Here is a 72,089-nt window from a genome sequence, read left to right as displayed (position 1 = left end):
CTAGCCCCCCGACACATTAACTACTGCAGCATAAATACTGGAGGCTGAGACAGGAGGGGTCAGGAGACACTGTGGCCCCATCCGATGATACCCCCGGACAGGGCCAAACAGGAAGGATATAACCCCACCCACTTTGCCAAAGCACAGCCCCCACACCACTAGAGGGAAATCTTCAATCACCAACTTACCATCCTGAGACAAGGCCGAGTATAGCCACAAAGATCTCCGCCACGGCACAAACCAAGGGGGGGCGCCAACCCAGACAGGAAGATCACGTCAGTGACTCAACCCACTCAAGTGACGCACCCCTCCTAGGGACGGCATGAAAGAGCACCAGTAAGCCAGTGACTCAGCCCCTGTAATAGGGTTAGAGGCAGAGAATCCCAGTGGAAAGAGGGGAACCGGCCAGGCAGAGACAGCAAGGGCGGTTCGTTGCTCCAGAGCCTTTCCGTTCACCTTCACACTCCTGGGCCAGACTACACTCAATCATATGACCTACTGAAGAGATGAGTCTTCAGTAAAGACTTAAAGGTTGAGCCCGAGTCTGCGTCTCTCACATGGGTAGGCAGACCATTCCATAAAAATGGAGATCTATAGGAGAAAGCCCTGCCTCCAGCTGTTTGCTTAGAAATTCTAGGGACAATTAGGAGGCCTGCGTCTTGTGACCGTAGCGTACGTGTAAGTATGTACGGCAGGACCAACTCGGAAAGATAGGTAGGAGCAAGCCCATGTAACGCTTTGTAGGTTAACAGTAAAACCTTGAAATCAGCCAATGCCTTAACAGGAAGCCAGTGTAGGGAAGCTAGCACTGGAGTACTATGATCAATTTTTTTGGTTCTAGTCAGGATTCTAGCAGCCATATTTAGCACTAACTGAAGTTTATTTAGTGCTTTATCCGGGTAGCCGGAAAGTAGAGCATTGCAGTAGTCTAACCTAGAAGTAACAAAAGCATGGATACATTTTTCTGCATCATTTTTGGACAGAAAATGTCTGAATTTTGCAATGTTACGTAGATGGAAAAAAGCTGTCCTTGAAACAGTCTTGATATGTTCGTCAAAAGAGAGATCAGGGTCCAGAGTAACGCCGAGGTCCTTCACAGTTTTATTTGAGACGACTTTACAACCATCAAGATTAATTGTCAGATTCAACAGAAGATCTCTTTGTTTCTTGGGACCTAGAACAAGCATCTCTGTTTTGTCCGAGTTTAAAGTAGATCCTGATTTCAAGGTTATCCTGGCACCACACGGTCAGGTCTCTGACCTCCTCCCTATAGGCTGTCTTGTCATTGTCGGTGATCAGCCCTACCACTGTTGTGTCTGTTGTGTTGGAGTCGTGCCTGGCCGTGCAGTCATGAGTGAACAGGGCTCCGTAGACGGGCACATCGCGCACCGCTCCCGAGCATACTACTCGCCAATGTCCAGTCTTTTGACAACAAGGTAGACGAAATCCGAGCAAGAGTTGCCTTCCAGAGAGACATCAGAGACTGTAACTTTCTTTGTTTCACGGAAACATGGCTCAGTCGAGACACGCTATCGGAGTCGGTACAGCCACCTGGTTTCTTCACGCATCGCGCCGACAGAAACAAACATCTCTCTGGTAAGAAGAAGGGCGGGGGTGTATGTCTTATGATTAACGAGACGTGGTGTGATCATAACAACATACAGGAACTCAAGTCCTTTTGTTTACCTGACTTAGAATTCCTCACAATCAAATACCGACCGCATTATCTACCAAGAGAATTCTCTTCGATCATAATCACAGTCGTGTATATTCCCCCCCAAGCAGACACATCGATGGCCCTGAAAGAACTTAATTCGACTCTATGTAAACTGGAAACCACATATCCTGAGGCTGCATTTATTGTAGCTGGGGATTTTAACAAGGCTAATCTGAAAACAAGACTCCCTAAATTCTATCAGCATATCGATTGCACGACCTGGGCTGGCAAAACCCTAGATCATTGTTATTCTAACTTCCACAACGCATATAAGGCCCTCCCCCACCCTCCAATCGGAAAAGCTGACCACGACTCCATTTTGTTGCTCCCAGCCTATAGACAGAAACTAAAACAGGAAGCACCCGCGCTCAGGTCTGTTCAATGTTGGTCCGACCAATCGCTTCAAGATTGCTTCGATCACGTGGACTAGGATATGTTCCGCATAGCGTCAAACACCAACATTGATGAATACGCTGATTCGGGGAGCGAGTTATTTAGCAGGTGCATCAGTGATGTTGTACCCACAGCTTCTATTAAAACATTCCCCAACCAGAAACCATGGATTGTTGGCAGCATTCGTGCAAAACTGAAAGCTCGAACCACTGCTTTTAATCAGGGCAAGGTGACCGGAAACATGACCGAATACAAACAGTGTAGCTATTTCCTCCACAAGGCAATCAAACAAGCTAAGCGTCAGTATAGAGACAAAGTAGAGTCGCAATTCAACGGCTCAGACACGAGAGGTATGTGGCAGGGTCTACAGTCAATCACGGACTACAAAAGAAAAACCAGCCCCGTTGCGGACCACCTTGTCTTGCTCCCAGACAACTTCTTTGCTCGCTTTGAGGACAATACAGTGCCACTGACACGGCCCGCTACCAAAACCTGTGGGCTCTCCTTCACTGCAGCCAACGTGAGAAAACATTTAAACGTGTTAACCCTCGCAGGGCTGCAGGCCCAGAAGGCATCCCCAGCCGCGTCCTCAGAGCATGCGCAGACCAGCTGGCTGGTGTGTTTACGGACATATTCAATCAATCCTTATCCCAGTCTGCTGTTCCCACATGCTTCAAGAGGGCCACCATTGTTCCTGTTCCCAAGAAAGCTAAGGTAACTGAGCTAAATGACTACCGCCCCGTAGCACTCACTTCTGTCATCGTGAAGTGCTTTGAGAGACTAGTCAAGGATCACCTCCACCCTACCTGACACCCTAGACCCACTCCAATTTGCTTACCGCCCCAATAGGTCCACAGATGACGCAATCGCAATCACACTGCACACTGCCCTAACCCATCTGGACAAGAGGAATACCTATGTAAGAATGCTGTTCATCGACTACAGCTCAGCATTTAACACCATAGTACCCTCCAAACTCGTCATTAAGCTCGAGACCCTGGGTCTAAACCCCGCCCGGTGCAACTGGGTCCTGGACTTCCTGACGGGCCGCCCTCAGGTGGTGAGGGTAGGTAACAACATCTCCACCCCGCTGATCCTCAACACTGGGGCCCCACAAGGGTTCGTTCTCAGACCTCTGCTGTACTCCCTGTTCACCCACGACTGCGTGGCCATGCACGCCTCCAACTCAATCATCAAGAGTGCAGACGACACTACAGTGGTAGGCTTGATTACCAACAACGACGAGACGGCCTACAGGGAGGAGGTGAGGGCCCTTGGAGTGTGGTGTCAGGAAAATAACCTCACACTCAATGTCAAAAAAACAAAGGAGATGATTGTGGACTTCAGGAAACAGCAGAGGGATCAGCCCCTATCCACATCTACGGGACAGTAGTGGAGAGGGTGGAAAGTTTTAAGTTCCTCTGCGTACACATCACGGACAAACTGAAATGGTCCACCCACACAGACAGCGTGGTGAAGAAGGCGCAGCAGCGCCTCTTCAACCTCAGGAGGCTGAAGAAATTCAGCTTGTCACCAAAAACACTCACAAACTTTTACAGATGCACAATCGAGAGCATTCTGTCGGGCTGTATCACCGCCTGGTACGGCAACTGCTCTGCACATAACCGTAAGGCTCTCCAGAGGGTAGTGAGGTCTGCACAACGCATCACCGGGGGCAAACTACCTGCCCTCCATGACACCTACACCACCCGATGTCACAGGAAGGCCAAAAAGATCATCAAGGACAACAACCACCCGAGCCACTGCCTGTTCACCCCGCTATCAGCCAGAAGGCGAGGTCAGAACAGGTGCATCAAAGCGGGGACCGAGAGACTGAAAAACAGCTTCTATCTCAAGGCCATCAGACTGTTAAACAGCCATCACTAACATTGAGTGGCTGCTGCCAACATACTGACTCAACTCTAGCCACTTTAATATTGGAAAAATTGATGTAATAAATGTATCACTAGCCACTTTAAACAATGCCACTTTATATAATGTTTACATACCCTACATTACTCATCTCATATGTATATACTGTACTCTATACCATCTACTGCATCTTGCCTATGCCGTTTGGTCATCACTCATTCATATATTTTATGTACATATTCTTATTCATTCCTTTACACTTGTGTGTATAAGGTAGTTGTTGTGAAATTGTTTGGTTAAATTACTTGTTAGCTATTACTGCATGGTCGGAACTAGAGGCACAAGCATTTTGCTACACTCACATTAACATCTGCTAACCATGTGTATGTGACAAATAAAATTTGATTTTGATTTGATTTTAGTACAGGAGGGGACTGAGCATGCACCCCTGAGGGGCCCCCGTGTTGAGGATCAGCGTGGCAGATGTGTTGTTACCTACCCTTACCACCTGGGGGCGGCCCGTCCGGAAGTCCTGGATCTAGTTGCAGGGGGAGGTGTTAAGTCCCAGGGTCCTTAGCTTAGTGATGAGCTTTGAGAGCACTATGGTGTTACAGACCAATCTTTGTCCCCCTCCTTTAAAAGAAATATGACACAGAAAATGTTACTTATTTGGGGGTACTGTTTTAGTGTTGTTCTGTTCCCCCTGCGAAATCATGCTGTTTAAGTATCAAACGATAAGCAACTCTCAGGTTTTCCTGTCTAATTTTGAAGTCTTTTTCTTTGGTTTGAGCGCCCCTTGCTGGTTAGAAAGCAGAAGTACATTCATAGAGGTTCACAACAGCCTGCAGAGATACAATATGCCACTAGATGTCTCTCTTGACTGACAGTAACCAAACAGATGCCTTCTCGAATCAAATCAAATCAAATTTTATTTGTCACACACGTGATTAGCAGATGTTATTGCTCGTGTAGCGAAATGCTTGTGCTTCTAGCTCCGATGGTGCAGTAATATCTAACAAGTAATATCTAACAAATTACACAACATATACAAGTAGGAATGAATTAAGACTATATACATATGGACTAGCGATGTCAGAGCGGAACGGACTAAGATACTGTAGAATAGTATAGAAAAAAGTATATACACATGAGATGAGTAATACCAGATATGTAAACATTAAGTGACTAAGATAGCATAGAATAGTATAGAATACAGTATATACAGTGGGGGAAAAAGTATTTAGTCAGCCACCAATTGTGCAAGTTCTCCCACTTAAAAAGATGAGAGAGGCCTGTAATTTTCATCATAGGTACACTTCAACTATGACAGACAAAATGAGAAAAAAAATCCAGAAAATCACATTGTAGGATTTTTTATGAATTTATTTGCAAATTATGGTGGAAAATAAGTATTTGGTCAATAACAAAAGTTTATCTCAATACTTTGTTATATACCCTTTGTTGGCAATGACAGAGGCCAAACGTTTTCTGTAAGTCTTCACAAGGTTTTCACACACTGTTGCTGGTGTCGTGTCTTTGGCTATGCCAGATTAATTGCTATGACATGCTATTCTATAAAATAATTTCTCCGTAATTAATATTACCTGATTGAACTAATAATGTAAATGTAATTAACTAGAGAGGGACACCACAAAATAATATTTATAGAGCTGTTATCTTCCGAATAAACTCTTAAAGATTTAGTAATATTTTACATCCATAGCAGTCACATTAATCGTCATTTTATTCAGTCTCATCTGAAAGTGGTAAATCCTTGGTTATCTGCAAGAATCCTGGCTAACAAGTTGAATCAGCAATACAAAATTGGGTTTAATTATTTATTTACTAAATACCTAACTAATCACACAGAATCACACATACACAATTAAATCATAACTTGATTACAAAGTGCCGTCATAAAGGAAAACGTCCCTAGCGGGCAGAATAGATATGACAGCTTGTTACACAAAGAAAAGGGGCGGGATTTTAGTGAAAGAGCGGGAGACTGGAACATAGGTGAAGCTGTACCATCGTAAATACAGTATCTTATGCATTCTAAATTACCGCCCATTTAGAAAAGGAAAATGCAATAAATATTTACTCTGAGCTGCGCTTCAGTAGGTTGGTGGTAGATGGAAGACCGTCTTGCCAAACCGAGTCCTCTGTCCTTTGAAGAATGTCTCTGGTGGTCACTGGATACGTTGGAGTAACGTCGATGTGTAGTAGACGGGATACTCTGACTGTCCTTCCTAACCTGCGTTTGTAGCAGCTGTTGCTAACTCAACGGCTAGGAGGTATCACTTCTGTAGTGAATACGAGTTCAAAGTTCATACCATTTGCAACCAAAGTCCATGCTGATGTTGGCTTAGTTCTGTAGTTATTATCTGAACCATTCTGACATCGGATCGTCATCCGGATGTACCCGGAACAGGAAGTTATATTTTTGTCAATGGCTTTTATAGTGGAGGGAGAGGGGTGTGTCTGAAAAGTTTATAACCCATGTCTCTTCACAGGGGCGGGCCCCTGGTTGAGCAGAAGCCAAACTTATGAAAACCCAAATCTCTCATTTGGAAGCTAAAATTACACTTCATCTCTTCACAAATAATTTAATATTCAAACATTTGAATTAAACAACAATTCCATGTGAATCCGATACCTCTGAGGTTTAGACTTTCCACAGTAGAGTTTATGTCATTCTATCATTGATGAGAATGTGTCAGAGGGCAACCGAACTGACATAATATACCTTAAGTACCACCGCATATGTTCAGTTGGTCGGATTACCAGAATATAGTTCATTTCCCCCCAACTTCTGATGTTCCCAGAATCTCTATGTTAACCAATGGGTTTTCTTATGTCACATCAGTTATAGTAGGGAGAGGGAAAAAGGGGGAAAGAGGTATTTATGACTGTCATAAACCTACCCCCAGGCCAACGTCATGACACTGGTATTTTGGCCCATTCCTCCATGCAGATCTCCTCTAGAGCAGTAATGTTTTGGGGCTGTTGCTGGGCAACACGGACTTTAAACTCCCTCCAAAGATTTTCTATGGGGTTGAGATCTGGAGACTGGCTAGGCCACTCCAGGACCTTGAAATGCTTCTTACGAAGCCACTCCTTCATTGCCCGGGCGGTGTGTTTGGGATCATTGTCATGCTGAAAGACCCAGCCACGTTTCATCTTCAATGCCCTTGCTGATGGAAGGAGGTTTTCACTCAAAATCTCACGATACATGGCCCCATTCATTCTTTCCTTTACACGGATCAGTCGTCCTGGTCCCTTTGCAGAAAAACAGCCCCAAAGCATGATGTTTCCACCCCCATGCTTCACAGTAGGTATGGTGTTCTTTGGATGCAACTCAGCATTCTTTGTCCTCCAAACACGACGAGTTGAGTTTTTACCAAAAAGTTATATTTTGGTTTCATCTGACCATATGACATTCTCCCAATCTTCTTCTGGATCATCCAAATGCTCTCTAGCAAACTTCAGACGGGCCTGGACATGTACTGGCTTAAGCAGGGGGACACGTCTGGCACTGCAGGATTTGAGTCCCTGGTGGCGTAGTGTGTTACTGATGGTAGGCTTTGTTACTTTGGTCCCAGCTCTCTGCAGGTCATTCACTAGGTCCCCCCGTGTGGTTCTGGGATTTTTGCTCACCGTTCTTGTGATCATTTTGACCCCACGGGGTGAGATCTTGCGTGGAGCCCCAGATCGAGGGAGATTATCAGTGGTCTTGTATGTCTTCCATTTCCTAATAATTGCTCCCACAGTTGATTTCTTCAAACCAAGCTGCTTACCTATTGCAGATTCAGTCTTCCCAGCCTGGTGCAGGTCTACAATTTTGTTTCTGGTGTCCTTTGACAGCTCTTTGGTCTTGGCCATAGTGGAGTTTGGAGTGTGACTGTTTGAGGTTGTGGACAGGTGTCTTTTATACTTATAACAAGTTCAAACAGGTGCCATTAATACAGGTAACGAGTGGAGGACAGAGGAGCCTCTTAAAGAAGAAGTTACAGGTCTGTGAGAGCCAGAAATCTTGCTTGTTTGTAGGTGACCAAATACTTATTTTCCACCATAATTTGCAAATAAATTCATAAAAAATCCTACAATGTGATTTTCTGGATTTCTTTCCCTCATTTTGTCTGTCATAGTTGAAGTGTACCTATGATGAAAATTACAGGCCTCTCTCATCTTTTTAAGTGGGAGAACTTGCACAATTGGTGGCTGACTAAATACTTTTTTGCCCCACTGTACATATGAGGTGAGTAATGCCAGATATGTAAACATTATTAAAGTGAGTAGTGTTCCATTCCTTAAAGTGGCCAGTGATTCCTAGGCTATGCCTACAGGCAGTAGCCTCTAATGTGCTAGTGATGTCTGTTTGACAGTCTGATAGCCTTGAGATAGAAGCAGTTTTTCTTTCTCTCGGTCCCAGCTTTGATGCACCTGTACTGACCTCACCTTCTGGATGAAAGCGGGGTGAACAGGCAGTGGCTCGGGTGGTTGATGTCTTTGATGATCTTTTTGGCCTTCCTGTGACATCGGGTGCTGTAGGTGTCCTGGAGGGTGGGTAGTTTTCCCCCAGTAATGCGTTGGGCAGAACGCACCACCCTCTGGAGAGCCTTGCAGTTGCGGGCAGTGCAGTTGCTGTACCAGGCGGTGATACAGCCCAATAGGATGCTTTCAATTGTGCATCTGTAAAAATTTGTGAGGGTTTTAGGTGACAAGTCACATTTCTTTAGCCTTCTGAGGTGGAAGAGGCTCTGTTGCGCCTTCTTCACCACACTGTCTGTGTTGGTGGTCCATTTCAGTTTGTCAATGATGTGTACACCAAGGAACTTGAAGCTTTCCACTTTCTCCACTGCGGTCCCGTTGATGTGAATAGGGGGGTGCACCCTGTTCTGTTTCTTGAAGTTGAGTGAGAGGTTGTTTTCCAGGCACCACACTCCCAGAGCCCTCACCTCCTCCCTGTAGGCTGTCTCATCATTGTTGGTAATCAAGTCTACTACTGTTGTGTTGTCTGCAAACTTGATGATTGAGTTGGAGGCGTGCTTGGCCATGCAGTCATGGGTGAACAGGAAGTACGGGGGGGGGGGGGGGGGGGGGGGGGGGGGGGGGGGCTGAGCACACACCCTTGTGGGGCCCCAGTGTTGAGGATCTGCAGAGTGGAGGTGATGTTTCCTACCTTCACCACCTGGGGACGGCCCATCAGGAAGTCCAGGACCCAGTTGCAGAGGGCGGGGTTCAGACCCAGGGCCTCGAGCTTAATGATGAGCTTGAGTACTATGGTGTTGAATGCTGAGCTGTAGTCAATGAACAGCATTCTTACGCAGGTATTCCTCTTGTCCAGATGGAATAGGGCATTGTGCAGAGTGATGGCGATTGCATCGTCTGTGGATCTACTGGGGCAGTGAGCAAATTGAAGTGGGTCTAGGGTGGCAGGTAAGGTAGAGGTGATATGATCCTTGACTAGTCTCTCAAAGCACTTCATGATGACAGAAGTGAGTGCTACGGGGTGATAGTCATTACGTTCAGTTACCTTTGCCTTGTTGGGTACAGGAAAAATGGTGGCCATCTTGAAGCATGTGGGGACAGCAGACTGGGATAGGGAGAGATTGAATATGTCCGTTAACACGCCAGCCAGCTGGTCTGCGCATGCTCTGAGGACACTGCTAGGGATGCGGTCTGGGCCCGGCAGTCTTGCGAGGGTTAACACGTTTAAATATTTTACTCAAGTTGTCCACGGAGAAGGAGAGCGAGAGCCCACAGTCCTTGGTAGCGGGCCGCGTCGGTGGCACTGTGTTATCCTCAAAGCGTGCGAAGAATTTGTTTAGCCTGTTCGGAAGCAAGACGTCGGTCTCGGCGACGTGGCTGGTTTTCCTTTTGTAGTCCGTGATTGTCTGTAGTCCCTGCCACATACGTCTCGTGTCTGAGCCGTGGAATTGCGACTCCACTTTATCTCTATACTGACGTTTAGCTCGTTTGATTGCCTTGCGGAGTGAATAACTACACTGTTTATTTTCTGCCATATTACCAGTCGCCTTGCCATGGTTATATGCGGTGGTTCGCGCTTTCAGTTTTGCGCGAATGCTACCATCTATCCACGGTTTCTGGTTAGGGTAGACTTTTCTCATCATCAAACAAACACCCAAATGAACTGGAATTCTATGACAAAAACGATTAATTTGGATTTCATGGGCACATGTTTAAGTAGTAAAACAGTAAAGTTTAGGAAAACAGTGATGCCTTTTTTCTTTAATTGTTTGACAAATCATTTCAGACACAGTGTTTAGACAACTTGCATGCCTGCATGTGTTTGCCCTTTTGGATAGGGTTAAACAACCAACACTGAATAACCAACCAGTTAGAACCCTTAGAAACAAAGGAGATGTTTACTCAACATGAGTTGTGTGTAGCACCCAGAACCTAAACTCCTTGAGCAACTCCCGGCCAGTTAAGGCTGTCAATGAGAGACTACTTGTGGTCACATGCAGGACCAAACCTGCTCTGTGCTGTATGTGCAATATCAGACTTTTTATTTTTATTTCACCTTTATTTAACCAGGTAAGCCAGTTGAGAACAAGTTCTCATTTACAACTGCTACCTGGCCAAGATAAAGCAAAGCAGTGCGACACAAACAACAACACAGAGTTACACATGGAATAAACAAACATACAGTCAATAACACAAGAGAAAAGTCGATATACAGTGTGTGAAAATTAGGTAGGATAAGGGAGGTAAAGGCAATAAATAGGCCATAGTGGCAAAATAATTACAATTTAGCAATTAAACACTGGAGTGATAGATGTGCAAAAGATGAATGTGCAAGTAGAGATACTGGGGTGCAAAGGAGCAAAAAATTAAAAAAATAACAGTATGGGGATGAGGTAGTTGGGTGGGCTATTTACAGATGGGCTATGAACAGGTGCAGTGATCTGTGAGCTGCTCTGACAGCTGGTGCTTAAAGTTAGGGAGATATGAGTCTCCAGCTTCAGTGATTTTTGCAATTCGTTCCAGTCATTGGCAGTAGAGAACTGGAAGGAGAGGAATGAGGAATTGGCTTTGGAGGTGACCAGGGAAATATACCTGCTGGAGCGCATGCTATGGGTGGGTGCTGCTATGGTGACTAGTGAGCTGAGATAAGGCGGGGCTTTATCTAGCAAAGACTTATAGGTGACCTGGAGCCAGTGGGTTTGGCGACGAATATGAAGCGAGGACCAGCCAATGAGAGCGTACAGGTCGCAGTGGTGGGTAGTATATGGGGCTTTGGTGACAAAACGGATGTCACTGTGATAGACTGCATCCAATTTGCTGAGTAGAGTGTTGGAGGCTATTTTGTAAATGACATTGCCGAAGTCAAGGATCGGTAGGATGGTCAGTTTTACATGGGTATGTTTGGCAGCATGAGTGAATGATGCTTTGTTTGCGAAATAGGAAGCTGATTCTAGATGTAATTTTGGATTGGAGATGCTTAATGTGAGTCTGGAAGGAGAGTTTACAATCTAACCAGACACCTAGGTATTTGTAGTTGTTCACATATTCTAAGTCAGAACCGTCCGGAGTAGTGATGCTGGACGGGCGGGCAGGTGCGGGCAGCGATTGGTTGAAGAGCATGCATTTAGTTTTACATGCATTTAAGAGCTGTGTCTGAGCCTGGAGGTCTGGGACCCGATGATGGTATTATTATTTAATAATAATGACTATAATGACTATGGCCAGAGCTGTGTGAACCCCCCCCCCCCCCCCCCCCCCCCACCTTCCTCACCTCCAGTGCTGTGTGCTCCTCCCTCCTCCTCGCCCTCTCCATCACCTCGAGCACAAGCCTGAGTATATTTAGAACTTCTGCATCACTGCTTATCATATTGACTCGGAGAATAACATACACATAAAATGATCTACTGTTCCCCACCTGCCCTTTCGTTCAGATTCAAGGGGAGGCTTTCAAGGAAGAACACTGCATGCTACTGACATATTATCCTGGTGTCAATTCTCTCTCTCTTTTCTGGCCATGCAAATTATGCTTCACATAAATATTCTATAACCACCCCTCCAGAGGTATCATTTCAGTCTAGATGTAACAGGGTTATATTGGTGATTCCCCTTGCCACTTTATTGTTAAGCCAATGGGTTTTTGGTTTTAGTTTTGTCTTGCCTTCACCTACTCAACATGGCATCTTATTGGCTGGTTTGCGTAGCTTGCTTACGAGGGGGGATGTTTCAGTTAGAATCGTCCCAGTGAACAAGCACCAAACCAGCGATAAGTTGTTGGTTGCAAAGCACTGTATGTCAAAAGTGATTTTTATACTCCCAAGTGATGATTTAAATGTACAATTTATATCAATCGGTTTGTAAATGTTATTCGAACATCACACATAAGATGCAGTGTTTTTTGGAGAATATTGGTTGTGCATTTTGTTGTAAAGAATTCCTGCCAGTACTAGCTAGCAACTTACTGTGTCTGGTGGGGGGGGGTTCATATATTTTGTACAGTGCGTGAGTGCAGAGTTTGGATGGTGAGCCGTGCATTGCATGACGTGCAATTTTGTGCTGTTCCTATCAGGTACATTGTTAATGATATTATATTGTATATTGTAATTGTATTATTTTGGTAACTACGCCCAGTGAACAAGCACCAAACCAGCGTGCGTGAGTGCAGAGTTTGGATGGTGAGCCGTGCATTGCATGACGTGCAATTTTGTGCTGTTCCTATCAGAATAAATCTCCATGACTGGTGCTACACGTTGGAGTTCGTGTCGAGGATTGATTGTACACAACGCAAGAAGAGTACTGTGCATGGTCAGAGCAGAAACTATACCATGAAGTTCAACGAACTCCAAGATAGAATTGTGATGAGGGATATATCTGGGGAAGGGTATACAACTATTTTTACAGTGTTGAAAGTTTCCAAGAGCACAGTGGTCTCCATCATTGGGAAATTGTAAAAAATATGGAACTACCCAGACTCTGTCTAGAACTGTCCGTCTGACCAAACTGAGCAACCGGGCAAGAATGACCTTAGTCGGGGTGGTGACCAAGACCACTCTGATGTAACTACAGTGTTTCTTGGCTGAGTTGGGAGAACCTGCCAGAAGGACAACCGTCTATAAAGCACTTTACTCAATTGCTTCCTGTTTAACTGTTCCTAGGTCGTCACTAGTTACCACAGCCTCAAAGGCATTAACCCCACCTATTTATACAGTTTATCTTATTAAAATGTGATTTTAAACCTAACCATAACCTTTAACCTAACATTAACCATACTGTGAACCTTATGCCTAACCTTAACCTTAAATTAAGACCAAAAAGATCCAAGAAAAAAATCTATATCCAATTTTGACTCTGTGGTTGTGGTAAGTAGTGGAAACTTTCCTAGTCCCTACCATCTTGTCGCTTTAGTAGTTTCTACGGACCCAATTGGTCTGAAAAGTTTGAGGAATATACGTGATACAGTAATCTATTGGATAACAGCACTGTCAATTAATTAATTACAGGAGGAAAGCTCCCTCATAGGCTCACTGCTGCCATCGGGAACAGTGGGGATATGAGCGTGTCGAGAGCAGGAAAAGGGGGCGTAACCACTGCATCACTTATTTTGTTTCAAAACAAAGTAAGACTACCGGTGTTCAGATATTATATTTGTGAAGGATAGAAGAGGAGCCATGGCGAAGCAGCAGGACACAAAGAAATTATTTGAGAATCTCTCTGGCGCCGGGAAATCCATCGGCGTTCTGACAAGTGGAGGAGATGCTCAAGGTATCGATTATTGAAACAAGTGGATATGAGTGATATATTGTATCAAATGGATTACAGTGTAATAACTACATGATACTAAAAGGGAAACAAATTGTTGAGTTATCATTTTTCCAAGTGCTATCATTGTTTAGCCTAAAGGATCAATTTATCTTACAGTAGGCCTATTTGTTATCGTATGGTCAACAAAATTATGCAACAGATGATATGGTTGAGTATTGGCACTGACAGTCTATAAGCTATTCAACAGTAACATTTTAAATATAGGGGCCTAACCATTATTTGTGGAATTATTTGGAAGTTATGTTACAATTTCTCGTAATTTAAAGAAAGGTGATTATGCACTCTTATAACCGATAAAACACATGTAGCCTATAGGAGCAAATAAGTCAGGATACCATATTTGATGTTACTGAAGCCTGCATTGCAGACTTCCAATCGTTGGGTAGATAACGTGGCGCAGAAATGTCAGTCTGCAGCTATCGCGCCCTGCATGTTAAAGTCTACATGCCAAGATTTTAGAGAGCAAAGATATAGACCGTACACCTCAAATTCCATCATTGGCGTGTACCTAATATTGTAATGAATGTAACTTTATAGACTGTTGCAATGCCTTTCATCATCGACTTCCCCTGTGCGTTAAAACACAGGTCTTGTAGCGTACATGACAGATGGGCAGACATCCACTTGAGTCGTGAGGAAGGGTGGGGATCATGTACTGTAGGCCAGGCCTACGTGAGGAGCGGGAAGTAGCGGGGTTTTCCCAATGATTTATATATAAACTAGATGTCCGTTTGGGGAGCTATGTTGAAGCCACCGGACCTCCATCTTGGTACGCCCCTACCTTGTAAAAAATATTTTGCAAGTGATAGAAATGCATTTATTAATGTCTACATTCGTTTTTGCCACGCTTATTCTATTACAGACATCTTCATGCATACTTTTAAATTATGTTATGTGAGCTAAGCATAAAAAAGGAAACTATATGAAAACATTTTCCTTAGAGTATACATTTTTGGAGATGACTAATATTACTGTCCCCACTACAACCAAAACATACTTAAATACATATAATTTTGTTCTTGAAACATTTAATTGAAATACTGTAGAATTCCATTCATTCCTATGGAGGACTGCTCCTACCGGGGAATGCCAATATGGCTGATCTGTTGGTTCAAAGCCTCTCAATGCCCAGTCCAGGGTTTATAAACAGTTGAAGTTGGAAGTTTACATACACTTAGGTTGGAGTCATTAAAACTCGTTTTTCAACCATGCCACAAATGTCTTGTTAACAAACTATAGTTTTGGCAAGTCGGTTAGACATGACACAAGTAATTTTTCCAACAATTGTTTACAGACAGATAGTTTCACTTATAATTCACTGTATCACAATTCCAATGGGTCAGAAGTTCACATACACTAAGTTGACTGTGCCTTTAAACAGCTTGGAAAATTCCAGAAAATGATGTCATGGCTTTAGAAGCTTCTGATAGGCTAATTGACATCATTTGAGTCAATTGGAGCTATACCCGTGGATGTATTTCAAGGCCTACCTTCAAACTCAGGGCCTCTTTGCTCAGGGCCTCTTTGCTTGACATCATGGGAAAATCAAAAGAAATCAGCCAAGACCTCAGAAAACAAATTGTAGACCTCCACAAGTCTGGTTCATCCTTGGGAGCAATTTCCAAATGCCTGAGGCTACCACGTTCATCTGTACAAACAATAGTACGCAAGTATAAACACCATGGGACCACGCAGCCATCATACCGCTCAGGAAAGAGACGCGTTCTGTCTCCTAGAGATGAACGTACTTTGTTGCGAAAAGTGCAAATCAATCCCAGAACAACAGCAAAGGACCTTGTGAATGTAACCGATGTGAAATGGCTAGCTAGTTAGCAGGGTGCGCGCTAATAGCGTTTCAATCGGTGACGTCACTGGCTCTGAGACCTTGAAGTAGTTGTTCCCCTTGCCCTGCAAGGGCTGCGGCTTTTGTGGAGCGATGGGTAACGATGCTTCGAGGGTGACTGTTGTCGATGTGTGCAGAGGGTCCCTGGTACAAGCCCAGGTAGGGGCGAGGAGAGGGACGGAAGCTATACTGTTACATGAAGATGCTGGAGGAAACAGGTACAAAAGTATCTATATCCACAGTAAAACGAGTTCTATATCGATATAACCTAAAAGGCCGCTCAGCAAGGAAGAAGCCACTGCTCCAAAACCGCCATAAAAAAGCCAGACTACGGTTTGCAACTGCACATGGGGACAAAGATCGTACTTTTTGGAGAAATGTCCTCTGGTCTGATGAAACAAAATTAGAACTGTTTGGCCATAATGACCATCGTTATGTTTGGAGGAAAAAGGGGGAGACGTGCAAGCCGAAGAACACCATCCCAACCGTGAAGCAGGGGGTGGCAGCATCATGTTGTGGGGGTGCTTTGCTGCAGGAGGGACTGGCGCACTTCACAAAATAGATGGCATCATGAAGATGGAAAATTATGTGAATATATTGAAGCAACATCTCAAGACTGGGTCTTCCAAATGGACAATGACCCCAAGTATACTTTCAAAGTTGTGGCAAAATGGCTTAAGGACAACAAAGTCAAGGTATTGGAGTGGCCATCACGAAACCCTGACCTCAATCCCATAGACGATTTGTGGGCAGAACTGAAAAAGCATGTGCGAGCAAGAAGGCCTACAAACCTGACTCAGTTACACCAGCTCTGTCAGGAGGATTGGGCCAAAATTCACCCAACTTATTGTGGGACGCTTGTGGAAGGCTAGCCGAAACGTTTGACCCAAGTTAATCAATTTAAAGGCAATGCTACCAAATACTAATTGAGTGTATGTAAACTTTTGACCCACTGGGAATGTGATGAAAGAAATAAAATCTTAAATAAATAATTCTCTCTACTATTATTCTGACATTTCACATTCTTAAAATAAAGTGGTGATCCTATCTGACCTAAGACAGGGAATTTTTACTATGATTAGATGTCAGGAATTGTGAAAAACTGAGTTTAAATGTATTTGGCTAAAGTGTATGTACATTTACATTTACATTTAAGTCATTTAGCAGACGCTCTTATCCAGAGCGACTTACAAATTGGTGCATTCACCTTATGATATCCAGTGGAACAGCCACTTTACAATAGTGCATCTAAATCTTTTAAGGGGGGGGGGGGGGGAGGGGGGTTAGAAGGATTACTTTATCCTATCCTAGGTATTCCTTAAAGAGGTGGGGTTTCAGGTGTCTCCGGAAGGTGGTGATTGACTCCGCTGACCTGGCGTCGTGAGGGAGTTTGTTCCACCATTGGGGTGCCAGAGCAGCGAACAGTTTTGACTGGGCTGAGCCGGAACTGTACTTCCTCAGGGGTAGGGAGGCGAGCAGGCCAGAGGTGGATGAACGCAGTGCCCTTGTTTGGGTGTAGGGCCTGATCAGAGCCTGAAGGTATGGAGGTGCCGTTCCCCTCACAGCTCCGTAGGCAAGCACCATGGTCTTGTAGCGGATGCGAGCTTCAACTGGAAGCCAGTGGAGAGAGCTGAGGAGCGGGGTGACGTGAGAGAACTTGGGAAGGTTGAACACCAGACGGGCTGCGGCGTTCTGGATGAGTTGTAGGGGTTTAATGGCACAGGCAGGGAGCCCAGCCAACAGCGAGTTGCAGTAATCCAGACGGGAGATGACAAGTGCCTGGATTAGGACCTGCGCCGCTTCCTGTGTGAGGCAGGGTCGTACTCTGCGAATGTTGTAGAGCATGAACCTACAGGAACGGGCCACCGCCTTGATGTTAGTTGAGAACGACAGGGTGTTGTCCAGGATCACGCCAAGGTTCTTAGCGCTCTGGGAGGAGGACACAATGGAGTTGTCAACCGTGATGGCGAGATCATGGAACAGGCAGTCCTTCCCCGGGAGGAAGAGCAGCTCCTTCTTGCCGAGGTTCAGCTTGAGGTGGTGATCCGTCATCCACACTGATATGTCTGCCAGACATGCAGAGATGCGATTCGCCACCTGGTTATCAGAAGGGGGAAAGGAGAAGATTACTTGTGTGTCGTCTGCATAGCAATGATAGGAGAGACCATGTGAGGTTATGACAGAGCCAAGTGACTTGGTGTATAGCGAGAATAGGAGAGGGCCTAGAACAGAGCCCTGGGGGACACCAGTGGTGAGAGCACGTGGTGAGGAGACAGATTCTCGCCACGCCACCTGGTAGGAGCGACCTGTCAGGTAGGACGCAATCCAAGCGTGGGCCGCGCCGGAGATGCCCAACTCGGAGAGGGTGGAGAGGAGGATCTGATGGTTCACAGTATCAAAGGCAGCCGATAGGTCTAGAAGGATGAGAGCAGAGGAGAGAGAGTTAGCTTTAGCAGTGCGGAGCGCCTCCGTGACACAGAGAAGAGCAGTCTCAGTTGAATGACTAGTCTTGAAACCTGACTGATTTGGATCAAGAAGGTCATTCTGAGAGAGATAGCAGGAGAGCTGGCCAAGGACGGCACGTTCAAGAGTTTTGGAGAGAAAAGAAAGAAGGGATACTGGTCTGTAGTTGTTGACATCGGAGGGATCGAGTGTAGGTTTTTTCAGAAGGGGTGCAACTCTCGCTCTCTTGAAGACGGAAGGGACGTAGCCAGCGGTCAAGGATGAGTTGATGAGCGAGGTGAGGTAAGGGAGAAGGTCTCCGGAAATGGTCTGGAGAAGAGAGGAGGGGATAGGGTCAAGCGGGCAGGTTGTTGGGCGGCCGGCCGTCACAAGACGCGATATTTCATCTGGGGAGAGAGGGGAGAAAGAGGTCAAAGCACAGGGTAGGGCAGTGTGAGCAGAACCAGCGGTGTCGTTTGACTTAGCAAACGAGGATCGGATGTCGTCAACCTTCTTTTCAAAATGGTTGACGAAGTCATCCGCAGAGAGGGAGGAGGGGGGGGAGGGGGAGGAGGATTCAGGAGGGAGGAGAAGGTGGCAAAGAGCTTCCTAGGGTTAGAGGCAGATGCTTGGAATTTAGAGTGGTAGAAAGTGGCTTTAGCAGCAGAGACAGAAGAGGAAAATGTAGAGAGGAGGGAGTGAAAGGATGCCAGGTCCGCAGGGAGGCGAGTTCTCCTCCATTTCCGCTCGGCTGCCCGGAGCCCTGTTCTGTGAGCTCGCAATGAGTCGTCGAGCCACGGAGCAGGAGGGGAGGACCGAGCCGGCCTGGAGGATAGGGGACATAGAGAGTCAAAGGATGCAGAAAGGGAGGAGAGGAGGGTTGAGGAGGCAGAATCAGGAGATAGGTTGGAGAAGGTTTGAGCAGAGGGAAGAGATGATAGGATGGAAGAGGAGAGAGTAGCGGGGGAGAGAGAGCGAAGGTTGGGACGGCGCGATACCATCCGAGTAGGGGCAGAGTGGGAAGTGTTGGATGAGAGCGAGAGGGAAAAGGATACAAGGTAGTGGTCGGAGACTTGGAGGGGAGTTGCAATGAGATTAGTGGAAGAACAGCATCTAGTAAAGATGAGGTCAAGCGTATTGCCTGCCTTGTGAGTAGGGGGGGAAGGTGAGAGGGTGAGGTCAAAAGAGGAGAGGAGTGGAAAGAGGGAGGCAGAGAGGAATGAGTCAAAGGTAGACGTGGGGAGGTTAAAGTCACCCAGAACTGTGAGAGGTGAGCCATCCTCAGGGAAGGAACTTATCAAGGCGTCAAGCTCATTGATGAACTCTCCAAGGGAACCTGGAGGGCGATAAATGATAAGGATGTTAAGCTTGAAAGGGCTGGTAACTGTGACAGCATGGAATTCAAAGGAGGCGATAGACAGATGGGTCAGGGGAGAAAGAGAGAATGTCCACTTGGGAGAGATGAGGATCCCAGTGCCACCACCCCGCTGACCAGAAGCTCTCGGGGTGTGCGAGAACACGTGGGCGGACGAGGAGAGAGCAGTAGGAGTAGCAGTGTTATCTGTGGTAATCCATGTTTCCGTCAGTGCCAAGAAGTCGAGGGACTGGAGGGAAGCATAGGCTGAGATGAACTCTGCCTTGTTGGCCGCAGATCGGCAGTTCCAGAGGCTGCCGGAGACCTGGAACTCCACGTGGGTCGTGCGCGCTGGGACCACCAGGTTAGGGTGGCAGCGGCCACGCGGTGTGAAGCGTTTGTATGGTCTGTGCAGAGAGGAGAGAACAGGGATAGACAGACACATAGTTGACAGGCTACAGAAGAGGCTACGCTAATGCAAAGGAGATTGGAATGACAAGTGGACTACACGTCTCGAATGTTCAGAAAGTTAAGTTTACGTTGCAAAAATCTTATTGACTAAAATGATTAAAATGATGCTGTACTGCTGGCTGGTGAAGTAGGCTAGCTAGCAGTGGCTGCGTTGTTGACTTTGTTTGAAAGTGTTGCTGGCTAGGTAGCCTCGATAACTGGCTAGGTAACCTCGATAACTGGCTAGATAATTACTCTAAACTACACAATTATCTTAGATACAAAGACAGCAAAGACAACTATGTAGCTAGCTAACACTACACTAATCAAATCGTTCCGTTGTACTGTTTCGGTAGAAGTTGGCTAGCTGGCTAGCTAGCAGTGTTGACAACGTTAGAAGATTCGATAATTCGATAATAATCTAAACTACACAATTATCTTTGATACAAAGACGGCTATGTAGCTAGCTAAGAAAAAAGTGCTAAGATCAAACAAATCAAACCGTTGTACTGTAATGAAATTAAATTAAATGTAATACTACTGTAAACTTCCGACTTCAACTTTATAGGTTGTATGCGTACATACGCCTGTGTTGTGAAATACATCGTATCCTGTCTTCAACTGTACATCATTGGTTTTGCCTCTATGCGTCACTATTCCAAAGATTGTATATTATATTGACAAGATAGTCAAGTGACCACTGTAACCATGGAAATACATGTCCTCAAAGATGGAAGGCAGGTGGGAGGAGGCGAGATCTGGTGGGACCTTTCTAGCCAATGAGAGGTCACATACAGGTGTGAACAACAGGCCATAGAGATAGAGGACTCATCATTGTATCTGCCATTATAACGTCTATGACATTATGGGCAGCGCCATTTAGGCTATCTCCATTTAAAGTATTCAATTTTCTTCTTCATTGGCTGATTGCTCCCAACTCATAGTAATCCACACCCTGTTGACTACTTTAAAATGGCAATGTCCATGCTTAAACAGGTTATATCCATGATGAGTACTCTATCTATAGAACAGGTTCAACTTCACATGCATCCACTTATATCAGTCTATTCGTAACATTCGTAACAACCTAACCATCTTCTATTTGATCAAGCAAATTAGCAATGACAATTTTACACTCTTGTTGATCTCCATACAAAAATTCCTCACTTCTTGGGCTTATTTTCGTGGACAGATTTTGGGCAGAGTAAAACCTCTCACTTTGCCTCTTCCTTTCTGACTATCCTCTGAGACCCAGCAAAAAAAAGGGTTTTGATTATTCATTTTTTTTACACCACATAAGTGTTTGGGGTGGGAAAAAAACATCTTACAAAGAACATTAAAATAAATCTCTATATATATTTATTTTATTTTATTGTCCATAAAATTATCTCAGTGGATCTCAGTTGATAATATGAAAAATGTAACATTACAGTAAATGGTGACAGTAGGTAGAAAACATAGTACATCCTGATGTCCACTACAAAGGCTGCTCTGAAAACGCACCAAACTGCTACTGAGATATTTATCTATTAGAAACAATTTGAATATCAAACTCACAAAAATTATAATTACACAATTACACACACTTACCATAAAATATGCTAATTGTAATGGGAATTGTGATGGTTGCCATTTTGAAGAACCAGAATGATAAAAATATCAAGGTGACACTCATACACATATGGTATCATTGGAAAAACCCAGAATGTCCTCTTAAAGGTACAACAGAACCTAACACAGTGGCAAGTATGGTCTTAGAGATACGGACCAAAAACAAATGTCCGTTAGAGAGAACAAAAATGAGCCTCAGGATGCTACTATAATGTGGAAACCCAACTGACATCCCAGTTAAGGACTGTGGTAGTAATAGAGTAATAGTGACTCAGCCCTTCATTGCTTCATGCCTGGCTGTCATCCAGTAACAATATTGTACTCTCTGAATATGGACTGTCTTATTGGCATACAGGCTACAGTAGGCTGAGATTTCCACTGAACTTAGTATACTGTAGTATCCTACATTTGCAATAATAGCCTATCTGTCATTGAAGTGTGACGTGGTGGGGAGTAGAGTAGTAGGCTACTCCCTTTCTCACCAGAGCACCAGTGACAGGAGCCTACAAGTTTCATTTATGACCATGTAATGACAATTCTAGCTCCCCACAATAGGGTTGGGCGATGTCAACCTTTGTCCTATCGTGATTATGTACTCATAAAATATTGTGCTATACCAGTCCTCAGGGGCCTGATTGTTGTCACACTTTCCCCCCCATCCCTAGCAAACACAGCTGATTTAAACTAATTGCATTAAACTGAAGATCATGATTAGTTGATTATTGGAGTCAGGTGTGTTAGCTAAATAAACAAAATGAACACCTCTGGTAAAACCCCCGTTGAGCTATAGCGCAAAATCGCATGCTACATCTGGACGAATCATGACCAAATATATTGTTGTTGGAAGCCTGAGCAGAGGTTAAGTGCAGGCAAATATAATATTTATTTCTGGTGGAGATTCAGCATGGTACAGGTGTGTCTGTCTGTGTCTGTGTCTCGTACATATGATGGAGCAAAGTGACAGTCAGCTGATGAGGAACAGGCTGTTTTACCGTAGTGAGTTAGGTTATAAATAATGGGTTTTATAGAAGCAAAGTCTACAGTCTTGAGAACTGGATAATAATTGCGTTGCCTCATCAGCCTGTTTTAATAGGCTATTGTTTGTTATATCACTCATAAAGCTGTGATTGAGAATAGCCTATAGACTCCGACTTCCATTATTTTTGAAAGCTGCAACTTTAGGAGAACAGTAACTTCTTAGAGGCTATTGGAATATTTGGGAAATAGGCTAGTTGTTCATGACTTTAATTTGTCTTAAATCCTTATGGAAAAACCACCTTTTTTATTTTATTTATTTCACCTTTATTTAACCAGGAAGGCTAGTTGAGAACAAGTTGTCATTTACAACTGCGACCTGGCCAAAATAAAGCAAGCAGTTCGACACATAGAACAACACAGCGTTACACATGGAATTAACAAACATACAGTCAATAATACAGTAGAAAAAGTATATATACAGTGTGTGCAAATGAGGTAGGATAAGGGAGGTAAGGCAATAAATAGGCCATGGTGGTGAAGAAATTATAATTATTAATTATTATAGCAATTAAACACTGGAATGGTAGATGTGCAGAAGATGAATGTGCAAGTTGTTACGCCCTGACCTTAGAGATCCTTTTTATGTCTCTATTTTGGTTTGGTCAGGGCGTGAGTTGGGGTGGGCATTCTATGTTTTGTGTTTCTATGATTTTCTATTTCTATGTTTTGGCCGGGTATGGTTCTCAATCAGGGACAGCAGTCTATCGTTGTCTCTGATTGGGAACCATACTTAGGTAGCTCTTTTTTCCACCTGTGTTTGTGGGAAGTTGACTTTTGTTTAGGGCACATAGCCTGTAGCTTCACGGTTTGTTTTTATAGTGTTTATTGTTTTGTTCGGCGTCATTTCAATTAAATAAAGAAAATCCACGCTGCACCTTGATCCAGTTCTTTTAACGGCTGTGACACAAGTAGATATACTGGGGTGCAAAGATGCAAAGGTTCAAAGATAAATACATAAATACAGTATGGGGATGAGGTAGTTGGATGGGCTATTTACAGATGGGCTATGTACAGGTGCAGTGATCTGTGAGCTGCTCTGACAGCTGGTGCTTTAAGCTAGTGAGGGAGATATGAGTCTCCAGCTTCAGTGATTTTTGCAGTTCGTTCCAGTCATTGGCAGCAGAGAACTGGAAGGAAAGTGGGCCAAAGGAAGAATTGGCTTTGGGAGTGACCAGTGCTACGGGTGGGTGCTGCTATGGTGACCAGTGAGCTGAGATAAGGCGGGGCTTTACCTAGCAGAGACTTGTAGATGACCTGGAGCCAGTGGGTTTGGCGACGAGTATGAAGCGAGGGCCAGCCAACGAGAGCATACAGGTCGCAGTGGTGGGTAGTATATGGGACTTTGGTGACAAAACGGATGGCACTGTGATAGACTGCATCCAATTTGTTGAGTAGAGTGTTGGAGGCTATTTTGTAAATGACATCACCGAAGTCAAGGGTCAGTAGGATGGTCAGTTTTACAAGGGTATGTTTGGCAGCATGAGCGAAGGAGGCTTTGTTGCGAAATAGGAAGCCTATTCTAGATTTAATTTTGGATTGGAGATGCTTAATGTGAGTCTGGAAGGAGAGTTTACAATCTAACCAGACACCTAGGTATTTGTAGTTGTCCACATATTCTAAGTCAGAACCGTCCAGAGTAAAGCACACTGCATTGAATTTCTCAAGTTATATTTGTGTTTTTTGTTAATAATAATAATAGATTTGATCCACAGTTAGGTGTGGGCAGCGATCGTTTGAAGAGCGTGCATTTAGTTTTACTCGCGTTTAAGAGCAGTTGGAGGCCACGGAAGGAGAGTTGTATGGCATTAAAACTCGTCTGGAGGTTAGTTAACACAGTGTCCAAAGAAGGGCCAGAGGTTTACAGAATGGTGTCGTCTGTGTAGAGGTGGATCAGAGAATCACCAGCAGCAAGAGCGACATCATTGATGTACACAGAGAAGAGAGCCGGCCCGAGAATTGAACCCTGTGGCACCCCCATAGAGACTGCCAGAGGTCCGGACAACAGGCCCTCCGATTTGACACACTGAACTCTATCAGAGAAGTAGTTGGTGAACCAGGCGAGGCAATCATTTGAGAAACCAAGGCTGTTGAGTCTGCCGATAAGAATGTGGTGATTGACAGAGTCGAAAGCCTTGGCCAGGTCGATGAATACGGCTGCACATTAATGTCTCTTATCGATGGCGGTTAAGATATCATTTAGGACCTTGAGCGTGGCTGAGGTGCACCCATGACCAGCTCTGAAACCAGATTGCATAGCGGAGAAGGTACGGTGGGATTCGAAATGGTCGGTCTGTTTGTTAACTTGGCTTTCGAAGACCTTAGAAAGGCAGGGTAGGATAGATATAGGTCTGTAGCAGTTAGGGTCTAGAGTTTCTCCCCCTTTGAAGAGGGGGATGACCGCGGCAGCTTTCCAATCTTTGGGAAAAACGTGATCACGTGATTTTATGTAAAGTTAATGTGATAACATGTAACAACGTGAAGAAAACATGATCTCATTTGAAATAAAAGTGACAACATGGTGATACAAAATTTCAACATGTGATGCCATGCCAACTGCACATGTGATGACATTTGAGCACGTGAAAACGCTGTGTCAAATGTTATTGAGAATATTTTAGTTTCAAATGTATAATGCACATGAATTCAATCAGTATGCATATTTTCTCACATGATGTTAGTAAAAACCACTTGCAAGTCTTACCTGCCAGAAAAGATCAGTTTGTTCTGTATATAGGGGGATTTCTATAATGACTCACAGAACCATGGGCCATGCTTCAGGAAATCTTCCAGTGGATTAATAACTTTTAAAGTGTTTATCATTATTAATCCACATTGAGAAATCTGTGCCATTCTCCATGTGTAGACTCATCTCCTTCATTTTATATTGTTACTGGTATCCTAGCATGACTGCATGGCACTAGCCAACCCACAGTACCAGAATCAGTGCTTACAGTTTTGGTACAACTAAGATGCCAGTTTGTATAATCATTATGATCAGTTTTCAGTCTGTAAATGGAAAATGTATTAGATATTGAATTAATGCAATGACACATGGCCGATGGCTATGCAAGCATCTTTCTCTGCTGGACGAAGCACCCCATTAGGCAAAGACGTCAATTCAATGTCTATTCCATGTTGGTTCAACGTCATTTCCTTGAAAACAACGTTGATTCAGTGGGACATCACTTTAATTTGGTTGATTTATCTCTGATTCATTCCATCTCTCTGATGAGTGTTTTCAGTCTGGAGTCTACTGAATGGACATGCAATGCATGTACTGCCATTTTTAATTCTCTCACTCACTCACTCACTCACTCACTCACTCACTCACTCACTCACTCACTCACTCACTCACTCACTCACTCACTCACTCACTCACTCACTCACTCACTCACTCACTCACTCACTCACTCACTCACTCACTCACTCACTCACTCACTCACTCACTCACTCACTCACTCACTCACTCACTCACTCACTCACTGTCTCTCTCTCGTTGTGCAGGTATGAATGCTGCTGTTCGGGCTGTGGTCCGCATGGGTATTTATGTGGGAGCTAAAGTCTACTTCATCCATGAGGTGAGATCATGACAGACACTACTTGGGGGCTTGTACCATTCTACCACTGACACTGAGACAAATCAACTCTGGCAAGATCTGTGTTCAGGGGACAAAGCTATTCTTTCAAATGAGGGTCATGAAAATGAGAAGTAAGGTTATTTAACATTTTGCCATGTCATGGGTGTTAAGTTCATGTTTTAAGTATCCCTATATTTCTGTTTTTACGGGGCATTCACTCTGTTATTAGTGCGGCTGCGCAGCAGGCTCGTTGTGGATGAACCTGGCCTGAGTACAATGGCAACCATGTAGTGTGCTAATACGGTTTAGTAAACTTGTTGAACTGGAACCTTGTCGTTGTGTCATTTCTAGTTAACAATGGGGTCAGTCCTAAATTCCCTATATGGTGCACTACTTTTGACCAGGGCCCTTTATAGAAAATGGGAGCAGTTGGTAGTGGGAGTGGTTTCCCATAGATAAGTAGCTTCTTCAAGCGATAGTTCGCCCAAATTAAAAAATTACACATTGGTTTCCTTACCCTGTAAGCAGTCTATGGACAAGGTAGGACAGCAATTCGTGCGTTGGTTTTGTTTCCCTAGCACTGTTTCCACATGCTAACATTTTAGCATTTGTGGCACAAATCCCATTCAAGTCATGGGACTGATATAAGCATTTTTCACGCATCATGTCTAAATCATCCAAAAGTATCTACAATTTATGGTGAAGCTCAACGAAGTCACTTAGACGATTTGAACATGATGTGCGAACAATGCTAATATTGGTCCCATGACTTGAGTGGGATTTGTGCCACCAATGTTAAAATGATAGCATGTGGAAACAGTGGCAGGGAACTTTGCTTAAGTGTTGTCTATTGTTAGAGACTCTGGTGTTTAATGAGTGATGAAAGGCATTCCGTTGAGGAGGCTCACATCACACTCACTGGCTTTGTCCCAAATGGCATCTTATTCCCTATATAGTGCACTATTTTTGTCCAGTGCCCTATATAGTGCAACACCTTTAACCAGGGCCCATAAGGTTTCCAATTTTGTGCACTACTTTTGATCGGGGCCCATCGGGTTCTGGTCAGAAGTAGTGCACTATTTCCTATATAGTGCTCTACTTTTGGCCAGATTCCTATGGGTCCTGGTCAAAAGCAGGGCACTATACATGGGAATAGGGTGCCATTTGGGATGCAGACACTGAATGTAAGAGGTGTTAGGTTCTATTATTAGAGTAAGAACTCGACGGACACTGTGAAAGCTCAAACCAAGTTTATTCTTCCCAGAGGCTCAATACAGCTGCATTAGACAAAGACATGGTTTCACCCGTGGTAGTATACAGACCCCACTTTGGGTGGAGTCTCCTCGTTATCGCTACACATTGCATCATTATTGCTAGGCAGGGAGCTGAGGGATATGGGCCTTAAGCGGTTCCTCACTGTCACGGATCCCTCCGGGAACTTTCATCACGCACACCTGTCCCCTATTCCCACTGATTAGTATTGGTATATATGTGCCCTTTGATTTCCATGGTCTTGTTGATTATTGTTACAATCTGTCTGACTCAATGGAGGACGGAGGATACCTTGAGTTGTCTATGGAGGCCAGTAGTGACAGTATCTATGATAATCTGTTGTCTACTTTTACAGGCAGTAGTTAGCATGATTTAGCATCGTCATCTCAAAGTGAATGTCAATATCCCAAATAGCAAAGCTGCATTGTAGAGTCAATGACTGATACTATGTAACAACATTATAAGTGGTGAAGATGTTCGGAAATTAGGAAATATAGGCCAATGTTAATGTTTCTTTTCTCCTTGCAGGGTTACCAGGGTATGGTAGACGGTGGAGATAACATTGAAGAGGCATCATGGGAAAGTGTCTCCAGCATGTTACAAGTGGTAAGGAGGCCAGTGAACTGACTACTGTGTGTATTTGTGCCTTTAGGCAAAATACTAGGCATTTCTTTAGAATCCCCATAGGCTATGTACAGTATACAATGCTAGGAATATGAGCTGAAAGTTATTCCGCTACCTAAGAATAGCAAAGCACCCTTAAGCCAATCAGCCTGTTACCAACCCTTAGTCAACTTTTGGAAAAAATAGTGTTTGACCAGATACAATGCTATTTCAAAGTAAACAAATTAGCAACAGACTTTCAGCACGCTTATGGTGAAGGGCATTCAACATGTACGGCACTTACGCAAATGTCTGAGAAAATTTTTTAATAAGAAAACTGTGGGGGCTGTTTTGTTAGACTTCAGTGCAGCTTTTGACATTATCAATCAAAATCTGCTGCTGGAAAAATGTGTTATGGCTTTACATCCCCTGCTATATTGTGATTGAGAGTTACCTGTCTTTCAGAACACAGAGGGTGTTCTTTAATGGAAGCCTCTCCAACATAATCCAGGTAGTCGGGCATTCCCGAGGGCATTGGTCTAGACCCCTTACTTTTTAAAATCACTGGCACTGAGTAAAGCCTGTGTTTCTATGTAGCAAGAGCTGCAGTCAGTTCCAGAATGGGCAGCGAGAAATAAGATGGTCCTAAATATTAAAAAAACTAAAAGCATTTGGGACAAATCACTCACTAAACCATAAACCTCAACTAAACCTTGTAATTAATAATGTGGTAATTGAGCAAATTGAGGAGATTAAACTGCTCGGTGTAACCCTGGATTGTAAACTGTCATGGTCAAAACATATTGATGCAACGGTAGCTAAGATGGGAAGAGGTCTGTCCATAATAAAGCGCTGCTCTGCCTTCTTAACAACACTATCAACAAAACAAGTATTACAGGCCCTAGTTTTGTTGCACCCGGACTACTGTCCAGTCATATGGTCAAGTGCCACAAAGAGGGACATAGGCAAATTACAGTAGGACCAGAACAGAGCAGCACAGCTGGCCCTTAGATGTACACGGAGAGCCAGCATTGATAATATCCATGTCAATCTCTCCTGGCTCAGGGTGGAGGAAAGATTGACTGCATTACTACTTGTCTTTTTGAGCGGTATTGACATGTTGAAATCACTGAGCTGTCTGTTTAAGTGACTAGCACACAGCCCAGACATGTTTTATTGTATGTAATTGTGATTGGAACCCAGGAAGAGTAGCTGCTGCCTTGGCAGCTAATGGGGATCCAGAATAAAATCCAAATCCCAAATGGTATAAATATATTTGTGGTCCCAGACTTGTAATTTACAAATTGCATGTGACAGATGAGCGCAGCTGCATTTCTGCCTGATGCTAACAGAGTGGAAGGTGCCTTGTCATTGTGGATTCTGCATGAACCTGTTAGTTAATGACAACAACAAAACACACCATACAACACAAAACAACTAAATGAGAGGTTGAATTAATGAGGCATATCAATGACTGCAGCAGATTATGTGTCAGATTATGCCATCCATTGGTTTGGTCTAGAGCTGTTGTGTTCCATCCATCCAACCTTCATCTGCCCATTCATCCAACATCCATCCATCCACATTTATCCATCTATCCTTCCAACATTCATTCAATCATCCATCCATCCATCCATCCCTCCATCTATCCTTCACCCATCCACCCAATCTTCCTTCATCTATCTGTCCAACCTCAACCTATCCATCCATCCATCAATGTCATCCATTCAGCAATCCATCTTTCCAACTGTCATTCATCCATTCATTTGAATTCTTAGCTGTTGTGTTTTCCTGTCAGGGTGGCACAGTCATTGGCAGTGCCCGCTGCAAGGAGTTCCGCAGCCACGAGGGGCGTCTAAAGGCTGCCCACCAACTGGTTCTGCGTGGCATCACCAACCTGTGTGTGATCGGAGGGGACGGTAGCCTCACGGGGGCCAACCTCTTCAGAGAGGAGTGGAGCGGACTACTGGAAGAACTTGTCCGACAGGGTAACTGAACGTTGTAGTCCATGTAGTGGACCAAATGTTCACAGTAATCTACTCGATCACTAAATTAGATAACTAATTTCCTACGTAAATTGCGAAAAAAATATTTTCCCACATGATATGTAGTAAGACATGTATTACTAGGTATTACGAAAGTCTGTATACCAAAGCCTGTATACAGCCATTCCACCAATGAGTGTACATTACTCAGTAGTAAAACTAGTGGGTTAAATTGTGGTGTCTTGTGTATCCTGTTTAAAGGTCTGATTGATGAGGAGGCTGCCCAGAACAACTCAGAGCTGCACATCGTGGGAATGGTGGGCTCCATCGACAACGACTTCTGTGGCACTGACATGACCATCGGGACAGACTCTGCCCTGCACAGAATCATAGAGGTGGTAGACGCCATCATGACTACTGCACAGAGGTACTGACAGAAACAGTATAGTATAGTATAGCATTAATACAGGGTACATATTACAGCTCAGTGGTGTTGTTTGTACACACTCAACATTTACACAAACTTCTCTCCTTTCTCTCAGCCACCAGAGGACGTTTGTGCTAGAGGTCATGGGAAGGCATTGTGGGTATGGAATGACATTTATTGCTGCTCTGACTTCCTGCTTTATTCTTGTGTATTTCCTTGCTGTAATTTAGCTATGGGCTCTCAGCGGTCTTGCTTTGAAAATGTTTGTTCATAATACATACAAATGGGTTTGTGTTTGCATGTAGTTATTTATAGTTTATTATATTCTAATGTGTGTGTGTTTGCATGTGTGTGTGTGTGTATGCGTGTGTAGGTACCTGGCTCTAGTCAGTGCTCTGGCCTGTGGGGCCGACTGGGTCCTGATCCCTGAGATGCCCCCTGAGGATGGTTGGGAGGAACATATGTGTCAGAAACTATCTGAGGTAAAACACACACACACACAAACACACACACATACACACACACACACACACACACACACACACACACACACACACACACACACACACACACACACACACACACACACACACACACACACACACACACACACACACACACACACACATACACACACACACACACACACACAACAATAAACAATGTAACAATAAACACATTTTAATCTATGCTTTACATTGAATGGGATGTACTGCTTAGTGATCACAAATCAAATCAAATGTTATTTGTCACATACACATGGTTAGCAGATGTTAATGCGAGTGTAGCGAAATGCTTGTGCTTCTAGTTCCGACAATGCAGTAATAACCAATAACCAAGTGTTGTAGTGTATTGTATTCCCTTCAACCATAGCAAAATCAACAGTGTTCATTCATGCAGTGTGTTTCTTAATGCCCAGAGCCGATCCAGGGGTTCAAGGCTGAATATAATCATAGTTGCTGAAGGAGCCATTGACAGACAAGGAAAGGCTATTACTGTTGATAATGTCAAGGATGTGAGTACCTGAATATGCAACGAAGGGGGAACCAAAAGCAGGTCCTACAGATGCGTGAATAGCTCCATGCTTTACAGATGAAAGGAATCTGTACAGTGAAAGATAGAGAAAGAAAGAAGAGGTAGTAGACATATCTGTTCTTTCTCGTTCTTAGGTAGGCATGCAGCTGTTTCAGCATAAACTGGGTCCAGCTTTTGACAAGCCAAATGCAAAACCTTTCTGTCATGTACTGTATATCTGTGCTTTGTTTGTATTCCTATAGAACCGTGCAGATAAGAAACGGCTCAATATCATTATTGTAGCTGAGGGGGCGATAGATTGCCACAACAAGCCTATCACTACAAACCATATTAAGGAAGTAAGTGCTATGAGAAGACCAGCCCAGCCCAGCCCAGCTGTCTTGTACTGTTACAGTACTCATCTGCAGACCTGAGTTCAAATGTTTAAAATCTTTCAAATACTTTGAATGTTTGCTTGAGTGGCAGATGGGTGGGGTTTGCAGTTTTGTGACTATTCTATTGTTACCAAGCACCAGCCAAGCTCAATTAAGCCCAACTTAAGTATTTTTAATTATTTCAAATCGTTTTTGAACCCAGGTCTGGTACAGTACTCCTTTGTGCCGTGGTTCCTTCTGGTTGGACATTGTCAACTCTCACTCTCTCTGTCCCATTAACAACATGCTGTACATGTTTTAACTCTGAAGTCTTTTCAAGGACCTTTCTTAGTGATGTGAAGTTCTGTGAATTATACTCCTTCCTGTTTGTGCATTGCCACCTTGTTCTTCGTCACCGTACCTAAGAACCTAGTAAGCATAGAATTACATATAGAACTTATAGGATCTCTGTGCCGGTAAGAGTCTTATACAGTACATTTTACATGGGAGAACAGAAGAACAGGTTTGAGTCCAAAGTGGCACCCTATTCCCTATATAGTGCACTACTTTTGACCAGGGCCCATTGGACTCTGGTTAAAAGTAGTGCACTATATACAGAATAGGGTGACATTTGGGACACAAAGGTATAAGTGTTGGAGGTGTTACATCTGCTCTTGCCATGCCCTCTACTGCTCCTCATCCTGTGTCTCCTTGACCTGCCACGTAACAGTACGATCTGACCAAACCCTCGCCGGCCAAGGCGCCCTGCTCGAGCAACATGACCAAGTCCTGAAAGCCCTTCTGGAGCACATCAAGGAGTTTTCACGGAGCCTGTCTGACCTACAGGGCATAACCTTCGCCCAGAGCTCAAAACCAGTCCCAAGTCCTTCTTCTCCGCCTCGGGATCCGTTTGTTCCGACTCCCGAGCGCTACGATGGCAACCTCTGAGCTTGCAGAGCCTTTTTAGTACAATGTTCACTAGTATTTGAGCAACAGCCCTAATCTTATGCTAGCAAACATGCCAAGATTTCCTTCCTGATTAGCTGCCTCCATGGAGCAGCGCTTTCCTGGTCCACAGCGGTGTGGTAGAGACAGTCCCCCGTCTGCTTCTCCTACTCCAGATTCACGGAGGAGATGAAGAAAGTCTTTGACCACCTGGTCTGCTGTAAGGATGCCGCTAAACAACTCCTGTCCCTCCGTCAAAGCCCCCATAGTGTTGCTGAGATGGCATGTGAGTTTCACACCCTCGCCACTGAAAGCGGCTGGAATGAGGAGGCCCAGGGAGCATTCCAGAATGTGCTCACTGAGACCATCAAGGACGAGTTGGCGTCTAGAGATGAGCCTGATGGACTCGATGAATTCATCTTTCTCGCCATCCGCATCGACAACAGTCTCCGTGAGCGTCGGAGGGAGAGAGTAGGTAAGGTTGCATGCACCATAACCTCTGCTTCAGCACCTTGTCCTCCTTCTCCGACTGCATCCCTTTCCAAGGCTCTTCCTGATCCTGAACCCATGCAGCTTGGCCGGGCCCGTCTCTCTCCAGAGGAGAGGCAGTGGCAAATCGGCGCTAGGAGCTGCCTATACTGTCGCCAGGTTGGTCACTTTGTCTCCACTGCTTCCCTGCATCCAGCAAAAGAGGGTAGTGGGGGATATACTGTTGAGCCAAATCGCCTCCCAACTTCGCCCAGACCCCTGCTTGAAGGCAACCTTGTGTGGCAGAGCCAGGCTTTTCCTCTCTCTGCTCTCATCGATTTGGGCGCCGACGGGAGCTTCCTGTACCGAGGTGTCGTTACCCAGTTGGGCCTGGACACTGTCACACTCGATTCAACCCCTCGATGCCAACGTTCTCAATGGACAGCTCCTCGCCTGTGTCTGTGAGAGAACTGTCCATGTCATCCTGTCTCTCTGGAAACCACCAGGAAAAGATCAGTTTCCACATAATCGACTATCCTTACTCCCCCCTGGTTCTTGGCCATCCATGGTTAAAGCTACACAACCCACAGATTGACTGGACTGCTGGAAAGGTAATCACTTGGAGTTCATTTTGTCACTCTAATTGTCTACATTCTGCCCTTCTCCCTGCCTTTTCTGTGCCCCAGTTCATTCTACAACCTCCGGACCTGTCATCAGTTCAGCAAGCACCGTGCCCTGTCGCTGCCGCCTCACTGGCCGTACGACTGTGCCATTGACCTCCAGCCTGGAGCTCCTCTTCCCAGTAGCCGGTTAATTAACCTCTCGCCCTGAGCAAGAGGCTATGGAGAGGTACATCCAGGATTCTCTGGCTGCAGGACTTATCAAGTCATCTTCCTCCCTGGTGGGTGCTGGGTTTTTCTTTGTGAAGAAGAAGGATGGGTCACTGAGGCCGTGCATAGACTTCCGTGGGCTGAATAATATCACAGTAATAGAACAAGTACCCCTTGCCACTCATCAGCTCTGCTTTTGCCCCCCTCCATGGTGCCACAGTGTTTACCAAACTCAACCTCCGGAATGCCTACCACCTTGTCCGCATAAGAGAGGGGGACGAGTGGAAGACTGCGTTCAACACACCACTGGATCACTTTGAGTATCTGGTCATGCCTTTTGGTCTAACTAACGCCCCTGCTGTTTTCCAGAACCTAGTCAATGATGTGCTGAGGGATGTGATTGGACACTTCATTTTTGTCTATTTAGATGACATCCTGATTTTTTCCAAGGACCCTGAGGCTCACCAGCAACACGTTTGCCAAGTTCTTCAACGGCTGTTGGAGAATAAGCTTTTTGTTAAAGCTGAGAAATGTGAGTTCCATGCTGCTTCAGTGTCTTTCCTTGGTTATATTATTGCACAGGTACAGTTACGTATAGACGCTACCAAGGTCATGGCAGTCACAGAGTGGCCTGCGCCCTCCAACCTGAAGCAGCTACAGCGTTTCCTGGGGTTTGCACATTTTTACAGAAGTTTCATCCGCAACTACAGCCGTCTGGCTGCACCACTCTCACCTCCACCTCCACTCCATCCCAATGGACTCTTGAGGCAGAGGCAATATTCCTGGAACTCAAGCGTCGCTTCACCTCCGCTCCGGTCCTTACTCAGCCCAACCCAGGACTCCAGTTCATCGTGGAGTTGGACGCCTCTGACACCGGGGTAGGTGCTGTTCTGTCTCAATGTTCCCCCTCTGATCAGAAGGTCCACCCATGTGCATTCTTTTCCCGTAAGCTCTCACCTGCAGAGAGGAATTTTGAGATCGGAAACTGGGAACTCCTGGCAGCTAAGCTGGCTCTTGAGGAATGGCGTCACTGGCTGGAGGGCTCTGTACCCCCTTCATCGTGTGGACTGACCATAAAAATCTGTCCTAGATCCAGACTTCCAAACGTCTGAACTCCCGGCAGCCCGGTGGGCCTTGTTCTTCGGTAGATTCAATTTCACACTCGCTTATCGCCCCGGTTCAAAGAATATCAAGCCTGATGCCATCTCCCGCCAGTTCACCACCGACAGCACGGGTACCGAGAAAGAAGCCATTGAGCCATCCACCTGCATCATTGCCACCATCACCTGGGAGATCGAGTCCCATATCCGCCAGGCTCAGCAGAACCAGCCTGATCCGGGTAACGGTCCAAGGAATGCTTTGTTTGTTCCAGATTGTGTTCGCTCTGTTCTTCAGTGGGGCCATTCTACTCACCTCACCTGTCACCCTGGTATGAACCGTACCCTCGCCTTCCTGCATCAGCGCTTCTGTTGGCCCGCCATGGAGAGAGATGTCCGGGAGTTTGTCTCAGCCTGCTCGGTTTGTGCTCGGAACAAAACTTCCACTAAACCTACTTCCGGACTGCTGCGCCCTATTCCCTTACCCACACATCGCTCTGGACTTCGTCACTGGCCTTCCCCCATCTAACGGTAACTCCGTCATCCTCACCATTATTGATAGGTTTTCCAAAGTGGCTCGCTATTCCCCTCTCCAAGCTCCCGTCCTCCAGGGAGACTGTGGACCTGCTAGTATCCCATGTGTTTTGTCTGCATGGGCATTCCCACTGACATCGTTTCCGACTGGGGACCCAACTCCCAGGTATGGAGATCCTTCTGTTCAGCTCTTGATATCAATGTCAGTCTTTCTTCTGGATATCACCCCCAGACCAACGGCCACACCGAACTGGCCAACCAAGAGATGGAGACTGCCCTACGCTGCGTGACTTCTGCTAACCCTTCTTCCTGGAGCGCTCAGCTAACCTGGGTTGAATATGCCCACAACACCCTCACCAACACCTCGTCAGGTATGTCACCTTTCGAGTATGCTCTGGGTTACTAACCTACCTTGTTCCCCGCCCAAGAGATTGAGGTTGCGGTTCCCCCTGTCCAGGACCATCTGCGCTGTTATCATCGTACCTGGTGGAAGGCTCGGGCTGCCCTTCTTCGTGCCTCCGACAGGACCCAGTCCCAAGCCAACCGTCGCCGGGTCTCAGCTCCAGTCTACACCCCAGGTCAAAAGGTATGGCTCTCATCAAAGGACCTGCCTTTGAAGGTGGCATCGAAGAAACTGTCCCCCCAATTCATTGGTCCCTTTGAAATTGACCGTCATTAACCCCTCTGCTGTGCGCCTGAAACGCCCAGCCTCTCTCAGGATCCATCCTGCCTTCCATGTATCCCTAAATTAAACCTGTGTGCTCCAGTCCCCTGTCTCCTCCTGCAGCAGCTCCTCCACCCCCTCGGCTCATCGATGACCATCCTGCCTATACTGTCCGGCGGCTTTTGGATGTGCGTCGTTGGGGTGGCGGCTGGCAGTACCTGGTGGACTGGCAAGGATATGGGCCGGAGGAGCGCTGCTGAGCGCACCACCATCACATTCTGGACCCCTCCCTCTTACGTGATTTCTATACCTCGCACCCAGATAAGCCTGGTCGAGGGGGGGGTACTGTTATATCTGCTCCTTCTACGCCCTCTATTGCTCATCCTGTGTCTCCTTGACCTGCCGCATAACAGGAGGCTCACTTACTGTGTACATGACAGGAAGTGTTTTGCATGTGTCTACAGTGCTTGCGCTTTCCCCTTCTGTCTTTCTTCCTGAGAAATAGCATGTCATTTTCATTCTCTTTCTGCCATACATAGTGTATTATGTAACATAACTCAAATACCATGTTTTCAAATAGTCAATAGTTAGTCCCAAATGACACACTATTTTTTATATAATGCACTACTTTAGATCAGAGCTGTCTGGTCAAACGCACTGCATTATATAGGGAATAGGGTGCCATTCGTAACCAGTGTTATTTAAGTGCTCTCTGATCTTCCTCTCCTGCTATAGCTAGTTGTTAGCTGTCTGGGGTTTGACACCCGAGTCACCATCCTGGGTCACGTCCAGAGAGGAGGAACCCCCTCTGCCTTCGACAGGATCCTAGTGAGTGGTACATCCGCATAACAATTTTACATCATTAAAAGGCACTTACAGTTTCAGTACTGCTTCCCAAATGGCACCCTATTCCCTATATAGTGCGCTACTTTTCAGTTGGAGTCACAGCCATTTGTGCTGCTGCTTGTCTAATAGCTGCATAATATCCCTGGTTTGTTTGTTTTGGTTAGTGACCATGAGGCAGCCAAGGTTTCAGAGTGGTCATCATAATTTAAAGAGCATGTCATGTCATACTATTAAGCAATTTCTAACTTGAACTTGAAGTTACAGTATTTTCCCAGTGTCCCAAGTCACTATTAAAATACAGTGTAACCTTTGACCTTTCTGTCCAGGCCAGTCGTATGGGAGTGGAGGCGGTCCTGGCCCTGCTGGAGGCGTCAGACAGTACCCCGGCCTGTGTGGTGTCTCTGTGTGGGAACCAGGCTGTCCGTCTGCCCCTCATGGAGTGTGTTCAGATGGTAAGTGCTGTTGGCCTGCCACTTACACTGTGTGTTCAAGATTGCTTTACTCAACTGTAAATGAAGCACACATATGGAGTGATAGCCTACCCCATTTTAGTGTTGTGTTTTTATGTTGTACACCCCCAAGTACTTCTACCTACAGTATACATTATAGATATATTATGGATTAAGATAATTGGTAGGCTGTTGATTAGAGACAAATTACCATTCTTAATTATTTTCTCAATAGACACAAGATGTCCAGAAATCCATGGACGAGAAGAATTTTGAGGAAGCCGTGAGACTGCGTGGGAGGTACATTATCTGACTCTGTGTATATAGGACATTTCTTTGGTAAAATAAACATACATCTCTGTATTTGGAAGCTTCATTGAATTGTGATTGATTTTCCACTGGCCTTTAAAAGCTTATGCAACTCAGTAATGGAGGCTTCTGGAGAATGGTAGAAGGATGAATAACAGTATGTTTCATTAATATTTTGCAGGAGTTTCGAAAACAACCTGAACACCTACAAACTCCTCTCTTACCACAAAGCAGACTCTGAACTCCCAAATGTAAGTAACCTCAGATAACCCAAGATATAATGAATAATGTACATACACAAAGTAACTGTGACATTCATATTTATTTCCTCCTAACTTTTGTGTCATTCCAGCATTTCTCAGATTTGCGCGTTAGGATCAGGTACTTCCTGTTGAGGTGCATTGTGGGTCATGCGGAGGTCTTTTTGTGACAGTAACATTGTTTGTTGAATTGCTTGTGTCTTAAGGGGATAGGAGGAGGATGAGCCCCCGTATAATGTATGTACTATACTGTAGCCTACTATACTATAACAGTTCTAGCTCAGTGCTCCTAAGTGCCAACTATTAGTTGCAACTATATCTATTTTTAATTATTATTAAAAAAAAATAAACCTTTTTCTCCCCAATTTTGTGGTATCCAATTGGTAGTTACAGTCTTGTCTCATCACTGCAACTCCCGTACGGACTTGGGAGAGGCGCAGGTCGAGAGCCGTGCGTCCTCCGAAACACAAACCAACCAAACTTGCTTCTTGACACAATGCCGACTTAACCCGGAAGCCAGCCGCACCAATGTGTTGGGGGAAACACCATACACCTGGCGACCATGTCAGCGTGCAGTGCGCCTGGCCCGCCACAGGAGTTGCTAGTGCGCGATGGTACAAGGACATCCCTGCCGGGCAAACGCTCTACTAACCCGGACGACGCTGGGCCAATTGTGCGCCGACCCATGTGTCTCCCGGTCACTTGAACCCAGAATCTCTAGTGGCACAGCTAGCACTACGATGCAGTGCCTTAGACCACTGCGCCAAGTTGTATAGCTATACCTTGTCAGATATCAGTCTCAACGTCAACAGTGAAGAGGCTGGCAGCTTCATTAAATAGTACCCGCAAAACACCAGTTTCAACGTCAACAGTGAAAAGGCGACTCCGGGATGCTGGCCTTCTAGGCATAGTTCCTCTGTCCAGTGTCTGTGTTCTTTTGGCCATCTTAATCTTTTATTTTTATTGTCCAGTCTGAGATATTGCTTTTTCTTTGCAACTCTGCCTAGAAGGCCAGCATCCCGGGAGTCGCCTTTTCACTGTTGACGTTGAGACTGGTGTTTTGCGGGTACTATTTAATGAAGCTGCCAGTTGAGGACTTGTGAGGCGTCTGATTCTCATTCTAGACACTCTAATGTACTTGTCCTCCTGATCAGTAGTATACCGGGGCCTCCCACTCCTCTTTCTATTCTGGTTAGAGCCAGTTTGCACTGTTCTGTGAAGGGAGTAGTACACAGCGTTGTACGAGATCTTCAGTTTCTTGGCAATTTCTCGCATGGAATAGCCTTCATTTCTCAGAACAAGAATAGACTGACGAGTTTCAAAATAAAATTATTTGTTTCTGGCCATTTTGAACCTGTATTTGAACCCACAAATGCTGATGCTCCAGATACTCAACTAGTCTAAAGAAGGCCCGTTTTATTGCTTCTTTAATCAGGACAACAGTTTTCGGCTGTGCTAACATAATTGCAAAAGGGTTTTCTAATGATCAATTAGCCTTTAAAGTGATGAACATGGACTAGCTAACACAACGTGCCATTGGAACACAGGAGTGATGGTTGCTAATAATAGGCCTCTGTACGCCTATGTAGATATTCCACTAAAAAGCAGACGTTTACAGCTACAATAGTCATTTACAACATTAACAATGTCTACACTGTTCTTCTGATCAATTTGATGTTATTTTAATGGACCAAAAAATGTGCATTTCTTTTGAAAACAAGGAACTTTCTAAGTGACCCCAAACTTTTGAATGGTACTGTAAGTGATTACAACGCTTATGAGGTCACTCATTATACGTGGGGTCTATCTGTCCATGATCTTACTGTGATCATGTGATTGACAGCTAAATAATTTTCCTAAGCTCAGAGCCAGTGGTCTATGTGAATGAAGTACAACAGCCTATAAAGATGTAACATCTTGGAGCCATAGCATGAGGCCTTGTTAGAGATTATCAATGCATGCTGCTCCATTCTCCGCAGAGACAACATTTTTGCCAAACCTTTACAGCATTTCTCCTGAACATCAAGCACTATGTGCTCCTGTATTGTATACAGAGGGATCTGCTGTTGATATGTGTGTCAACGGCTTGGGGGCCAATTCTATTTCAAGAATTGGATAAGTGCCATTTATCTTCAATGAGTGTTTTGACATGAACTGAATTGAAACAGAATTGACGCCATCCTCGCTGTCTAAATGTGTGTGTGTCTGCGCATACGCGCGTGTGTGTGCTCGTGTGTGTGACGGTTGTGCTGTGCTGTTGATCCTCAGAGCTCCTTCAACGTGGCTGTGCTGAACGTGGGTGCCCCCGCGGCGGGCATGAACGCAGCTGTCCGCTCTGCCGTCAGGGTGGGCATCAAAGAGGGGCACAAGATGTTTGCCGTTAATGACGGCTTCGAGGGATTCTACAAGGGACAGGTACTGGCGTTAAGACATAAATCTGTTTTGTTTACCTTGTTGTCATTTCATCCTTGCCCAATGGGGATTATTGTCCCTTATCACGCCCCTATGACGCCTACTTCCTGTTATTGTTAGTAGCGTCTCACTGCCACATGATCAACAGGTCAACGTGATAAGAAGACATTAAACACATTTTGACCGTATTTGTCCCCTAGTATTGTTAACACCATAGAAATAGTTCTGTTGTTTACACCATATCTTGAAATCACTAGCAAAACCAGAATACTCTGCATATTTGATCAAAAGATATCAGACAGTGTTGGCTGTGATGAAAACATGACAGCGAAAACAGGTAAGCTATAGGTTATAGTGACCTTGTTGACTGGCTCTGCAGAGTAGAACAGTAGCTGGCTAGTGTAATACACTTTTCAAACCAAGATGTTTTGCCGCCAACTTTAGCATGCTGCCAGCTTTTTTCCATATTTTCTTTATATCTGAAAGGTGTTGCCGGCAACAAAGCCTGTACTTTTATTTCCGCCGACCGAACTAGTCATGATTGCGGTATTATTTAAAAGTCCCGCCAACCCCTCTGTCTAAATGTCCCCTTTCATCTTACTGGCTTTGTCATTATGAAACAGTATAAACACAAAAACGACTGTCTGCATGACATCGCAGCAGCCTGGTCCAAATAGCAACATTACCTGCAAAAAAAATGTTGCACCAAAAAAACACATTGGTTTAAACGTTTATTTAGGATATGTAGCTATTAAATCTAGCAAGCCATGGAACTAAAAGCGAACTTTCTAGACAATGTTTTGGTTTGTTGCTAACGTTAGCTTGTTAGCTAGCCAGCTCATATAATTAAGAGAACATATCGAACAATGTTTTGAGTTCAACTGTAGCCAACTTTTTATTCACCATTACAGGAAAATTAACACATTACAAAGTAATTATTTACAAATGATTTCCAAGTATGGCATGCTGCTAACTTACTGTTGTGAATGTGAAGAAATAGAACAACTTGCAGCTGTCACTCATGTTACCATGACTACTGTTGCAACAACAGGGTCTAGGAGCTAGCGTCAAAGTTAAATGTCTCTTGCTCCTTGCCGGCTAAAGCAATGGCGATATAAAAGGGGAATGCCGACAAGAAATACGTAGAAATAGGGCTGTTTGAAATGGGATCATAGAAACATTGCCCAATTGTTTTTACAGGCAACATACCGTCAATCCTATGTGAAAGCAGTATAAGTCACCTATACCCCTGTGCCCATGACGCTGGCACAGACAGTGTTTTACAGATACGACTTGTGTGGGGAGATAAACAGCTTACAGTAAGCCATTTACTCTCACTTTCACCCCTTCTCCCTTATGGAGGCCTCTCTCTCACCCCCACTCTCACCCCTTTTCCCTTATGCAGGCCTTTCTCTCACCCCTACTCTTACCCCGTCTCCCTAATTCAGGCCTCTATCTCACCCCCACTGTCACCCCCTCTCTCTTATGCAGGCCTCTCTCTCACCCCATTCTCATCCCAAATTCCCAGGCCTCTCACCCAGTTCCCAGGCCTCTCACGCCCACTCTCTTAGCCTCACCCCCACTGCCTCTCTCTGTCACTCTCTCACCCAAATCTCACGCCCTCACCCAGGCCTCACAACACTGCCTGGGCCATTCTTTGTTTCGAAGCCCTGGGCACTCAACTGGAGGAAAACATGAAGGCAGGGATAAGTGATTGAAAAGCATTGGCTGCTCATCCTGACATTGACTAATGCTACTGTACCTCGGCCAACACTGGGGGATGAGTAAGATGTGGGTAGAGTGCTGTTGGTAGATTATAGCCTGCGTACTACAGTACAAACAAGCTGTCAGCTCAGCGTTCAACACCATAGTGCCCTCAAACCCCTCCAAGCACATCACTAAGCTAAGGACCCTGGGACTAAACACCTCCCTCTGCAACTGGACTTCCCGACGGGCCGCCCCTAGATGGTAAGGATAGGCAACAACACATCTGCCACGTTGACCCTCAACACGGGGGCTCCTCAGGAGTGCGTGCTCAGTCCCCTCCTGTACTCCTTGTTCACGCATGACGGCGTGGCCATGCGCGACTCCAACACCATCACTAAGTTTGCCGACGACACAACAGTAGTAGGCCTGATCACAAACAACGATGAGACAGCCTATAGGCAGGAGGTCAGAGACCTGGCAGTGTGGTGCCAGGACAACAACCTCTCCCTCAACGTGAGCAAGACTAAGGAGCTGATCGTGGACTACAGGAAAAGGAGGGCTGAACACGCCCCCATTCACATCGACGGGGCTGTAGTGGAGCTGGTCGAGAGCTTCAAGTACTTTGGTGTCCACATCACTAGCAAACTATCATGTTCCAAACACACCAAGATAGTCGTGAAGAGGGCACAACAATGCCTATTCCCCCTCAAGTGATTGAAAAGATTTTGCGCGGGTCCTTTTCAGTCATCATCGTTTGGTAGGGCAGCTGCTCGGCATCCGACTGCAAGGCGCTACAGAGGGTAGTGTGTACGGCCCAGTACATCACTGGGGCAAAGCTTCCTGCTATCCAGGACCTCTATACCAGGCGGTGTCAGAGAAAGGCCCTAAAAATTGTCAAGTACTCCTCCCACCCAAGTCATAGACTGTTCTCTCTGCTACCGCACGGCAAGCAGTACCGGAGCGCCGAGTCTAGGTCCAAAAGGCTCCTTAAAAGCTTCTACCTCCAAGCCATAAGACTGCTAAACAGTTAATCAAATGGCCACCCGGACTATTTGCATTGACCCCCTTTTTTACGTTGCTGCTACTCACTGTTTATTAATCACTTTACCCCTCCCTACATGTACATATTACCTCAATTATCTCTACTAACCTGTATCCCCCCATATTGACTCGGTACCCGTACTCCCTGTATGTAGCCTCGTTATTGTTATTTTATAGTGTAATTTTTTATTTTTTATTTTACTTTAGTTTGTTATTTATTTTTTAAATTATTTGTGCAAATATTTTCTTACTTACTTTAAAAACAACTCTGCATTGTTAGTTAAGGGCTTGTAAGTAAGCATTTCACCTGTTGTATTCAACGCATGTGACAATTTCTTTTTGGGGGGGGGGGATATTGTCATACAAAGCAAGATAAATGTTGATTGTAAATCTGATGTGCTTGATTGCTTTTTAGAATGTAATTCATTCATTTAGCGTAAATGCTAATGTTTTGTGTCCCCTTGAAATGAACATGATGAATGATTATGTTCGCATTTAGCACAGCTTTTTGGAGACTACACAGAACACATTTGAAACCTCATTCTCAAACACAGTTTTGTTGTTTTTGTCTCCACACAGATAAAGGAGATTACATGGGGAGATGTAGCAGGTTGGACCGGCCAAGGGGGGTCCATACTGGGAACAAAGAGGTAGGCTAATGTTTATGTCTGTGGGACCTAAATGGCAACCTATTCCCTATATAGTGCACCACTTTTGAACAGGGCCGATATGGTGCCATTGAAAAAAATCAACATTGACTTATTGTAGTGTGTAGATGATTGGATTTTTATTTCTAATTTCAGAACCCTTCCAGCGAAGCATCTTGATAAGATCGCTGAACAAATCAGGATACATAACATCAATGCTTTGCTTGTTATCGGTGGATTCGAGGTATGTAGAGCACATCACAGCATCAAGTACATTTTACATTCACAGTTGAATATTTACATTTTATATGTAATATATTTACAATATTATTACAGAATTATACCACTATTTTGCAGTACCAAATTGTATATTGTACTTTTTATAATTTTGAAAAGTTATTAACATTAAGCGTATGAGTAAAATTGGAATCTTTGAGTGATACTGAAACATATACTCTCTTCTCATGTGTCTTTGTATCTTTTTCTTAAGTGTTTCACGCAGTTATATTCATTCATTTCACAATCTAAAGTTACAAAATATTCTCCATTATTTCCTCCTATAATAATTAAGAACATATTTCTGTATGTTCAAAGAACCCCTTTTAGGCTCTCTCCTCCATGTGTGTCCCTCCCCATCTCTGTGTGAGTTACTGTGTGGTGCTTCCTGTCTGAGTCACACTGTCCGTTGTGATAGGCCTGGTTCCCTCACCCTGGCTCCGCCCACCTTGTCTCATCTTTACTCATGTCTGTGTCCCAAATAGCACCCTTTTCCATATACAGTGCACTACTTTTGACCAGGGCTCAGGGCCCTGGTCAAAAGTAGTGCACCACATAGGGAATAGAGTGCCAGTTTGGGCAAACACATTAACTCCTCGCTCTTAAGCCGTGGCTCTGGCTCTGCCCTGTACTGCAGGCCATCCTGGGAGTCATAGAACTGTCCGCCGCCCGGGAGAAATATAATGACTTCGGTGTCCCTATGGTTATGGTCCCTGCCACAGTCTCCAACAATATACTGGGCTCTGATCTCAGCATTGGCGCAGACACAGCTTTAAATGCTATTACTTATGTAAGTGTGGCTGGGGATCAGAGGTCGCGAGGTCAGATGTGTTTAGAACACCTACCAGCCAATCAGAATAAAGGACTTCACTGATTGCAGCTTGGGGCGTTGCGTGTACCAGCATCACAACAGGCTGAACATAACTAGGTCTAACCCAAACACACCATACTGATTTGTGTTGAGCTAGGTGTGCATGTGCTCCTATATCATCTGAATGAAAATAGTTAGGTAGAGTTTAAAAAGCCTTAGAAGGGAATAATAAACACAGTGAAATAGCAAGATAAGGTATGACAACTCATCGTCTGATCAGCTGCAAACAATGTATAAATTAGAAACAGCAAGCCGTTATAAAACAGTGTTTTCATTCAAGCTCAACCCATGCAGAGGTAAAGTAGTATATGATTAGGGGCCGGTTTCCCGGACACAGTTTAAGCCTTGCCGTAGACTAAAAAGCACTTTCAATGGAGATTCTCCTTATGTTTTTTTAGTCCAGAACTATGCTTAATCTGTGTCTGGTAACCGTCCCTGTAAGTCTAGGTCTTTCAGTCTGAGGCTTCTGTTGTTGCTGGTAAATATCACGATGAAGATCCCAGGTAAGTGATAGATACTGGCATGAAGTGACGTCAGTGGCATGTTTTTGACCCTGCGGCTAGCGTTGTTCTGCCTGCAGCTGCACCTTTCTATGCTTGTTTACTAAACACAATGAGTTGACTTGTACCTGGTCTGGTTTAACACAACAGTTCCTCCTATCCTGCTATCTCTACAGCACTCCTGTCATGCTATCTCTACAACACTCCTATCCTACTATCTCTACAACACTCCTATCCTGCTATCTTTACAACACTCCTATCCTGCTATCTCTACAACACTCCTATCCTGCTGTCTCTACAACACTCCTATCCTGCTATCTTTACAACACTCCTATCCTGCTATCTCTACAACACTCCTATCCTGCTATCTTTACAACACTCCTATCCTGCTATCTCTACAACACTCCTATCCTGCTATCTCTACAACACTCCTATCCTGCTATCTTTACAACACTCCTATCCTGCTATCTCTACAACACTCCTATCCTGCTATCTTTACAACACTCCTATCCTGCTATCTCTACAACACTCCTATCCTGCTATCTTTTCAACACTCCTATCCTGCTATCTCTACAACACTCCTATCCTGCTATCTTTACAACACTCCTATCCTGCTATCTCTACAACACTCCTATCCTGCTGTCTCTACAACACTCCTATCCTACTATCTCTACAACACTCCTATCCTGCTATCTTTACAACACTCCTATCCTGCTATCTTTACAACACTCCTATCCTGCTATCTCTACAACACTCCTATCCTACTATCTCTACAACACTCCTATCATGCTATCTTTACAACACTCCTATCCTGCTATCTCTACAACACTCCTGTCCTGCTATCTCTACAACACTCCTATCCTGCTATCTTTACAACACTCCTATCCTGCTATCTTTACAACACTCCTATCCTGCTATCTCTACAACACTCCTATCCTGCTATCTTTACAACACTCCTATCCTGCTATCTCTACAACACTCCTATCCTACTATCTCTACAACACTCCTATCCTGCTATCTCTACAACACTCCTATCCTGCTATCTCTACAACACTCCTATCCTGCTATCTCTACAACACTCCTATCCTGCTGTCTCTACAACACTCCTATCCTACTATCTCTACAACACTCCTATCCTGCTATACATTTGTCTACAAGCCAGTTGGATGAGGTGGAGGTTTTTAAGGGAAGGGTATTAATGAAGGAGAACTACTAGTAGTAGTAGTAACATTTAGATGTCTTCTCTAACCAATATTTTTACTTTCACCCATCTAGTTGATTTTAATTCCATCATCAACCAAAACTAGATTTTCACTAAGCATCTGAAAAGCATTTGAATAGTCACTATACTGTATTGGAGAAGGAAGTGAATTCACTTAAGTAACCTACTTGTTGTGAACAAACACAGTATCTTATTTTGTGTTTACTGAGAATCTATTGCTAATAGTGAAAAATGGAGATTGAATGTGTCATAGAACAGTATTAGACTATCTAATTGTTGTCTTGAACCAGGCCAGACCTCCATCTTGTTTTGAACACTATCTGCATCGGTAGTGTACCTCACGAATAACAGCTAGCATTTTTCCGCTCGCGTACAAACATTCCCTCACGTCGTGAGGCCAAGTGCAGTGTCGCCAGGCTGCATCGTGACAGTCTGAGTCTACTGTTATTTTCACGTCAACACTTCTGTCTGCCAGCCAGGGTGACCAACCAACCCCGCCCCTCTCTTCTTTACCAATGGGATGCCAAGCCAACCCCCCTATCACACGGAGATAGCCACCCTCAGGATACACACACAGACACTACATTTTCTAGATCAGGCCCTAGTAGGGTAACAGGAGGTTCTGCCTCCCAAATGAGAGCCTATTCCTTTTATTGTGCACTACTTTTGACCAGAGTCCCATGGTCCCAATAGTGCACTGCATAGAGAATAGGGTGCCATTTGAGACAACGCCCATAGTCGGGGTAAAATGAAGTAGGGGCTCTCTTTGAGTCTGAGAGTGCCCCCCCTAGTGGTCTAACACGTTTGTGCCGCACCACCTCCAGGCGTTTGAGTGTCTGCTGCAGCTCTATGAGGCCCGGACCAGCCATGAGGACTTTTGCATCCCGATGTGTATGCTGCCTGCCACCATTAGTAACAATGTGCCCGGTACTGATCTGAGTATCGGGGCAGACACTTCCCTCAATGCCATTGTGGAGGTAAGGTAGAACTCACATAGTCTAGTCCCAGATCTGTTTGTGCTCTTGCCAACTCTTTTGCTGTCATTGTCAAGACAAGCATGACAAGGAGTGACAGGGAGTTGGCGTGATAGCACAAACAGACTGGCACTCAGGCAAGAACTCACAGCTTTCAACAGGGGTGAAATTATACCGTACTATTGAAGTTATCAACCATCACTCGATTTGTATTATTATGTGGTATGCTTTCCTAGAGATCTACAAGTATACTTATGAGCATTGTATTAGCTAAAATACAAAAACAAAAATAGTTTAGTCAAGAATTCTCTTATTGGACAGACCCTAGTTGACATTGTGGAAAAGAAGAATGCACAAATGTACTTGGGAATATAGACTGACAACAGACACAGACATTTCCCGCAATTTGTCTCCCACATTTACACAGACTTACACAAGCACACTGTACACAAACCCATTTCTGTGCACTTACAACATGCATACTTTAATAGTTAGAATTACTCTTCCCTTACTGACTTTTTTCTGCTTTAGTGTTATGGAAGAATTCTTTATCAGACTCTGCATCCTGGTAAATCTTGCAATACTGTTTGTATTTTACGATCGTATTATATTGTGACATGGAGCATGTTTTGGGCAATTGTGTGAGCATTTGATACCTACTGTATAGACAGCATTTTTGTATGTACCTACTACCTAACAAAATAACATTGTCTGCAAGCTATTGATAACCATACAGTGGGTGTGTCACAAATTGCACCCTATTCCCTATAGTGCACTACTTTTGACCAGAGCCTTATAGGCCCTGGACAAAAGTAGTGCACTACATATGGAATAGTGTGCCATTTGGGATGCAACCAGTGTGTCTATTTGATCTGACTATGAGCATCTATGTGTGTGTGTGTGTGTCAGACATGTGACCGCATCAAGCAGTCTGCCAGTGGGACTAAGCGGCGTGTGTTCATCATTGAGACCATGGGGGGGTACTGTGGGTACCTGGCGAGTGTCGGGGGGCTGGCTGCGGGGGCTGACACTGTCTACATCTATGAGGAACCCTTCAACATCAGAGACCTCCAGGTGAGGACCATTGTTTTACAAAGGGTTGCAAAATTCCGTCAACTTTCCCAAACATCTCAGTTTTTATAGAAATCCTGGTTGGAAGATTCTCGGAATCAGGAGGGAATAAACAGGAAATTCGGAAACCTCCAACCATGATTTATGGAAAACCTGGGGAATTTTGGAACCCTAGTTCTACACAGTATACAGTACATTGTTACAAATGTAAATGTTTACATCATAGTTAATTCCTCAGTGGATACATGTGCAGCTGTGACAACTTTCTAAGTTGAAGCAGTTTTTTTAATATGGAGAGCAATCTCCATGTGGCTGTCAATGGTTGTATTGTCCTATTTATACAGTGCTGTACAGTACAATTAACACTCCAAGGAAAGAACATCTTGACAGCAATGTTTGTATTCCCTTTATAGTGTACTACTTTTGACCCTGGTCAAAAGTAGTGCACTGTAAAGGATGGGGTGGCAGGGTGCCTAGTGGTTAGAGTGTTGGGCCAGTAACCGAAAGGTTGCTGGATCGAATCGCCGAGCTGACAAGATAAAAATCGGTCATTCTGCCCCTGAACAAGGCAGATAACCCACTGTTCCCCCGTAGGCCGTCATTGTAAATAAGAATTTGTTCTTAACTGACTTGCCTAGTTAAATAAAAAAGGAAACATGTTTCCTCTTGGGATGCAACAAATTACTGAACATATCAAACTAACTGCACTCTGTCCAGCTGCCAATCACTCTCCTCCCTCAGCGCAATGGGGCCTCTATTTTAGGAGTGCTCAGGTGACCCAGATACAGTACGTAGATAGGGCAGTTATTAATAGGTGGAGAGCATCATTATTCCAGGAGTGTTAAGCTCTGATCAAGACAGATCACATTGTTATGGTTTGAGGAGGTCTACTCAACATCACTAGAGGGAGTTGTTGATGTGCCAGTTCTTATTGTCCAAGAGACACATTGCTGTTTTCAGGTACACAACAGTTATAGATCCCCCTCAGATTATGGATAAAATATGCAGTCTCCTTCTAAGACCAGACCAATGACATCAAAATGAAAGTATTATTTAATGCAATGAATGTTGTGGATATGCTACATTGTGAAACGAGGTGATGCTGATATTTACCCATGTGTTGCAAAGAGCACACACAGTATAAACAAAAGATCGTGTTGATTTTGTATAATGAGTGGTCTACCATAATGTTCAAGCTGTAGCCTACATTGATTGGAGTGAATGGCCTACATTGATTGGAGTGAATGGCCTACATTGATTGGAGTGAATGGCGTACATTGATTGGAGTGAATGGCGTACATTGATTGGAGTGAATAGCGTACATTGATTGGAGTGAATGGCGTACATTGATTGGAGTGAATGGCGTACATTGATTGGAGTGAATGGCGTACATTGATTGGAGTGAATGGCCTACATTGATTGGAGTGAATGGCGTACATTGATTGGAGTGAATGGCCTACATTGATTGGAGTGAATGGCCTACATTGATTGGAGTGAATGGCGACAAAGCATCTAAATGGACAGAAAATCAGTAAGACGTGAGCCACCTCCTGGTCACCAGAGCCCACTGCAGCACTCTGTCCCTGAGACACAGCAGAGAAATGAGCTTCATTCTGCAGCTCTGAAAGTTCATGCAGGTTAGAGATAGAGGAGGAATACTCTAGGATACTTCAGACTTCTCACAGCTAATGTGAGGATTTTCTCACTGGTTCAGTCCAACGTCGAGCACTTGACAGAGAAGATGAAGACGGGGATCCAGAGAGGCTTGGTGCTGAGGTGAGTAAGGCAGAGCTCACGTCCTGCATGATAGCCTGTTAACAAGTAAACAGTAAGTTAACAATAAAGGCATATGTACGTAGCCAGCTATGTATGATAGTCATACTATCTTTATGCCATACTGTATAGGCTATTAATACAAATTGTCTAATAAAACTCTTCAATTGTATGTTAAAATATAACCTTTTTGGAACTATTCATCACAATTATGGCCAGTTTATATTGTGAACGGGCCCTAATTCTTCCTGTACTGTTGATATTCTATGGAGGCTCTATCAAGGCCACTCATCATCGCTCTGTATAACTGAACTGAGAGGGAAGAGTCCCCCTGTAGCGCAGCAGCATGACAACTGGAACCTTGACAATGTGTGTGCGTGCATGCGTGTGTATATGACGTGACAGGAATGAGAACTCCAACGAGAACTTCACCACAGATTTCATCTACCAGCTGTACTCTGAGGAGGGGAAAGGAGTGTTTGACTGCAGGAAGAACGTGCTTGGACATATGCAGCAGGTATGGTTAGCTCATTACCCACGCACACACAGCTGTGTATTCCACATAATATTATTAGCCTACTCCAACCCTAACCCATGAACCTGACCTGAGTAAAACAGATCAATTGTTTTTATTTATTTCCAAAGGGAGGTGCTCCTTCTCCATTTGACAGGAACTTTGGAACGAAGATTGCAGCAAAAGCAATTCAGTGGATTTCAAGAAAGCTAAAGGAGTCCTATAAAGACGGTACTGTACATGTACTGAATGTAGTTCATAAATCCTTTTTTAGTACTGACATGATGTGGTTTCTAGTTTCCCTGTTGATTAAGGATATATTCCAAATGGCACCCTATCCCTATATGGTGCACTACTTTTGACAAGGGCCCATAGGGCTCTCTAGTCAAAAGTAGTGCACTATATTTGGAATATGGTGTCATTTGGGACATACATAAATGCGTGCTGACTGTATTCCCTTACCATGCAGGGAAAGTGTTCGCTAACACAGAGGACACGGCCTGTTTGCTGGGGATGCGTCGCAGAACCATGGCCTTCCAACCAGTAGTGCAGCTGAAAGATGAGACAGACTTTGCGTAAGACAACATTTACAGTACCTTCAGGCACAGCACTTAGACCTACACAGACACCCGTTTAGGCTTTCAACCAATGACTGCTCTTCAAATGAGAGATAGTAATTTTTCTATGTAGATCTCCATAGTAGCACATAATGAGAAGTACAATTATTTATTCAATATGACTGACTAATGCTACTTCAAATCAAATCAAGTGTAGACCTTACCGTGAAATGCTTCCTTACAAGCCCTTAACCAACAGTGCAGTTCAAGAAAGAGTTAAGAAAATATTTTCCAAATAAACTAAAGTAAAAAATTATAAAAAGTAACACAATAAAATAACAATAACGAGGCTATATACAGGGATACCTGTACCGAGTCAATGTGTGGGGGTACAGGTTAGTCGAGGTAATTTGTACATGTAGGTAGGGGTGAAGCGATTGTTCAGTAGTCTTATGGCTTGGGGGTAGAAGCTTTTGGTCCTAGACTTGGCGCTCTGGTATCGCTTGCCGTGCGGTAGCAGAGAAAACAGTCTATGACTTGGGTGACTGGAGTCTCTGACAATTTTTGGGGCTTTCCTCTGACACCGCCTAGTATATAGGTCCTGGATGGCAGGAAGCTTGGCCGTGTACTGGGCCGTACGCACTACCCTCTGTAGCGGCTTACGGTCAGATGCCGAGCAGTTGCCATACCAGGCGGTGATGCAACCGGTCAGGATGCTCTAGATGGTGCAGCTGTAGAACCTTTTCAGGATCAGGGGACCCATGCCAAATCTTTTCAGTCTCCTGAGAGGGAAAAGGTGTTGTCGTGCCCTCTTCACAACTGTCTTGGTGTGTTTGGACCATAATAGTTTGTGATGTGGACACCAAGGAACTTGAAACACTCGACCCACTCAACTACAGCCCCGTTGATGTTAATGTGGGCCTGTTCGGCCCGCCTTTTCCTGTAGTCCACAATCAGCCGCTTACAACTCCTTACAACGTCCACCCGTTCAAACATATAGTGGCAAGTTGAATTGTCTTTATGGTCTCTCATACACAGTATGTGTGTGTCTCTTATCTTTGTGTGTGTGTGTGTGTGTGTGTGTGTGTGTGTGTGTGTGTGTGTGTGTGTGTGTGTGTGTGTGTGTGTGTGTGTGTGTATGTATATAGCCACAGGATCCCTAAGGAACAGTGGTGGTTGAAGCTTCACCCCCTGATGAAGATCCTGGCTAAGTACAAGACCAGCTACGATGTGTCTGACTCTGGCCAGCTGGAGCCAGTGACCCAGGTCAGGCCCAAGAAGGCAGACTGAACAGACCATCTAGCCTTGCTGACCAGCACAGTCTGACCAGCAGATATTTAGTTCAGACTAGATAGGCTAGTCTGTAGAGAGGCCTGGGCTGCTCTGAGCTGATCTATTCAGTGTGACTTAGCCTTTGTCATGGTAACTCTTACCAGCACTTTTCAGTCCATCCCATTCTCATGTCTCCTCACAAACTCCACCCTTCATCCGAAGTATGCACTTGCACACTTTCTCTTATGGATTTTACAATGGTGAAAACTGCTTCCAGCCAACGCTTATGCTTTTAAAATCATGACTGGGAGTGTGCAAGTGCACACTTCTGGAAAATGATGGAGAATCAGGATGTAGCTTGAGTCTACTCCCATAGGTTCTTCTTCCCTCCATTTTCTTCTAAAGGGAGAGCTGACTGTCTCCCATCACCTACTGTAGGTCTATTCCACTGTGTGTTGTTACTCTATACTTGCACTTTGTATCAAACCTGGGCTGTGTGGCACTTAAAGGGATAGTTCACCCAAATAAAAAAAAAGAACACAGAGGTTTTCTTACCCTGTAAGCAGTTTGTGGCACTTACGAGTAGGGGCTGTATTCAATCCGTGTTGCAGAAATTCAGCGTTACAGCGTGATTGAAGTGCAATGTTCCCGCGTTAGCTGCACATGTCGGCTCAGTAGGAAATTACCTTTACATCGCTTCAGCGATACAGATTGAATAGAGCCCTGGGTCATGTTTGTTCTGCTGCTGTATTATGTTGCATTTCTGAAAACCATTATTATGCAATATAACCTTGTTCTAATATGTTGACTCACTGTGTGTTTTCTCCAATTAAAGAATACTTGTGAAACCTCAATCACATCAACACTATTCAACATGAGATCAGAGGAAGGGCATGTAAACCTCACAGAATAGAAATGCATGTAGAATTGTGTCTGGTATAGAGATGGAAGTTCAAAGCCTTGTGAAACCGACTGACCGCTGTATTTGTATTTATTATGGATCCCCATTAGCTGCTGCCAAGGCCGCAGCTACTCTTCATGTGGTCCGGCAAAATTAAGGCAGTTATACAATTTACATTCATTACAGAATTCACAACACACTAAGTGTGTGCCCTCAGGCCCATACGCCACTACCACATATCTATAACACAAAATCCATGCGTACGTGTCTGTGCCTATGTTAGTGTTGCTTCACAGTCCCCGCTGTACCATAAGGTGCAGCTTTGCCAAGAGTGTGCAGAGCTGTCATCAAGGCAAAGGGTGGCTACTTTGAAGAATCTCAAATATAAAATATATTTTGATTTGTTTAACACTTTTTTGGTTACTACATGATTCTATGTGTTATTAACTAGTTTTAATGTCTTCACTATTATTCTACAAGGCAGAAAATAGTAAATATAAAGAAAAACCATTGAATGAGTAGGTGTGTCCAAACTTGACTGGTACTGTATATCATAAATGACACATTGTTGTTGTATTACAACATGATAATTTAATGGTCATATTTTATACAAACACTGAACAGAAATATCAATGCAACATGCAACAATATTTTTTGGGGGACTGAGTTACAGTTCATAAGGAAATCAATCAATTGAAATAAATAAATTAGGCCCTAATCTATGGATTTCACATGATTGGGAACACAGATACCTTAAAAAAAAAAGTAAGGGCGTGGATCAGAAAACCATTTGCCTCATGTAGCGCAACACGTCTCCTTCACATAGAGTTGATCAGGCTGTTGATTGTGGCCTGAGGAATGTTGTCCCCCTCTTGAATGGCTGTGTGAAGTTGCTGGATATTGGCGGGAACTGTAACACACACGTTGTCATACACGTCGATCCAGAGCATACCAAACATGCTCAATGGGTGAGTATGCAGGCCATGGAAGAACTTGGACAATTTCAGCTTCCAGGAATTTTGTACAGATCCTTGCGACATGGGGCCATGCATTATCATACTGAAAATAGCCCTTGAAGGTAAGCATTTGCCCACTGAAGAAGCCGAACTGCAGTCAGGTCAAGACCCTGGTGAGGATGACAAGCATGCAGATGAGCTTCCAAGAGATGGTTTCTTGCAGAAATACTTTGGTTTTGCAAACCCTCAGTTTCATCAGCTGTCTGGGTGGCTGGTCTCAGACCATCCCGCAGGTGAAGAAGCCGGGTGTGGATGTCCTGGGCTGGCGTGGTTACACGTGGTAGGCTGTTGTGAGGCCGGTTGGACATACTGCCAAATTCTCTAAAATGACGTTGGAGGCAGCTTATGGAAGAGAAATGTACATTCAATTCTCTGGCATAAGCTCTGGTGGACATTCCTGCAGTCAGAATGCCAATTGCATGCTCCCTCAAAACTTGAGACATCTGTGGAATTGTGTTGTGTGAAAACTGCACATTTTAAAAGTGGCCTTTTATTGTCCCCAGCACAAGGTGCACCTATGCAATTATCATGCTGTTTAATCAGCTTCTTGATATGCCACAGCTGTCAGGTGGATGGATTATCTTGGCAAAGGAGAAATGCTCTCTAACCGGGAAGTAAGCACATTTTTTGAGATAAATTTGTTTTTTTATGTGCATGGAAAATGTCTGGGATCTTTTATTTCTGCTCATGAAACATGGGACCAACACTTTAAATGTTGTGTTTATATTTTTGTTCAGTATTCATTATATGTACCCTATGGAAATACAGTATTTCAATAGACAGAAGCCATCTTTGTACATACTTGCATACATTTAGAAGCCAGAGTTGAGTCTGTCTAGAAAGTACACTAATAAATGAAATGTATGTTGTCATAATTGTATATTATGAATATGGTATCGAGGTGAGGCGTAATTTTATCTATCAGAGCATCTGTTCTCTGTTGTGCGCATTCCATTTTTGCCCAAAAACCAAATAGACTTTCTGGTTAATTCAATACAATTCAAGTTATATTATTACTGGACACAGTCCAGTTATTCAGGACAATCAAGTAACATTGATGTTCACCATCTTATGACACAGTGCCTCTGAAGTCGCTTAATTGGAAAATACAAAAGTGGATAATTCCATGTCTGGTTATTTTACCACCCATGAGGGGTCTTTCTTGATGGTGTCATTCTCAGGGCCCAGAATAGCAACTCCACATGTCCTTTGTCCAATGCCAAGGTACCTGTGTAAAACATAAATCCAAAATATTAAATGGCCATTCTCTGCATATAACATTTCATTCAGTCCAATAATATGGCTTACCTAGGTACAACTTCGAAAAAGACTAATTCTTGGTAAACTGTAGTTGGAGCACTCAAAAAACAGGTTCATATCTGTATTACAAATTCAACACTTGAAATGATATTCAACCAAAACTACAATACCTGCCAGCCACATCGACAATGTTCTTGTCTGTGACAGCAAAGAGTCTCTCTCTGTGGGCCTGTTTCAGCTCATCTGTGATTCCACTCAGGAATCGGCCCATACCTGCAACACGGTGGTGTGATGTGTCAAGACATGGATTGACAGTCGGTCTATTTCATCTCTTTGTTTTGGTCCATTTATAACATGTCATTTAGAAGTCTCCAATGAAATGTATGTCTTTGTAGACACTGTAAATGTGTCCAGTGCTGTCCTCATGTACAGTAAAAGTTAACAGGACATAAACGAACAGCATGTTAAATGTCAGGTAGAGGTTTAGAGCTTGGACAACTCCAGGAGAGATAAGGAAGGGCCCATCTTTTGTCAGCTGTAGTATTTGTCATCCAGTGGGGTTTCTGTTCAGTATGGAAGGCTCTGAGTGAGTCCCAAATGGGACCTTATTCCCTACATAGTGCACTACTTTAAACCAGGGCCCATAGGGCTACTCATAGGTCTCTGGTCAAAAGTAGTGCACCAAATAGGGAATATGGGTGCTCTACCTTTATCGGAGGGGGCGACGGGGGAGTCCACGGCTGAGAACATGGACAGCTTGGCCTCATTGATGTCCTGCTGGGTAAACTGTCCTGATATGGCCCAGTCCACACCCTTACGGAACGCTGACAGAGTCTGCACCGTGTTGGGGTCTCTGAAATAAACACAGGGACATACAAATTAAATATGAGAAGTTATCTAATGCATTCAAATTTTACATTCATTTTAATTAAATAACTCCCCTTAATGTACTCTGAACATTTTGATAGGTTCTGACTTCTAAACGTGAAATATGAAATGCAGAACGTTTTCGTTCTGTCAGAACATGTTATTGTTTGACATCGGGTATCCTATGGAAAGGAGAAGGGCCTGGTTTCAGTTGTTGGGTTGTAATTTGAAATACTTGCTACATCAGAAGTTAATGGTTATCTGTAGGAGGAATGTATATGGTGGGTCAATAAAGGTTGGATATGAGTCAGGGGCTTGGAATGTTACTGAGGAAGGGAAAGGCAATCACATGGTTGTCGTCACTGATAAGGGTGGATAGCTGTGGATTAGTGAGGAATGGGGGCTGACGTCAGGTCAGGTCACATGAAGGGAGAAGGAACAGTTTATTACCCACATCACTTAACTTCCTGCCTAGCAATGAAGATGTAATGTTTAGAGAAAAGGAGAAGACTCCACCTAAAGTGGGGTATATATACATGCACATGTGGGAAAATGTATTTGTCTGTTCAGCTCTCTGACCCATTGGGTGAATAAACTTGGTTTTAGCTTTTCCTAGTTGTCCGTTAGGTACTAAATAAACAGAGTAAAAACTAACAATTTCATGACTCTAAGATAAAAAAAAATGCATTCAAAATAGTTCCGATGTTTCGTGATTGCATGTATTATTTTCCATTTCCTGAAAAGTTCCAGTTTTGGAGATTTTCTTTCGACAGTGACTCTGTAATTTTTTATCTGGTTAACAACTGTTAAAACCTGTTTGAGTACAATATAATCCTGTCTTATTACAGTACATTAATACACTACACACCTGTATGAATAGAAGGTGAATAGTCCTCCTCCCATCCTGGCCCCTCCACCGTAGGCCCCACCCTTTTCTCTGATCTCTCCATGCAGGTACTTAGACGTCATCATCCGGGCCAGGATATTCAGGCTGAGGGAGAGAGGGGGCAGAGCATGGGAAAGTTTTCCAGAAACTCTGGTTGAAGGATTCTGGATTTTGTGCATTTTCTAAAGTAACCAGAGTTTTGGAACCCTAGTAAATGTAAACATGGATCTGAGAGGGTTTGGAAAGATATGGAACATGAACTACTAGGGCGATAGCTTGACACAGTATTAAGACAGTCACCTGGCACAGTCCTCATGGGTGAAGGGCACGGTGCGGATACACTCGCTGACAAAGTTGATTGGGAAGGGCATTGGGAAAAATGTCTTCATCTGGCAGGGCTTGAAGTTGGGCTCCTGTGTGGGGATGATCAAACACACTCACATTAGCTCAATGGTAGAATATGGAGGTCAGAGACCAATGAAAGTAAGATCAAACTAATGTTCAGGGGCTGTATGGATCAAGCGTCTGAGAGTAGGAGTGCTGATCTAGGATCAGGTCCCCTGTCCACGATGCAATCTTATTCATTGTGATCTAAAAGGCAAATTCCTATTGAGATGCTCTATATAGTACATACGGCCCCGGGGCCTAGTTTAAAAGCGGAGGCGATACGCACAGCGACAAGTTTTCTACTTGGGCCAGATCCAGGGGGTGCCAGTGGGTCAAGAGGTCTCTGTTAGGATCAAAAGAAAAGTGAATGAAAAATCCTGTCAACTCACAGTGAAATACAGGCTTCGTCCCAAATGCGACCCTATTCTCTACACAGCGCGCTTCGTTTGACCAGATTCCTATGGGCTCTGGTCAAATGTCACATGAAATGATGCTGGAGAGACGGAGCAGGTACGGGGAGTAAAACATTTAATAAATAACAGACATGGAACGAGACAGGAACAGCATCAGCAAACGAGTAACATAAACAAAAAACAATGCAGAAGCAGGGAACAGAACTGGGGAACTGACACATATAGGGGAGGTAATAACAGGTGATGAGTGAGTCCAGGTGAGTCCAATGTCGCTGATGCGCGTGACGAGGGAAGGCAGGTGTGCGTAATGGAAGTGAATGCAGGGCAGCCTGGCGCCCTCAAGCGCCGGGGGGGGAAGAGCGGGAGCAGACGTGACACAAAAATAGCGCACTATGTAGGGAATTGGGTGCTACTTGGGAGAAACCCACAGTACTCATTTCAATTGGTTATAGTGCAGTCTCAGTACAGTACCAAGATAGTGTGACAAATTCATACCTCAGTGATATTGGACTGGACTGGTTTGCGATCCTTCTTATTGGAAGCAACGTTACACATTAAGTTATCCAACTGTCCAGCGGCATTAGACATCTTCTGCGGTGTTGCGTTAACCGCACATCTGTCCGAAGAAGTTGTAAAACACTTTACGTAAAGTCAACATAGAGAAATCATAGTAAAATCTTAACCTTTGATAAGTAACTGTCACGTGTAAAGACTTTACCCACCTCATGTTCAGTGGGTTGAGAATGTGTCTCTTGATTCTAGGAAGTGTCCGTAGAACTTGGGTGAGGTCTGGCATCTCTGCGACCCTCTTCATAAACTTGACCTGATATTCAAAATACACAAGATACGTGAGATTTCTTTCATTTGAGGGTACAGAAGTGCATTATATTCTCATTCAGAGGGTACAATACCAGTGTCCTTCGTCATTAGAGCTTTTTCTTCGCTTGTAGACCCTCAGGTTACATGGTCTGACTTCACCACAGTCCTCCCCCCTCTCACCTGCTCCATCCCTCCGAAGGTCTCCTGTAGTTCTCCTGTTGGGGTAAGGTTGCGAGCTGCCCGTGTCATGGCATACATGTGACCAGAATTAGAGATCCCATTGGCCAGTTCCTGAGCCGACATCATGACCAGCACACGCAGACGCTCCTCGTCATCAAAGTGCGGGCTGTGGGTCAAGGTTCAAGGGTCAGAGCAGAGAGGAACAAGGGCTCAAATAATATCAATCAAATGACTTATTAGAAAACAATGGACATGTGGATTATTAGTGATAGATGGATTATTTACAGTTTGATAATTATCTGATAAGAACATATAACCATGTATTACTGTTCCATGGCATTATTCTAATGGACATGTGAGCCTACCTGTTGAATATGTCACTCCACAGGTGAAACATATCAGGAAGATTCCTCTCCAGGCATGAAGATGAAAGGAGAACTCCCTGTGAATCAGAGGTGATTGAGAATGCTCTTTCTTGTAGCTAATTGCATTGCGTACTTGTGTAGGGTATAAACTAGGCTTTATGGTGACTGACTAGCTGGGGACTGACCTGTTCATACATATCCATGTTAGAGTAGTCAGGGTTGACTGATGTGGAGATGGACATGCCTCCTGTTTTCAGCTCCATCTGCTGGTCCTGCTGCCTGTAGTCCAGCCCTCCACAGCCCATCCTGAAATAACACACCTTCTCAATTATCATATGTCTCATTTTACAGCCACACATGGTTGATGATATTACTAGGTTAACTAGCTTGTCCTGCGTTGCATATAATCAATGCGGTGCCTGTTAATTTATCATCGAATCACAGCCTACTTCAACTTTGCCAAACGGGGATGATTTAACAAAAGCGCATTTGCGAAAAAAAAAGCACATTCGTTGCACAAATGTACCTAACCATAAACATCAATGCCTTTCTTAAAATCAATACACAGAAGTATATTTTTTTAAACCTGCATATTTCATTAAAATAAATGCATGTTAGCAGGCAATATTAACTAGAGAAATTGTGTCACTTCTCTTGCGTTCAGTACAAGCAGAGTCATGGTATATGCAACAGTTTGGGCCGCCTGGCTCGTTGCAAACTGTGTTTCTTCCTAACAAAGACCGGAATTAATTTGCCAGAATTGTACATAATTATGACATAAATTTGAAGGTTGTACAATGTAACAGCAATATTTAGACTTAGGGTTGCAACCCGTTCGATAATATACGGAATGGTTCCGTATTTCACTGAAAGAATAAACATTTTGTTATCGAAATGATAGTTTCCGGATTCGACCATATTAATGACCAAAGGCTCATATTTCTGTGTGTTATTATGTTATAATTAAGTCTATGATTTGATATTTGATAGAGCAGTCTGACTGAGCGATGGTAGGCAGCAGCAGGCTCATAAGCATTCATTCAAACAGCACTTTCATGCATTTGCCAGCAGCTCTTAGCAATGCTTGATGCACAGCACTGTTTATGATTTCAAGCCTATCAACTCCCGAGATTAGGCTGGCAATACAAAAGTGCTTATAAGAACATCCAATAGTCAATGGTATATGAAATACAAATGGTAGTGAGAGAAAGTCGACGCGTCATAATTCCTATATCTACAATCTAAAACTTCTTAACTGGGAATATTGAACCACCAGCTTTCATATGTTCTCATGTTCTGAGCAAGGAACTTAAAATGTTGATTAATGTGCACTGTCCCTGTAAAAATAAATTCAACGTTAGCTTTTTTACATGGCACATATTGCACTTTTACGTTCTTCTCCAACACTGTGTTTTTGCATTATTTAAACCAAATTGAGCATGTTTCATTATTTATTTGAGACTAAATAGATTTTATTTATGTATTATATTAAGTTAAAATGAAAGGGTTAATTGTTAATTCAGTATTGTTGTAATTGTCATTATTGCAAATATATATAAAAATCGTCCGATTAATCAGTATCGGATTTTTTTGGTACAGCAATAATCGGTATTGGCGTTGAAAAATCATAATCGGTCGACATCTACCTTCAACACATGTATATGAAACCACACGAGCTAAGCCTTCTGGACAATACACAAATGATCTTTCATATCATATTGGTTCTGGACTCACTTGGTGATGACACTGCAGAAGAGGGGAACGTATAGTTTGAGGTCCTCAGGGAGGCTGTTGAGACTACACATAGCTCTGAAGTAGACCATGCCATTGGTGGGCTGCTCACAGTACTGTACTGGCACTCCTCCTAGTGGGGTGAAGAGAGTAGAACAGGACAAATGTCAAAGGTAGGCTAAACCATGAGACAAATGACCTGATTGTCCTAACGTTGAACTTCAAGGACTGATTCTCCAGGGAGCTACAGAGTTTATACATCAACACGTATCCATAGTACCGTGCATGTTGTTTTAAATGAGGGGTTTAGTCTATCAAAACAGACAGACTGGGTGGACTAGAGTGTAATCTCAGAACCCAGAGTAACTAGAGTGTAGCGTCAGCATGTATCCATTAATACAGTAAGTACTGTACCTGCAGTGCCCATCTCCACACGTGTGACTGCTATCGTTGGCTCAATATCAGATACGTTCAGGGCAGGGAGACATGAAGCATCCTGGGTCTTGCTCTGAATGGATAGCAGCTCAAGACCTGAATTGAAAACACAGAATATTTTGTTTTTCATAATGAAGTCAATGAGTCTCTCTATTCTCCTTTACAGACGTAGAACTGACCTTTCTCATAGATGTCTTTCTTGTCACTCTCAGACAGAGCCTGTATCTTCTTCTGGAGTTTCTCCTCCTCTGCTTTGACCTGTTTCTCCAGGTACGCCTCATCAGGACTCATAGACAGAGTCAGTCTGTGAGTATTATCCTGCACGGGCACAAACATGACACTCATGACATGACATGACCACAACACTAAATAATGTAAATGACATTATTACACTGATGACGTCATGTTCTGCTTTCAACAACACCATGGTCTATGACCCCTGCACGATGACTTCTCAACTTTCTTGATTAGACTGCTGTAGCTCCTGTATGGATTTGTTTTGTTGAATTTCCTGTTACATACGTAATTCAGATTTAGATGCTGTTTATACTGAAACTTAAAACTCAACTTATTTTCTCCTGTCTGGTTACTCACCTTGAAGTAGTGCACGACTTTCTCCTGGAGGAAGTGAGGGTTGTCCTTCAAGGCCTGTCTGAACTGGGTCACACTGTCGCAGATCTTCAGCAGCTGAACCGGGTCGCCATCATGGTTCCAACAGGAAGCTATGTACTGTTAGCAGAGAGACAACATACAGGGTGAAACATGGTTACACTGTACACAAGAGCTGCCCAGGTGTGTGTGTGTGTGTGTCCATCGTGGTCCCAGCAGGAAGTTATGTATGGCAGAGACAAGTAAGCATGAGTTGACCCACACAAAACACCAAAATAGTTAGAGAGGTGCTGACTAACGGAATACTAAGCTTACCAGAGGTCATACTGTATACAGGAGTGTTCCCAGGACAACCACTATGGTTATGTGTACATTCTTGAGTCTGTCTTTATATACAGTGAGCTCCAAAAGCATTGGGACAGTGATACATTTTTGGTTGTTTTGTCTCTGTATTCCAGCACTTTGGATTTGAAATGATACAATTTGTGCATCTAACTTTCCAACTCATAATTATTCACGATTCATTCAGGATTATCCATAACATTGGTAGCATCCACATTAATGTAGAAGTGTTTAGAAACATATTCTATTCATATTTACAATTAAAGTGACTCCAAAATGACATTGGGCACCAAATAATCTGAAACACAACCAAAAGAAACAGCAAATGCATCCAAACAAATTTGTAGTCACACGCTTGATGTAGTCATTGCGTGCTATGAATATGGGACCAAATAATTAACTTTTACTGCATCTCAGTGCTAGAGGCATCATTACATGCCCTGGTTCGATTCCAGGCTGTATCACAACCGGCCCGTGATTGGGAGTCACATAGGGTGGCACACAATTGGCCCAGCGTCGTCCGGTTTAGGCCGTCATCGTAAATAAAAATGTGTTCTTAACTGACTTGCCTAGTTACATAAAAGGTTAAATAAAAGTACATTTGACCTAATACTTTTGGTCCGCAAAAAAATGGGGGACTATGTACAAAAAGTCCTGTAATTTCGAAACAGTTAACTCGATATTGATGAAAATACCCTTAAATTAAAGGTGACAGTCTGCACTTTAACCTCATAGTCATTGTATTATTTCAAATCCAAAGTGCTGGAGAACAGAACCAAAACAACAAATAATGTGTCACTGTCCAAATACTTTAGGAGCTCACTGTACAATGTAATTCCCTGCACATTTAATCTCTGTTTAGGGTCAACATGTGTGTGTTTAGGGACTTGTCAAGGACTTGTTCATGGTTAAAGCACAGGGGAGGCACTAGTCATGCTGTGGCCCTGTACCGTACTCACCGAGGCCAGAGACAGGCCGAAGCTGGTAGACTGATGTTTCATCTGGATCTCAATCTTATGAAGCAGGGCCTCTATCCTCTCCTCCTCAAATCCATTACTGGACCATTAGGAGGGAAGTACAGTTAGATGAAACGGCATTATTGTGATGACAAAAGTTACAAGAAACATTAGCAGCAAGTGCACTTACGCAATGATCTCATCAAAGGTTTGGATGATGATTTGCTTGACTTTCTCGATATCTTCTTCAGCCATTCCTTGTAAGCCAATACTGAACGATGCCTCTTTGGTGCTCCCATCATATCTGAAAAATATACACCGGTAAATTAAGTATATACTGTTCCACTTAAAAGGCAAACACTTTAAACAACATTTCTTACATTGCTCCCCAGCATACTATGACAATGTTGTTCTCATGTAACAAGTTCTAAAACGCCTCCCACTTGAACCTACCCTACGACAGAAGAGAAGTCTGTTCCTATCTTGGGTTCTATAAGGGCCTTGTAGAAGGGAGCGTTGGGTCCAGAAATCATCAGAGAAGACATCAGACTCAGGGTGAAGCCCTCAAATGTATCTGTGATACTGCAGAGAGAAGAACACATGAATGACACCACTACATTATCACTTACTGATTTCAAGCTAAATGACCAAAATGCATATGGAAATCACAGTATGCACCAATTGAGGTTACAGTCGCTTTAAAACTGACTAATGTATACTATCCCAGACACAATTTTAGAGAAACAACTGTTAGTGTTGCAGTAGATCAGCATTACATACTCTCCAAGCAGGTAGCTCATACACAGTGTGTTCTGTTTGGCTGCATCAGGAGCCATAGCATCGGGAGTGCAGGTCACATGGTCCTCTCTCTGTGGACAAATCAATTAGAATTACAAGAATTATAAAAGCTTTATTGTCCACACAATGTGGAAATTTATATTTGGCTTCACACATTAAAAAAAGACATCAAAACATTATCAAACAGCACCTTATCATCAAGATCATTCAAATAAGCAATTACAGTGAAATGTATTCAAACTTCCAAACCATAGACCTTGCCAAAGTTGCTCAAGTTGAGAGAATAGATTTGGAAAATCTAGGAGCTGATAATGAATTAACTAATATCTGACAGCTGGTACTGACTGAGCTACAATGATACTAAATGGGAAGACTCACGGGCCTGTCCCAGTGGACTTGGTTAGGGACAGCAGTGTCAGGCTCAGTGCGTTCAAACTTGGACAGAGCCTCCTCATGGATCTGTTTCAGGTGCTGCTCTAAGGGCATGTCCCCGTAGGTAAAGAACCTGAGGAGCAGAAAAGGGAAACCCTGTTACTGCCAAGGCCCAACAGAGTTGTGTGACAAGACACAGTGCGACTGTACCGAGTATTTAATATTGGGGTGTGTGACAGTGTGTTGTGCCGTGCATTGCTAAGTGGTAATGTGTGACAGTGTACTGTACAGGTCATGGTGTATCACAATGTACTTTACAGTGTGTTGCTAGTATGGAGCAGTAGCTAGTGTGGCAACATGTTAGACTGTACCTTGCGTTGCTGGGGTGGTAGTGTGTGGCGTGGAAGTGCTTGAGTTGCTCCCAGGAGAGGTCAGGGATGGCCAGAGGTTCCCCTCCAGACACCACACCATATGTGTGGTCAGGATACAGCTTGTTCTGGAGGTGCTGGGCATACACTTGCTCATTGTCTGACTGAAATCACAAACAGAGAGGAATTGTAAGACTCCAATATGACATTCATTTGGCCATCTCCTGAGCAAATGATTCTGTAATTAACATAGCCTAATTCTCACAAATTAATCACAAATACAATTAAATATCTATTAATAGTTTGGAAAGAAATAACTCACAAAAGCACCCTTCATTTCATTGAAGACAACTCCTTTGAAGACCAAAGGGGAGGTAGGATCTGTAGGGTTTTCATTCTCCAGTCTCCATCCCTCCTGCCTTTAATGAAACCCATTGAGGACAAGGGTGTGAATGGCAGACTTCTGATGTCACTGATTCTGATTAAAGAGGCATCTATTTAAACATCACACTTACCGAAAATCTAGTTCCCCCAGACAAGGGAAAAACACTGCATCCAGATACACAGATAGGAGATTCTGGAAGTCTTTCCCGTTTTGTGTGGAGAATGGATACATGGTGAAATCACTGGCTGTGAATGAAAAACAATGATTTTAGACACCATTCTCTCTCACACACACACACACACACACACACACACACACACACACACACACACACACACACACACACACACACACACACACACACACACACACACACACACACACAACCTGTGAATGCATTCATGAAGGTGGAGAGTGATCTGTTGAGCATCTTGAAGAAGGGGTCTCTGCAGGGGTACTTCTCTGAGCCACACAACACTGTGTGTTCCAGGATGTGTGGAACCCCTGTGTTGTCCATCGGGGTCGTCCTGAGCTGAACACTGCAAAGGTGTTAGGACAAGAGAAGGAAACACTGTCATTACAAAAAGCATTGTCTTAAAATAAGTATTTTGTTATTAAACTAAACATTTATTTTGATCTCATCTTTTCCACCAGCCCGCTCTCTCTCTGTCACGGTAGCAATTGAGCCTGGGGACAAGGTTACATTTGACATAATCCAAATTACATTTGACCTAATCCAAATAAAGCACAATCCCACAAATGTGGGATTATTACCTAAAGAGATTGTTTTTGTCATCTCTAGCTGCGTGTAGATACTGGGCACCTGTGTTGTCATGGGTCAGTTTGACAGCTGTAAGGAACAGGTCAGGAACATCAGCCACCTGCAGAAATACAGGAAGATAATATCACATTTTATCTTTACCTTACGCTAACCCTTGACTAAAACTACGTGAAGATGATCAGAATCAGGGTGATCTTTTTGTTGTGGATTGGTGTTTTCCAATCCTAGGGTCCCAAAGGGATGCACATTTTTGTTTTTGCGTTTGATTAGTTGAATCAGGTGTTTTAGTGCTAGGGCAAAACAGGACCATGACTGAGAAACACTGTTGTGAATAATGTGATGACTTGGTCATTTCACCTCCTTGACTGTGAAGCCATGGATCTTCTGTCCTGCCTGATACTGCAATGCCCTCTCTGTTGCTGGGGTGCTCCTGAACCTCCATGATGGATTATGCCCCTGGAAACTGGATTTGACAAGAAAGAGACCATTGCTGGCTTGCATCAGCAGTTGCATCACGTTATACATTTGTTTAGATGTCTTTCTAGACAGCAGAACACAGAGCAAGAATACAGCTGTACAGGTTTACCTACGTGTAAGGAAAGCATCGATATACTTGACACGACTGAAGGAAAGGTGTTTTAATATAACGTTACAGTATTTAACTGGCTAGCTGACAGGCTAGCTAGCTAACGTTACATTACTCACCTTAGAAATCGAAGTTTCTGGAGAACTGTTTTACTCTGCCTAAACATTATTTCCTTAATTTAGCGACAATAAATATAATGGGTATTTATCCGTACACATGCATATCAGAATACTACGCTCGGGAACAGCTCTACTATTAAAAAATTATAATCACGTTTTGGTTAGTTACACATCCATGTCCTCTAATGCCGACGATACTGTTGTAGCTAGTTGACACACTGAAATTGAAGTGGACAATGTCAACGTTGCGTCAGCTGCGCAATGACAGACAAACAAGTACATGTATTGACCCAAGTCACTCATTGATATTAGTATGCGTGGGTTCATGTTGTTTATAGATCTACATAAATTGCGGCTTGCTATTTAGAGTTGATGGACTAAACTTTCAGTGTTGTACAACTTATCTTTCTATTGGCTAAATAGGTAAGAACATTCGATATGATTGGGTAAACGTGGTACGACGACGGTTACAACGCCATGACGTCCGGAAGTTTTCGGGCAACACCAAATATTTTTTACAACTAACCCTGGCAACACGTGGTTCGGGTCGTAGCTAGCGTGCGGTGAGTAGTGCGGGCGAAGTGGAGAACATGTTTGAGAAGCATTAGCTGTACTTGAATGCGAACAATATGGGTGTCAGTTCTGATGATATGGAGCGGGAGGATAAGGGTCAAGGACCAGAATGGTCTGTAGTGGAAAGACATACAGCACCAGGCAAAAGTTAGGACACACATACTCATTCCAGGGGTTTTCATTATTTTTACTATTTTCTACTATTTTCTACATTGTAGAATGAAACTATGAAATAACATATGGAATCATGTAGTAACCAAGAAAGTGTTAAACAAATCAAAATATATTTTATATTTGAGATTCTTCAAAGTAGCCACCCTTTGCCTTGATGACAGCTTTGCACACTCTTGGCATTCTCTCAACGAGCTTAATGAGGGAGTCACCTGGAATGCATTTCAATTAACAGGTGTGCCTTGTTAAAAGTTCATTTGTGTAATTTCTTTCCTTAATGTGTTTGAGCCAATCAGTTGTGTTGTGACAAGGTAGGGGTGGTATACAGAAGATAGCCCTATTTGGTAAGTCCGTATTATGGCAAGAACAGCTCAAATAAGCAAAGAGAAACGACAGTCCATCATTACTTTAAGACATGAAGGTCAGTCAATCTGAAAAATATCAAGAACTTTTAAAGTTTCTTCAAATGCAGTCGCAAAAACCATCAAGTGATATGATGAAACTGACTCTCATGAGGACTGCCACAGGAAAGGAAGACCCAGAGTTACCTCTGCTGCAGAGAATAAGTTCATTAGAGTTACCAGCCTCAGAAATTGTTGCCCAAATAAATGCTTCACAGAGTTCAAGTAACAGACACATCTCAACATCAACTGTTCAGAGGAGACTTGAATCAGGCCTTCATGGTCGAATTGCTGCAATGAAACCACTCCTAAAGGACACAAATAGGAAGAAGAGACTTGTTTGGGCCAAGAAACACAAGCAATGGACATTAGACCGGTGGAAATCTTTCCTTTGGTCTGATGAGTCCAAATTTGAGATTTTTGGTTCCAACCACCGTGTATTTGTGAGATGCAGAGTAGGTGAATGGATGATCTCCGCATATGTGGTTCCCACTGTGAAGCATGGAGGAGGAGGTGTGATGGTATGGGGGTGCTTTGATGGTGACACTATTGGTGATTCTGCAGCAATGCGCCATCCCATCTGGTTTGCGCTTAGTGGGACTATCATTTGTTTTTCAACAGGACAATGACCTCCATGCTGTGTAAGGGCTATTTGACCAAGAAGGAGAGTGATGGAGTGCTGCATCAGATGACCTGGCCTCCACAATCACCCGACCTCAACCCAATTGAGATGGTTTGGGATGAGTTAGACCGCAGAATGAAGGGAAGGCAGCCAAGAAGTGCTCAGAAAATGTGGGAACTCTTTCAAGACTGTTGGAAAAGCATTCCAGGTGAAGCTGGTTGAGAGAATGCCAAGAGGATGCAAAGCTGTCAAGGCAAAATGTGGCTGCTTTGAAGAATCTAAAATATATTTAGATTTTTTTTAAACTTGTTTGGTTACTACATGATTCCATATGTGTTATTTCATAGTTTTGATGTCTTCACTATTATTCTACAATGTAGAAAATAGTAAAAATATAGAAAAACCCTTGAATGAGTAGGTGTGTCCAAACTTCTGAATGGTACTGTAGGAAGAAGAGAGATCATGATACTGAAAGCAGTACAGGGTCTAGTAAAGAAAGCATAAAGAGGGCCAAGGTAGGAAGCAAGAGTAATAATGTGTCGGAGTGGAAAGTGGTGATGGTGTTTGAGACCACAGGGCCTCATTTACACCCTATCTGACTAACCACTGCTGTAGAAAAAGCCTGGTTCATTGGAAATGGTAGATTGTTAATATTTTGTGGTAGCCATGCTCAGCAAGGGAAGATTATGCAAATGGTATAACTTAATGGGAAAAAGATTAAAAGTCATGTCCCTGGTGCTTATGCTAGGTTGAGGGGAGTCATCACTGGGGTCCCAATATCTATGTACATAGATCATATTAAAGAAAATGTGAAGGGCGGTAGTGATTGCGGTCAAAAGGTTGATCAGTAGGAAAGCGGCTCAAAGAAGTGAAAGCTCATCAGTGCTGCTGGGGTTTGAGAAGGTTTTGCCTGGAAAAGTACAGATAGGATTCCTTAGTTTCAATGTCAGAAAATGTGTCCTATCCCCATTGCAGTGTTTTAAATGCCACAGAATGGGACATGTAGCTGTTCAGTGTAAAGGAAAGACGTGCCAAGTGTGGAGGGGAACATGATTACGGTGAATGTGGGAGCAATGTGAAGGTTAAGTGTTGTAATTGTGTGTGTGTGTGTGTGTGGGGGGGGGCAGCGATATAGAATCAGTTATATTGTATTGTATGCAGAGGCTGTAAGACAGATTAGTAGAACTACAGTGCGGACTGATTGAGCTTACATGGATGTTCCTGTAGTAAGTGGACACACTGTCGGAGCTGTGCTTCTGCTGGTCCTGGCGTGGTTTTGAGGCCTGTTCATAAATCCTGTGCTCATGAATGTGCGGTGTCAAAGGACACTTTAATAATGAATAAAGTTGACTTCATAGCTTTTATTGGGAAGGTTATCAGTACAACTTGGGTTGTGGAAAGCAGAAATGCCAGGTTGAAGGTTATTGTGGAGACGGTAAAAGAGATATTGGGGGTAACCAATGTTAAAGTTGAAATGATTGTTGACATGCTGAACAATCCTATGGTTGGAGTGTTTCAGTATGATATAGATAGAGTTTAATTGGGTATGGGGCTTGGGCAGGGGGAGGGTGTGGGTGTGGTAGAAGTTAGTAGGGATTTGTTTGGTTTTGAACATAGTTTTTTTATGGTAGTACAGAATTGGGCAGATCATAATTGATCGTACATTCCAGCACAGTAGGTGTTGGCATGCACTTTAAATGTTTGGACCGCCATGATATCAAAGAAGAAGAAGGGTAACATGTGGACCAAGATGGTGTTGTTGAGAAGGGGGAGTGTTTGAATTCATGTTCCTTTAAATTGAGGAGTTTGTGATATTACTTGTGAATTTGATGACTGTTCTTCTTTCAACCGTTTTAATTTGTTGCACCAAAAGGTGATTAAGACGAGACGTCATAGTTTTAATGGGCACAAAAGATAACATTTGTGCGACACAAACACCTTCCCGCGAGCACAGATACAAATGTAAAGTATTCAAAACATAACACGTCCATAGTCAATACTTAGACTGCATTTTTATTTTTCACTATTACATTTGTGCACACTTTCCAGTTATGTTCCCAGCAGAGAAAGTATCTAGCTAGAGAAAAACAATCTCTTCCCAGTTCATAGTCTGGCTGTAAGTTGCTTGGTCTACCAGCAGATGTTGGTAGAGGGTCATGTCTTCCAATTATGGTCGTTTGAGTCAAAATGTTGCAATTTTGGTCTGTTTCCATATGATGAAGAATGCAGAACATGTTACTCTAGCAGAGATCTGTAGCCTAACGTTAAAGTGCGATTAAGCTTCAAGTACTTGTCACAAACTAGGCTATTTGCCCACACACTACAAATATTGCTTGTACTGACATAATACCCGGCCAACTGTATTGACAAGGGTCTGAATGTAAAGTAATGCAATTTATATGATTGATGCACTCAGGGTCATCATGTGCATTTCCAATGACAACAAACTGAAGTTGTTCCACCATATCAGCATGAGGAGACCTTGAGCTGGAGGTCAGCATGAGGAGACCTTGAGCTGGAGGTCAGCATGAGGAGACCTTGAGCTGGAGGTCAGCATGAGGAGACCTTGAGCTGGAGGTCAGCATGAGGAGACCTTGAGCTGGAGGTCAGCATGAGGAGACCTTGAGCTGGAGGTCAGCATGAGGAGACCTTGAGCTGGAGGTCAGCATGAGGAGACCTTGAGCTGGAGGTCAGCATGAGGAGACCTTGAGCTGGAGGTCAGCA

The 72,089-nt window shown here is 43.8% G+C and overlaps 2 protein-coding genes across 4 annotated transcripts; one reads left to right on the top strand and one right to left on the bottom strand.

Annotated features, from left to right (window-relative positions):
- The first annotated feature begins 13,550 nt into the window (after positions 1-13,550).
- On the top strand, positions 13,551-53,830 carry LOC120055935 (ATP-dependent 6-phosphofructokinase, platelet type-like). Of its 3 annotated transcripts, XM_039003998.1 has the most exons (22): positions 13,551-13,732; positions 26,035-26,108; positions 27,909-27,986; positions 29,782-29,971; positions 30,230-30,395; positions 30,511-30,555; positions 30,769-30,877; positions 31,673-31,768; positions 37,057-37,149; positions 37,494-37,619; positions 37,852-37,916; positions 38,107-38,176; positions 40,454-40,600; positions 43,925-43,995; positions 44,149-44,236; positions 47,686-47,838; positions 48,745-48,909; positions 50,621-50,682; positions 51,085-51,196; positions 51,325-51,424; positions 51,663-51,768; positions 52,899-53,830. In XM_039003998.1, the coding sequence occupies exons 1-22, from the start codon at positions 13,639-13,641 to the stop codon at positions 53,038-53,040; spliced, it is 2,352 nt and encodes a 783-aa protein (XP_038859926.1). In that variant the 5' UTR covers positions 13,551-13,638; the 3' UTR covers positions 53,041-53,830. The 3 variants fall into 3 exon arrangements, with proteins under 3 accessions (XP_038859926.1, XP_038859927.1, XP_038859928.1); XM_039003999.1 differs by lacking the exon at positions 31,673-31,768 and having other exon boundaries at positions 13,552-13,732; XM_039004000.1 differs by lacking the exons at positions 31,673-31,768; positions 37,057-37,149 and having other exon boundaries at positions 13,552-13,732.
- Positions 53,831-55,440: 1,610 nt separating this feature from the next.
- LOC120055933 (presequence protease, mitochondrial-like) lies at positions 55,441-67,645 on the bottom strand. The gene is made up of 27 exons (XM_039003996.1): positions 67,599-67,645; positions 67,251-67,356; positions 66,887-66,993; positions 66,500-66,651; positions 66,243-66,357; positions 66,050-66,146; positions 65,731-65,891; positions 65,366-65,492; positions 64,970-65,058; positions 64,643-64,771; positions 64,380-64,493; positions 64,193-64,289; positions 62,877-63,011; positions 62,462-62,600; positions 62,262-62,378; positions 61,851-61,980; positions 60,302-60,422; positions 60,117-60,193; positions 59,752-59,917; positions 59,475-59,575; positions 59,248-59,368; positions 58,626-58,682; positions 58,253-58,365; positions 57,935-58,057; positions 56,907-57,052; positions 56,370-56,472; positions 55,441-56,167 (listed from the first exon to the last, which is right to left on the bottom strand). Exons 1-27 carry the CDS (start codon positions 67,643-67,645, stop codon positions 56,074-56,076), a joined length of 3,084 nt encoding a protein of 1,027 aa, XP_038859924.1. The 3' UTR covers positions 55,441-56,073.
- Between the last annotated feature and the right edge of the window lie 4,444 nt (positions 67,646-72,089).

This window comes from Salvelinus namaycush, chromosome 11 (genome assembly GCF_016432855.1).
Source record: "Salvelinus namaycush isolate Seneca chromosome 11, SaNama_1.0, whole genome shotgun sequence".
In the NCBI taxonomy this organism is placed as follows: Eukaryota; Metazoa; Chordata; class Actinopteri; order Salmoniformes; family Salmonidae; genus Salvelinus; species Salvelinus namaycush.
The sequence above is the reverse complement of the archived record's forward strand: the minus strand, read 5'-3'. Positions and strand labels throughout refer to the sequence as shown.

Coding starts and splice junctions, on each gene's coding strand:
- LOC120055933 (XM_039003996.1), bottom strand. CDS start 67,645: ATGTTTAGGCAGAGTAAAACAGTTCTCCAGAAACTTCGATTTCTAAG. Junction 60,194..60,301: donor ACATGGATATGTATGAACAG/GTCAGTCCCCAG, acceptor TCTGATTCACAG/GGAGTTCTCCTTTCATCTTC. Junction 58,683..59,247: donor TCCAGTCCAATATCACTGAG/GTATGAATTTGT, acceptor TGATCCTAACAG/AGACCTCTTGACCCACTGGC.
- LOC120055935 (XM_039003998.1), top strand. CDS start 13,639: ATGGCGAAGCAGCAGGACACAAAGAAATTATTTGAGAATCTCTCTGGC. Junction 27,987..29,781: donor TCTCCAGCATGTTACAAGTG/GTAAGGAGGCCA, acceptor TTTTCCTGTCAG/GGTGGCACAGTCATTGGCAG. Junction 43,996..44,148: donor TCCATACTGGGAACAAAGAG/GTAGGCTAATGT, acceptor TTCTAATTTCAG/AACCCTTCCAGCGAAGCATC.